The sequence below is a fragment of the Xenopus laevis genome, chromosome 5L (assembly GCF_017654675.1).
Source record: "Xenopus laevis strain J_2021 chromosome 5L, Xenopus_laevis_v10.1, whole genome shotgun sequence".
In the NCBI taxonomy this organism is placed as follows: domain Eukaryota; kingdom Metazoa; phylum Chordata; class Amphibia; order Anura; family Pipidae; genus Xenopus; species Xenopus laevis.
The window spans coordinates 112,743,575-112,815,663 of NC_054379.1; the positions used below are offsets into that span (position 1 = coordinate 112,743,575).

At 38.7% G+C, this 72,089-nt stretch overlaps 3 protein-coding genes across 3 annotated transcripts in view; all 3 read right to left on the bottom strand.

The window, feature by feature from the left end:
- Positions 1-912: 912 nt before the first annotated feature.
- On the bottom strand, positions 913-31,656 carry kng1.L (kininogen 1 L homeolog). Its single transcript, NM_001094659.1, is given in 10 exon segments — positions 913-1,628; positions 3,869-3,961; positions 6,061-6,168; positions 7,951-8,096; positions 11,100-11,184; positions 12,984-13,094; positions 25,344-25,516; positions 27,136-27,223; positions 29,527-29,640; positions 31,454-31,656. Coding segments are annotated over 10 exon segments (1,761 nt in total). The 5' UTR covers positions 31,643-31,656; the 3' UTR covers positions 913-974.
- Positions 31,657-46,322: 14,666 nt separating this feature from the next.
- hrg.L (histidine rich glycoprotein L homeolog) lies at positions 46,323-54,479 on the bottom strand. The gene is made up of 7 exons (XM_018263610.2): positions 54,248-54,479; positions 53,901-54,029; positions 53,223-53,310; positions 51,568-51,734; positions 49,339-49,452; positions 48,521-48,610; positions 46,323-46,955 (listed from the first exon to the last, which is right to left on the bottom strand). The coding sequence occupies exons 1-7, from the start codon at positions 54,446-54,448 to the stop codon at positions 46,380-46,382; spliced, it is 1,365 nt and encodes a 454-aa protein (XP_018119099.1). The 5' UTR covers positions 54,449-54,479; the 3' UTR covers positions 46,323-46,379.
- Positions 54,480-65,584: 11,105 nt separating this feature from the next.
- The window catches only part of fetub.L (fetuin B L homeolog), a 7,861-nt gene continuing 1,356 nt past the window's right edge, over positions 65,585-72,089 (bottom strand). The window contains exons 3-7 of the mRNA XM_018263612.2: positions 69,948-70,035; positions 69,211-69,368; positions 67,852-67,965; positions 66,767-66,862; positions 65,585-66,142 (exon numbers count right to left, since the gene is read on the bottom strand). Of these exons, the coding sequence (XP_018119101.1) occupies positions 65,645-66,142; positions 66,767-66,862; positions 67,852-67,965; positions 69,211-69,368; positions 69,948-70,035 (954 nt within the window). The 3' untranslated portion in view covers positions 65,585-65,644. The remainder of the gene's footprint in view (positions 66,143-66,766; positions 66,863-67,851; positions 67,966-69,210; positions 69,369-69,947; positions 70,036-72,089) is intronic.

The following is a 72,089-nucleotide window of genomic DNA, read 5'->3' on the forward strand; positions in this document are numbered from 1 at the left end:
TCATACTGATGGCAACCAATAAGTGATTAAGTAGCACAAATAAAGGAAATATTTGATTGGCTGACATGGGTTAATATACAGGTGTAAATTTGTTGATATATGAGTCTTATTGTCCGCAGAGAAGATAATGCTTACAGCTGAATGTTTCGGAATTTGTATCTGTGTTTTCATGAAGGATGGTAACTTCTAGTTACTGATACCATAATGAAAGCAACTAAATTAAAGGAGTAGTTCACCTTTAAATTTACTTGTATTATGATGTAGACAGTGACAGTCAAACACTGTGCAATTGGCCATCATTTTTTTGTTGTCGTTTTTTAATTATTCCACTTTTGGTTTAGCAGCTCTGGTTTGAAATTTCAGCAGCTAGTTTTTAAATGAGAGACTAGAAAACAAATAGAAGAGGGCCTGGCTAGACATGTAAGGGATAACAATAACAATAAAATATATGCCTCACAGCAATAGTGTTTTGGCTGCAGGGGCTGGTCAGTAACCCCTGTGTAAAAGTTGTTAAGAGCTAGAAGACGGAAATGAATAATTAAAAAATAACTATAAAATATGAAGAACAATTGAAAGTTTCTAAGCATAGGAAATATTATAACCTACTGAGAATAACCGTTCAGCCTCTCATTCTCTCATTCAAAACACTGCCTGCTTGTTAGGGTAATACGTAGCAACTAGGTGAGAGTCCAGCTGAATAAAAAGATAAATAATGAATTTTAAAAAAATGAGGACCAGTTGCAAATTGTCTTAGAGTATCCCTGTCACATTAAAACTTAATGTAAATGTGAACCACCCCATTTAATGACTAGCTAAATACAAGTATAGAGTAAAGGAAGGTTCAGTAAGAGCAATTGCAAGTTATCATGATTTTACATTTTTATAGGAAATATGCATTTTATAGGCAGATGATTGTAACATACACAAAAGTTACAATTTATTTTTAAATCAAAAGCTTAACACTGTTAGTATTTCTAAAATAAACTTAGCAGCAGATCTTCATCATTAAATGGTTGACCTGTGTTGCCCGGCTCTTTGTTTTTAACATTTTCAGCTGCTGTAGGTGTGGCATCTCCAATGGCAGAGGCAAGATCAAAAAGGTCATATGTTAGTTCTGTGGTAGGCAGTTTCACTGGCTCCCATTGCTTCCCTGGGCATTTTGGGAAGTTTGAATCATCTGGTCCTGGTAAATCTGGTTCAGCGTTGTTGTGAAAATTAAAAAAATTATCCTGGTCTTCTTGTACTGATGGAATATGGGGAAATAGTCCTAAATTTGGCTTTTCTGTGGTTTTAGACATTTGTTCCCCAGGTATTTTACTTAAGCTCTGTTGTTTCTGAGTTGATGTTATCAATTCTACTGTCTGAGCTGTTGTATGTTGCATGTGTTGAGTTTTATGCACTGTAGGTGAGATAGTATATTCTTGAGATTCTTCAGATGAATCTCCATTTTTATGACCATTTTTCTTCTTCCTTTTGTCTTTCTTCCCTTTTTTATTCTTCTTTGCATGTCTTTGTTCTCCTTTATGAGCATAACCACGTGCATGCCCTTTTGCTTTCTCGGTATCTCTTCTAGTTTTTTTGAAAGGTAGAATCCCACGGAAAGGTGAAAGACCCTTATAGGAAAACCCCTAGAAAAGTAAAATAAAACAATTAATTCTAATGCACACAATTGCCAAAGTCTCCCAAATTGTCCTCTTGAGACAACTTTAGGCGGCTTTTAGTAGCATGGCATTTTTGTTGGTCACATTTTTGTAGCAAACTACATTAGAGTCTATGGGTGTTTTTTTTGTGGCACCTTGTTTCTGCTTTAGGGCCAGGCCCGGATTTGTGGAAAGGCCACCTAGGCCCAGGGTGGCAGGATTTTAGGGAGGTGGCATGCTGCCCAACTACACCCACATTGGTTCAAAAACACTGGGGATGCACTGGAGATACAATTATTTTTTAAATTTCCCGCGCGACAATCCCCATTGCTCCTGTCCAGGTGAGAATAAAGCGGAAGGGACAGGGGTGACGAAAGGCAGTGGGCCTAGGGGCGGACACTATGTAAATCCGGCCCTGTTTGGGGCTACCAATAAAAATGTTTTCCTTACTTTCAAGTCTTGTTGGCTGTTGAGCAAATCTGCCATGTTTGCTTGGTGTAAAAATTTGCAAACTGGTGTTAAAATTTGCTGAATTGCATTGGAGTGCATTGGAATCGCTAAGTATACTGCTACACATATGACCTACATTGTTATAGGACCTCCTATCCACTAGGCTACAACTGCTTTTTCAATAGAAAAAAAGGGCTCTTAAAATCCCTTTGGTTGATGTGAGGAAAGGGGAATGGTAAAATGATGTATGCGTTGTTTAAAAATCTCAAAGAATAAATTAGATGTTTTTTTTCTGTGGTAAATTCCTATCTCACATTTTGATAGATCTACCCCTATATCCCCACTCTCCAAACTGATTTTTCAGTTTTCCATATATTTTTCTTCCGGGTGTTTTTTTATTGTGCTAACAAACATTTATATAATTACACAAACCACTTTAGTTCTCTAATGAATTGTATTATAGATGTGTGTTGATATAACACGGGTTAAAGGGGATGTAAAGGCAAAAAAATAAAATCCTATTTTTACTTTAATGAAAAAGAAACGTATCTCCATTATACTTAAAATGTCTACCATTTTTACAAGAAACCTGACTGTATGCATTGAAATTCTACATTCATTTGCTTTCTCTGACTGATGCAGATAAGAAACTTCAGACAGCCCCTAACTGCTCTGCAGGGAAACGATCATACTTTCAAACAGCAGGGGGGGAAGGACTTCATAAAACTCGGGCAGCTTTGTTTGTTTCCCTGTAGAACAGTCAGGTTTCTTATAAAAACTGTACAGATTTTTTAATTAAAGTATATTGGGGATAGGTTTCTTTTTCAGTTAAAAAAGTAAAATTTTTATTTTGTTTTTGCCTTTACATCCTCTTTAATGTTTCCAACTCCAGCTGCAGGGTCAACGATCATGGAGCCAGATTTAAACAGATAAACTGTGATTCTAGTTGGAGGAATTTTTTTGCTGCAGCCACTGGTTCTGGAGTTGGAGAAAGTTTGTATTAAACATTACAAAAACTATAAAAATCTACATTAGATTACATAACAACACAGGACCCAGTGCAGTCTGCATATTCTTTATATTAATCAGTCTTGCTGTATCTGCTTCTATGGCAGATATTATTTGACTTGCGCTGTTTTGATAATTTATGAAGATCCCTAAGCTTAACCTCCCAACTGAAGCCCAGACCACACTGAGCATGTGCATAGTCTTGGGCTTGCAAATATGTTTAACAAAGTTACAAGATGTTGACCCCCTGTGGCCAACGTTGAAAGCATAAAATCATTTGTTCAATTAGGCTTTTGGTGCAGTACATTCATGTTTATGTTTAGTATACTATTATTATTCTATTTTAGAATTTAGTTTCCCTTTAAGTTCTTTGTTTGGCACTTAAAAATTGGCACTGGTAACTTTAATTGAATTTTTTTTTTTGAGTGCAATGACCTTAAGCAAGTAACCAAATGTATTTATTTAATTGTAGTCACATTAAGCACAGTATTTGATGTATGCATTGACTGGTGTTTAAATCATCACTTCTGGGAATAGTGAACAGTAATTAGACTAGAGGGGGTTCTTTCTACTTTTTTTTTATTTCCAAATGACACAATGCAAATATGTTGGGATAATCTGCACAGTATATTTATCCTCTTGCAGCAATAGTGGCACAGGCAGTTGGTCCAGGTTGCATGGTCGCAGCAAACCAGTAGTATTTACTATGATCTCTAATAAATCAACCCCTAGGTGTTAGTTTTATCAAGAAAAATAAAAAATATATTTACACGTGTTCTGCCTTTGTTATTACACACAGGACTTGAAGAAACAGTAATTTTCGTGTCTGTAACATTTACTTTGGCATAACATTGTAGAGTCTCCTGAAATATAGACCAGTAAAAAATGATTGATTAGTTCAGACTCAGGTTCAGCACTAGGCACATATTAACACACACATAAACCGTTTTCATTAAAGCTTCTAAAGCGTTAAATCAATCTTTTGCTACTTATTATTGTTAGTCGCAAAACACAGTACACTAAACCACAGATGAAAATCTTCTCTGTTTATGGCTATAAATCCATGTACCACTGGAGGGTGCAATTATTGCTAATATATTTTATTTGTAAAGATAATGTGAATCTGGGTGAAAATGCTGCATTTTGAGAGAATAAAGCAATGGATTTCATCAGGGTTTTGTGCCTTGCCTTTGCTTTAGCCACATTAGAGAATGAGGCCCAAGTCATTCTGGTCTTTGTCAACCCTCAGCTATGCATCATGGAGAATATCTTGTTTATTGGAATTTTAGAGTGATTATGTTCCCAGATCATCCCAACAAAACATAGGCACCTTTAAAATACACGTATAACTATATTTATAAACCGCTATAATGATACGCAATGCTGTACTGTACAAATGTATAAATATCCAGAGATTAAGGGGTTTATCAAAGGTCGAGTTTTTTAGGTTGGGCAAGTTCCCTAGATCCTTTTTCTTTAACACTGGCTTTAATTTTATACAGGTTAAAGGGATACTCTAATGGGAAAAAATATTTGTTCAAAATGCATCAGTTAAAAGTCTGACATGGGGCCAGGGGCGTAACTACCGGGGGGAGCAGGGGGTGCAAATGGGCCAGGGCCCGCACCCCTGCATTGCCCCCCCCCCGGAAGATCGTGCACACTGCAGCTGGCTGGAGTCGGACACGAGGGTGGGGGCGGGCCCGTCTGCACGGCCCGCCCCAACCATTACGTTACTGCATGGGGCTACACATATTGTCAGTTTTCCAGCAGCCCCTAGTCATGCGACTTGTGCTCTGATAAACTTCAGTCACTCTTTACAGCTGTACTGCAAGTTGGAGTAATATCACCCTCTCCCTTTCCCCCCAGCAGTCTAACAACAGAACAATGGGAAGGTAACTAGATAGTAGCTCCCCAACACAAGAAAACAGCTGCCTGGTAGATCTAAGAACAGCACTCAATAGTAAAATCCAGATCCCACTGCGACACATTCAGTTACATTGAGTAGGAGAAACAACAGCCTGCCAGAAAGCAGTTCCATCCTACAGTGCTGGCTCTTTCTGAAAACACATGGCCAGGCAAAATGACCTGAGATGTGTTACATATAAATTAGAAACCTGCACGGTTTGTTACTTAAAACATTTATTTGTGTATTTCATCCACAGTGTAAATTCATATTAATACAGCTAACAAAGCTTTTAGCATAACACACCACAATGCAGTGTCTCCCCCCTGGTCTCCCCACATTGGCACTTTATCATGTAAGGCAATAAGTAGAAGTTGAATATAAGGCACATAAGCACTTTTCTTTTATGCACAACCAGATTTGTTTAATTGTAAGGTCAAAAATTTTTTTATTACAGTCATGTTCCCTATTCCCAGGACATTTAATTTTTAAATCTTAATATAGAGGGCTGTAGCAGTGAATAGACGTATCCAGTTTCCAGGTAGAGGGGCTTAGAAAGTGTATTAAGTAATGATGGCTCAATGAAGGTAACCAGGTAGTTAGCCCACCCCCGCAACATGTATAAATAAAGTTCATGGGTATTTAAGGGACATGACCAGCACAAGCCACATCTCCTCTGATGAAGCGCCCAATAGAGTGAAATGCGTCAGGGGGGAGTGGCCAACATGAGGTAGGCAGACCATGTTTTAAGTAACTGTGCAGGTTTCTAATTTATATGTAACACGTGGCAGTGGACCCATGCATAGTTCTTGCTGTTAAGATAGCATATACCCCAAAACAAATTTTTTCTATAAAATGACCTGAGATGGCTGCCTACACACCAATGTTACCACTTAAAAAAAATACACTTGCTGGTTCAGGAATGAACTTTTATATTGTTGAGTGAATTATTTGCAGTGTAAACAGTGTAATTTAGAAATAAAAACTACATCATAAAAATAACGACAGAATCCCTTTAACTTTAAACTGGCAAATATACAGTTTGTCAGATATACTTACATTTTTCTCTATAAATTGGCATTCTTCTCCCAGGATACTGTAATCAGACTTTGAGCAGTTGGTCTCTCGAATATTAAATGTCACATCATAGATTTTTTCATGTACCCCCTAAATGTTAGAAAAGCATTAAAAGAGTGAAGGTATAAAAGTATTTTTCATTGACGTAAAAGTCTCAACAAAATCGTGCGACAATTTGAATCCTACAACTTTTTTGAATTTGATGCCAAAATTTTTCGAGTTGTTTCCCTTAAAAAACTGGACCAGAAAAAATTGAGGCTTCATAAATAGGCCCCAAAGTCTGTTAACAAATCATCTCAACATTAAGTGGCCCATTTACTTAGTTTGAGTGAAGGAATAGAGGAAAAATAGTTCGAATTTCGAATGGTCGGATATGGCTACTTCGACTACGACCTTCAACTTCGAATCGAACGATTCGAACTAAAAATCGTTCGACTATTCGACCATTCGATAGTCAAAGTACTGTCTCTTTAAAAATTTCTTCGACCCCCTAGTTCGCCACCTAAAACCTACCGAGGCCCCCATAGGCTTCCTAACAATTTCCTGATCGAAGGAATATCCTTCGATCGATGGATTAAAAAAAACGATTATTTCTTCGATCGTAGGAATAGCGCAAAATCCTTCGACTTCGATATTCGAAGTCGAAGGATTTTACTTCGATGGTGCCCCTTAATAAACCCTATATCATTGTTTTTTTAACTCTAGTAAGAAATAATTAGATTTCAGTTGGGATCAAGTACATGGTAACTGTTTTATAATTTCAGGAAAAAAGGAAATTATTTAAAAAATTTTGAATTATTAAAATAAAATGGAGTCTATGGGAGAAGGCCTTCCATACTGGTTTAAAGGATGAATTCTGCTTTTGTTCTGTTTATGTCAGCTCTGGAGACAAAATCCGCTAAGTCTGTTCATGTTAGCAGACAAGAAGATCAGCAAGAGGTGGAGGGCTGAATCTTCTTGTCTGCTCACTTCCGGAAGCCTTGTGTTGGCTCCAGCGCAAACAGACTTGGTGGATTTCGGCAGAGAAACGCAAGACTTTGCATTCCGAGCCAAAGAAATAAAGACCTTTTTCAATTGCTTTCCATTATTTTACAGTTTTTCCAAAATCTAAGTTTAAAGTTGAATGTTCCTGTCGGTGGTGTTTCAGTCTGGCAGTTCAGTAATTCAGGTGCAGACTCTAAACTGTTATCAGTTTATACATTTTTCAGCAGCATCTCTGGAGTATCAATTTAGAACAGTTTACAGGGTCGGCGACCCTCCCTCCCAGAGCTGCTTTAGAAGGTGAAAAATTACTCATTTCACTTCAATATTAGAAAAACAGTCATACATAGAAAATAGAAAGTAATTGGAAAAGGCGTTATTTCTGGTAAACAATCTGAATGTTTAAGCACTTGATGCTGTGTTTCTTGGATACCAATAAAGGTGTTGCATTTAGCAATACTCTTTGGCATTTATCTTCAAATTGTGTTAGTTAATTCTCTTTTGTAATATTGCTGTCTAGCAGTTTTTTGCCTGTCCTCATGAATACAGTACTGCTAAACACAGGCAGCACTGCATTCATATGGCACATGCAGGTCTTTGAATGTACGTTGATTTGTGCCCCTTTTTTTTTTTACTTTGTACCCTGCCCTGCACTTGCAAATGGCCCCTTATGTTTATGGCCCAAGCTGCTACCTTTGGATGGACCCCACTAAAACTTACTTTCTGGAGTATTTGACTTTCGTTTGCTTCTGCAATAGCTGCATATTAATACATTGTTTGAATAAACAGCACAAGCAAGGCTACTTCTGTGCATCAAAATACTGCTTTCTAAACAAAAAAAAAACTTTGCAGTAATTACAAATGTTTAGTAGACAACTAATTATAGCAAACCTTTCTTGAAGCTTTGTCAACTGAAACAAAGTTATAAAGATTAGTGTTGTTATTGTTAGAATTATATTCATCCATGACTTGTCTTAACAAATCCAGCAATTCTGGGTCATCTCTTTCCACTGCATCAGGACAGTTGAGGCAAAGCCCTGAAATAGCAAAACAAATGTCATATGGATACAAGGCTACTTGAATACTCAAATGCAACATATCTTCTGCAATAGATATTTTGTTAAACATCCTGTGTAAATTAAAGGCAAGATAATAACCTGGAACCTTTAAATGGTGTAGTTGATGTGTTAGGGCTTGAAATAGTTCACTTTACACACTGCATTGTTATGTACATGACCCGTTATTTTTCTGAATGACTAGTGCCCAAAACAACACTTTATACTCAAGATCAGGCTTTACCAGGAATCTACAGTGGTAAAATTATGTTTTAATTCCTTAAATCAATGCTTTTTTTTCTATGAGAGTACCTTTAGTTGACACAGACTGACATTGCCTATAGTTAGGGGCAGATTTATCAAAGGTTGAGGTGAAAATGAAAAAAAATTAGAATTTTGAGCTATTTTTTGTGTACGACTAGGGAATAGAATTTGAAAAAATTTGAAAATTCAAATATCGAAATTTATCATGTACTGTCTCTTTAAAAATTTGACGTTGACTGTTTGCCATCTAAAACCTGCCGAATTGCTGCTTTAGCCTATGGGGGACCTCCTAGAACTTATTTGGAGTCAATTGGTGGACTTTGAAAAATCAAATTTTTTTTGGGAAAAACTTCAAATCAAATTCGATCGAATGCGATATTCGATATTCCTTTGATTCTTATGATTCGAATTTGGCTGAATACGGACCTATTCGATTGAAAACTGACCTATTCGACAAAAAAAAAAAACTTCAACTTAATTTCGTTTGGTCATTTTGAATTTGGATTTCCAAGTTTTTTCAATATGAAATTCGATCCTTGATAAATATGCCCCCTACAGTCTGTAATCAACAAAAAGACAGATAAAATGCTCCCAACAGAATTCCATTTAGTGTATAACTAGCATTAGTGTTATTTCGACCTAGTGCATAACCTTGCAATCATCAATGTTGAGCCTCATTTGCCAGTTTGCCGCCCTACTTTCTCATTATAAAGCTCTCTGTAATCAGAAAACACTCTGCATAGAACTTTTATTTTATTATTTTGCACAATTTAGTATCAGTAATAACAGAGACAGTACTTATACTGCTTATTTAAAAATAAGGACTGACCTTTCAAGTATTCCACTAATAACACTGCTCTAACTTTAACTTGCTATTTTTATTATCACTCACTCTATCCAAGTACAGATAAAATTCATTAGTTTACTTCTGTGTAGTATCTAAAATCTAAATAGATCACATTCACTGAATCGTCATGTTATAGTTTTCTAATCACCCCACAAAGAAATGCTTTAAAATTAGTCTGTTAAAGGAGAATTAAACCCCGACCAATAAGAAAAGCCCCTACCTACTACCATAGATAGTCCACCCTCCCTGCTCCCCCCCCCTGCATAGTTGAATACCCCTGAAAGTGCCCCTAACACAGTACACCTGTATCGGCACATTTCAATCATCTTAGAAAGTGTCTGTGACACTCACATGCTCAGTGGGCTCTGAGCAGCTGTTGAGAAGCTACACTTAGGCTAAGGCCACACTAGGCGATAGCGCGGCGATTTGACTCGCGGCGACTTTTCGCGGCGACTTTTAAGCCGCAATCGCTGTGGAAACTTTTGCGCTGGCGTCTATGGGGAATCGCCAGCGTAAAAACACACGCGGCGATCTTTTTTCTATTGTCGCTCGAAATCGCCTCGCTAGGCGATTTCGAGCGACAATAGAAAAAAGATCGCCGCGTGTGTTTTTACGCTGGCGATTTTACGCGATTCCCCATAGACGCCAGCGCAAAAGTTTCCCCAGCGATTGCGGCTTAAAAGTCGCGGCGAAAAGTCGCCGCGAGTCAAATCACTGCGCTATCGCCTAGTGTGACCATAGCCTTAGGGGTCATCACCAATTATCAAGCAGAAAATGAGGTTTGTCTGTAATATAAGCTGATGCTACAGTGCTGATTATTAAATTCTGATGCTAATTGCACTGGTTTATGTGCTGTCATGTAGTAATTATCTATATTAATTACCAATCAGCCTTATATTGTGACATTTATATTCCATGTGTACTGTATATTATGAGTGGGTCCCTAAGCTCAGTAAGTGACAGCAGCACAGAGCATGTGCAGTGAATCAGCAGAAAAATAAGATGGGGAGCTACTGGGGCATCTTTGGAGACACAGATCTTCACTGCTAAAGGGCTGTGGTTGCCTTGGGCTTGTACAGAAACCCAAAACATAATCTACAATATTTCTAGCTACTTCTTTAGTTAGGCTTTACTTCTCCTTAAGGAAGAATATCGAAGAGCCAGAAGATGGCACCCATGATCTCTGCTGCGCTTACTCTGCATCAATACATGAGTCCTGTGTTAGGGCACTTTCAGGGGTAATCATCTATGGGGGGGGGGAAGCAGAGAGGGGGGACTATTTATGGTAGTAGGTAGGGATTTTCTTATTGGGGGGGTTAGTGCTCCTTTAAATCTGTTATTGGTACAAACTCATAGTATTGTGATTTAAAATATATTCCAATATAGTATCCCTTACTACAACCTCCAAAAGCTTTTCTACTACTGATGTCAAACTAACAGGCCAGTAGTCCTCAGGCTGAGAAAGGGGTCCCTTTTTCAATAATGGCATCACATTAGCAATCTCTTGGTGCCTTGCAGACATTAAAGAAGATTTAGTAACACAGTTTGGCAACCATATAGTTAAGTTCCTTTCGTACCCTAACCCTGGGTTGAATACCATGAGGTCCTTGAACTTTTTCGAATGGGGTATAGGCACCTTCCTGTTTGGTTATATTTCTTGAGAAAATTGTCTTGTGACCAAAGCATTGTTCTGGCATTCTTATCCCACTGTAGATTTTTGTTGGGTAGAGATCTCCAATACCAAAACCATTTTTAAAGGCATAAGACAAATGTGGGGGTGTATAATGGAAGTGCAACTGACTTGGCTTTTTATTAAAAGTTTATGATTGTAAAGTTGGCATGCAACCATTTATTTTTTACCCATTGTCTCTTACCTGTCTGTGAGCTGCAGTCCAATAAAATATCGTTAATTTCCCCTTGAGTATTTATAAATACCTGGGTTGTACATTTACCATGTTGCTATGGGGAAACAAGGCAAAGATTATCCACTGGAATTTTAAGAACATAGACATAGAAATAACTTTAAATATATACTCCACTTAGCTTTAGCTTTGCATTGCTTTACGAAATCTCAAATTAGTGAAAATAAAATATCTTCAGTAAAATTTACATACAGTAGGACATTTTGGAACATAATCTTATGTCAAATTTGTCATTACTACAGAAAAACAAAAATAGCATCAATCCACATTCAGCTTTATGCAGTACAACTGCTATGGAATGCTTAGGACATGGGGTTTCCAGCCCCACTCATCCATATCTTGTGCCATGACACCCAGGTGCAGTACATCGGCAATAACATCTGCATCTGCACTGTTACTGATGTTACCTAAACATCCTTATGATATCTGCGTGTTGGAATTGAAATATAGTAGGCAATAAACAATAACTATCCAGAAGTGATTAAATCTGGACTCTATCATCAAACTATAATCAACCATATACCTGTTGAATGTGCTATAAGACTCATTTGCATACTGAAAAGCAGTGTGCAAAGGAAAAAAAACAGATGTAATCCACAAGGCTCTTGAGGGCTTTTATGTGATTTATAAGGGATCATTTACAAATCCCAAGCAGAAGTGCAAGAGTAATAAGAGGCACAAGAGCTCTTCTGCTTCGGGAATGTCTGCTCAGTGCACCTTGTTTTGGATAAAAAAAAAAACCAGAAATGTGGAGCAAGCAGTCGGGCTCATTTATCAACATTGGGCAAATTTGCCCATGGTCAGTTACCTATAGCAACCAATCAGTAGCTTTTTAAAGCCAGCTGCAAGTAGAACAATGAATGCAACAATCTGATTGGTTGCCATGGGCAAATTTGATAAATGACCCCCAGTGTGCCAAATTCAAACAATTGACATAATGTGGCTCATTCATCAACACTGGGCAAATTAGCCTGTGGGCTGTAACCCATAGCAACCAATCAGGGCTTGTAGAACAATGAATGCAACAATCTGATTGGTTGCTATGGTTAACTGCCCATGGGCAAATTTGCCCAGTGTTGATAAATGAATCCCATTGTGTCTAAGAGGTTGTTAATGACCCCCATAATATTGTTATTGTGCCTAAGAGGTTGTAAATGACCCAATAACTATAATGTTGTTATATTTTGTTATATATCGTTTATAAGACATACATACTAATGGCATGCACTGCCACACTTACCGGGGAACATTACACTATATATAAAGTTTATAGCTACAAGGGTGACTAAAGGGCACATTTATTATGCTGTGTAAAATGAAATTCACCATAAAAAGATGTGTGAAATAAATTGCAAATTTATCAAGGTGTGTTTTATTTTATGCCATGTGAATGTCAGATTTGCCGCTGTTGTTTTACATTGCTTCTGGCAGAAGTCACTCTAAGGGGTTTATTTATAATGCTGTATAAAAGAGTGAAGCATTACCGGTAATGTTGCTCACAGAAACCAATCAGATCTTTGCTTTTGTTATGTAACTGTTGAAATCTAATTGCTGATTGGTTGCTCTGAGTAACATCACCAGTAATGCTTCACTCCACTTTTTACACAGCATGATAAATAGGCCTCTAAGAAAAAGTGCATAAAACATTTACGCCGTTTTCTACACAGCGAAGCCTGGTGATATGATGTGGATTATCTCACCATTTTTTTATACTACATAATAAAATTGCCCCTTACTGTCTTAGATCAATTGAATACTAGAACACAAACATTTCAAGTTACAGTACAGCAAGAAAGTGAATACAAGCAACATATTAACTTAGGTCCAAGTACTCACTCCATTTGCATCAAGTTCACATTCCTCCAAGGGTACATTACTATGAATAGATTTTGAGCAGTTGGTCTGTCTGATAGTATAAATTAGTTTATAATTCCATCCAAAGACAACCTGAAATGTACAGCAAAAATAAATAAATTGTATTTTTCAGTAAACCTTTTTAATATGATACTGTACAAGGGGCCTAATCTCTGCTCACATCTGCTATTAAACAGCAAATTTGCTATTGTACAGAATGCTTGAGACCTGAGGATTTTCTAAATTAAGTTACATGTACATAATATGGAGAACCTAGCCAAAAATAAACCTTTTTTTTAGACATTTAAAAAAATAATAATTTTGCCATCAACAGGTATTTGAGGGAACGAGACCTGTATAGGGGAGAGTGGGACTTAGGCAAGGGACCCCTTCCCCCAGGGCTTTAGGTATGTGCAGGCAGCTGGGGCTGTTTGCCACCCCAGCCCCCCTTTCCCTCCCCCTGGACACATACAAAGGGAACAAAGGGAGACATACCTAGTGGCGGGAAAAAAGGGGGCGGGTTGGGGGAGGTAAAAGGGGGCTGGTGCAGAGAAGGGACAGACTTTTAAGGACGAAACCAAGCCAGGAGCAGCAGACTAACTTTTGTTTTTTGTTTTGTTTTTTGTTTCAGGCAGATCGCTAACAGCTGTGCGGCAAAAAACTCACCAGGAAATCTGCAGCTTGAAGAGATCCGGTCAGCGCTGAGATGGAGGCGAATGCGGCCCAAGTGATGGAGATCGGAGCGACGAAGAGGAAAGCCCTGATGCCCAGGAGGTTCCGGGAAGAGTCAGAAGGCTCGGCAGAGGACATCGCTAGGCCCAAGAAGAGGGTAAGTTGTTCCTTGCAGGTCAGAAGTCGGTCGACGAGCGGTGGATGCGGCGGAAGAGACGGCGTCGTCAGCGAAGAGGAGGAAGCATCGCGAGAACGAGAACCGGATCAAGATGACATCACTTCCGGACCGACGAGCAGCGCTGGACCGGCGGCGAGGAAAAGGAAGAAGTTTGGAGGCGCACAGAGGATCGGGGAGCAGCGCAACAAGGAGTATCCAAGGAAGAGGTTTGGAGGTTCAAGGGGGAGGCGGGTGGGGGGCTCGGAGGGGGTCCCCACTGCCACCAACGATTTTCCCACCGCCACCAACGTTTTTCCCACGGCCACCAATGTTTGTCCCACGGCCACCAATGCCCCCCCCCACGCCACCAACGAGTCTCCCACGGCCACCAATGCCCTACACCCCGCCAGCAATAAGGCATCAGCCACCACCAAGGGGACGGGGGGGGCAACGAGGGGCTCAGCCATTAGGGCCCCACAGACACCCTCAGGCCCAGGTTTTAGGGGCAGAACCAGCACCGACGACCCCTGTCCCCTCCAGGGGGGCGGAGCAAGCATAGAGGAGCTCCCAGGGGAAGAGTATGGGGGGAGGGAAGCTGCCCCCAACCCTGAGGAGGAGGGACGCAGAGGATCAGAACATGGCCAGGGGAGGGGGGAGTTTCAGATTTAGGGGAAACAACAGACCTGTTTTTGAGCAACGGAACCCCCAGAGGGGATGGGGTCACAGAGGTTGCCAACAGTGGAACGGAAACGGTTTTAATGCCATGTGGGAGGGGGATGGTTGTAATACTGAGTATGGAGGTTATGACAATAATTATGAGTTTTTTCCTGCACATAGGCAATGGTATAACCAGAGGATGCCTGGATGGGCAATGGGACAAGAGTTTCCATATTGGGAGAGTTATCGGGTGCCGAGTATCCAGTTTAGAAACAGGGAGGAAGAGGAGAGCTGGTTGCAGTGGAGGAGAGAAAGAACGCAAAGACAAGAGGAGGAGGCAGGCCCATCAACAAGGAGGGAAAAAGAAGCCTATCCAACAAATACAAGGGTGCAGAAAGAGGATACAAGCACACAGAGACCAGTCGTGGCAACCGCTGCAAAGGAGGCACCTATGGGTGAGTTGAATGTGCAACATGACATACCAATTGATTTGGATTCTGATTCAGAGGATTCAGATAGTGAGTCAGAAGGGGGTAAAATGTTAGCCATACTTAAGAAGTATCTGAAAGGCAAAGAGAAAGGTGGGGGTATAGAGAAAAATTCAAAAGAAACCACTCCGGTAATGGTCCTAGCTGGGGCTGGGGATACATATGCATGCGCACTTACAGAGACTGCAGCACATTTACCTAAGAAAGCGAGAAAGTCTATAGAAGAGGGTAAATTTGTGGATATTTACAGTTTAACCAGGGAAGCAGTTCAAGAAAAGGAAGAAGGGGTGAAACAGGAGGAAAAAGGGAGAAGGGGAAAATCGATATTTGATTGGTTGAAAGGGTTTTTGGTTTTCTCAAGCGTATACCTAGTTAAAAAGCCGGAGCAGAGTTTGAATATCATAAAATACATTGATACAATAATTGACACATATCTGTTTTACAAGGGTACTTCATGGTATGATTATGACCAGGCTTTCAGGAAAAAGATTGTAAATAGTAGAATGTTATCTTTCGGGCAGAAGGACATAGATTTATGGACAAGATTGGTGTCTAAAGAGAGTAGTACAAGCTATAATGTGAACAAAGGGAGCTATACGGTCAAACCAAGGAACGTGTGTTTCGCATACAACGAGAGGAGATGTAATAGAGGGTATGCATGCAAATTTAGGCATGCATGCTCTGCATGTGGATCTTCTCATATTGTAAGTGAATGTAACAAGAGAAGGGAGACCCAAGCAAACAGGCAGCCCTTTCGAGGTGCTCAGCAAAAGAGCGGCAACGCCAGTGCAGATGGGCAAGCTAAGTGAGTCATTACTTGGTTACCCAGATAAAGAGGCAGCAGTATTCTTAGCAAAGGGTTTTTTGGACGGTTTTAAGATTCCTGTAGCGCAAACACCCCCCCCTAGTAAAATCTATAAAAATTTAAAATCAGCTGGCCAGCATGAGGATGTTTTAAAACAAAAAATTGAAAAAGAAGTAAAAGCAGGTAGGATGGCAGGGCCATTTGAAGTCCTCCCCATAGAGGGCCTGGTGGTATCTCCGCTAGGCGTAGTGCCCAAAAAGAGCAGGGTAAATTCAGGATGATACAGCACCTTTCATATCCAGTAGGGGCATCAGTGAATGATGCACTAGATAAAGAACAGTGCAAGGTGCAGTACCAGTCTTTCGACGAAGCTTTAGAAATAGTAAAGGGACAAGGGGACAGGGCATTGTTAGCAAAGGTGGACATAGAGTCTGCATTTAGGCTTTTACCTTTACACCCAGAGAGTTTTAAGTTGACCGGGTGTTATTTTCAGAGAGCATTTTTTGTGGATTTATGCTTACCTATGGGATGTGCAATTTCATGTTCATATTTTGAGATGTTTAGCACATTTTTGCATTGGCTTATATGCCAAAGGTCGGGGAATGCGGCCATAGCCCACTACCTAGATGACTTTTTAATCATAGGGCCCAAACAAACAGGGAAATGCCAGGAAACCTTGTTAATATTTTTACAGATGCTAAAAGAGTTAGGTGTCCCAGTAGCGGACGAAAAGACAGTGCAGCCAACTACAAAGTTGACATTTTTGGGAATTGAGATAGATACAAAAGCCAGGAGGTGCAGGTTGCCAAGGGATAAAGTAGAAAAAAGCAAGCAGGCAATACATAATTTAATGGGGACTAAAAAAGTAACGTTGAGAGAAATGCAACAGGCTTTGGGGCTGCTGAACTTTGCATGTAGAGTAATTCCAATGGGTCGGATATTTAAGAGAAGGTTGGAAAAGGCTACGACAGGAGTTAAAAAACCATTCCACAAAATAAGGATAACTAAGGAGTTAAGAGCAGATTTGGGTGTTTGGGTTAGTTTTTTGACAGAATTTAACGGAATAAGGTTATGGTTATCTGAGACAAAGAATAACAGAGAATTGGAATTGTTAACAGATGCATCAGGTAGCATTGGTTATGGAGCTTACTTTGCAGGAAAGTGGTGCGCTGGAAGGTGGCCGCAAGCATGGCGTGAGTTGGGTTTAACTAAGAATTTGACTTTGCTAGAGTTATTCCCCATAGTAGTAGCACTAGAGCTATGGGCAGGAGATTTTAGAGATAAAGCAATTCGGTTCATATCAGACAATATGGGGGTGGTGTGTGCAGTTAATAACTTATCATCGGATTCAGCCCCAGTAATCAATCTATTGAGACAGTTAGTTTTAATTTGCATGAGGTTTAACATCTCATTCAGAGCGCAGCACATCCCAGGTGTAGAAAACACATTGGCTGACGCATTGTCAAGGGAAAAATGGGATCTTTTCTTTAAATTGGCACCCAGCGCAGCAAAAACACCTCATAATTGCCCTGATAATTTATGGCAGTTGGTGAACCTCTCTTAGAAGAGCTGTACGGGAAATCTGTATCCGAGAGAACTCTTGCCGCATACAAAAAGGCATGGAAAAGATGGCAACTATTCTGCGAAAGCGGTAAGAGAGAGGGCAGCACTAAAGATTTGTTGTCATTTTTGGCGTTAATGTATAGGGAGGGAAAATCAAAAGCAGGCGCCAGCGCCACGCTAGCGGCGATTTCCCATTTTTCAGTAGCAGAAGGTAGACCTGAGATAGTACGCAGCCCAGTAATTAGGAAAGTTATGAAAGGATGGGCAAGAGCGGAGGGCCCTAGAGTAGATGAAAGAGAACCAATAGTGGAGAGCAGGCTGACTCTGGTCATAAGGGCATTAAAAAAGGTCTGTTTTGATCAATTTGAATATATGCTGTTCAGGGCAGCATTCACATTAGCATTTGGGGGGGCGTTGCGGTTAAGTGAATTGGTCCCCCCATCAAAAAAGGCCGCAGGGAAAGGTTTAATGGACAAGCACGTAGTTATACAAGAGGGGAAAGCTTTGGTCTATGTTAGTAGATCTAAAACCGATCAGGAAGGGAAAGGGAGGTGGATAGGTATAGAGGCCACAGGTAAAATAACATGTACGATCAAGGCACTGGTGAATTATAGGACAGTCCGGCCCGGGGGTGGGCAGCTGCTACTACTGCACAAAGACTCATCCCCCCTTTCTGCTTTCCAGTTTAGCCAGGTGCTGAAGAAGGCAGTAATAGTCAATGGTTGGGACCCAAAGAAATTTAGTTCACATTCTTTCAGAATAGGTGCAGCAACGGAGGCAGCAATGAGGGGGGAGTGTATAGAGAAGATAAAAAAGATGGGGAGATGGAAATCAGAGGCATATAGGAAGTATATACGGCCCGTGGAAAAAATGAAAAATGGAAGCTAACCTTGCATATGTATTTACTTCGCAGCAAGGTGCGGATCTGCTGTCAACATATTGGTTATAGGGCACTCATTTATTTTCTGGGCCGAAAAGCATGCAGCAGGGCAACAGCTGGGGTTACCAAAGGAACACATGAAGTTGGCATGGCAGGGTTGGAGAGGTATGAGATGGGAGCAGCTAAAAGGTAGGTTCTATAACGCGCTCCATCGAATTAATTTCGTGCATTTAGTTATAATTCATACAGGGGGAAACGATCTCACGTCAAAAAAGACTCCAGCACTCATAGAGAACATGAGGGCCGACTTGTCGGAGATGCTGGAAAACAGGAAGGTCGGGGGTTAGCTTGGTCAGACATTATACAGAGGAGCAATTGGAGGGGGGCAATTTCACCCAAAGGCGTGGAAAAAGCTAGAAAGAAAGTGAACCGGGCCATGCATAAATTCATGTGTTCCTTTGGAAAAGGTATCATAAGGCACGACAACATAAGAAGTAAGCAACACCAGTTCTTTAGGGAAGATGGAGTTCATCTGTCAAGTGAAGGTTTGGATCTGTTTTTAGGGAACATCGGGTCATTTATTCAGGAGTGGTGGAAGTCACAGGAGGTATAGGTGGGCCATGGAAAAGGACAAGGTGGTACCCCTCCCCCCTTTTCCATTGGGTGGCGGCAGTGCGGCTCCAGGAGAAAAGACGGTTACAGTGCAGGCCTACCCTTTGGAGAGTCACTAGTGTGGAGCAGACTTTGACTGCACGGTCTTGTCTGAGTCATGCAAGGGGCTGGGGTTAGCGCCAGTTATGCACACGGTTGGGAGCAGGAGGATGGGCGACTGATTGGTCACAGAGGGCGCTTGGCCCCATGATCCCTGCTCCCTATGGTTGTCTATTACGGTGTGGGCACAATGCCCAGGTTGGTGATAGGAGCCGCAGCTGGGGGTCAGGGGGTACCTAGTCCTTTTTAGCAAAAAGTAATAAATAAAGAAAGTGACTTCCACACATATTTTGCACCAAATTAAGTCTCTGTGTCATTCTTGAGGGGGATGTGAGATGCCCCAGGGGATAGGGGTATCCTTGGCCTAGAGGGAACGAGACCTGTATAGGGGAGAGTGGGACTTAGGCAAGGGACCCCTTCCCCCAGGGCTTTAGGTATGTGCAGGCAGCTGGGGCTGTTTGCCACCCCAGCCCCCCTTTCCCTCCCCCTGGACACATACAAAGGGAACAAAGGGAGACATACCTAGTGGCGGGAAAAAAGGGGGCGGGTTGGGGGAGGTAAAAGGGGGCTGGTGCAGAGAAGGGACAGACTTTTAAGGACGAAACCAAGCCAGGAGCAGCAGACTAACTTTTGTTTTTTGTTTCCCACCCTCCCACCCTGTAGGTGGATGGAGGCTAAGAAGGTGCTCCAGGGTCTTCGGACCGATCGCCTAGACGGGGTCAGGAAGGAATTTTCCCCTACGGTGCCAATTGGAAACACACACCGAAGGGTTTTTTCGCCTTCCTCTGGAGCATTATTATATGTGAAGTCAAAGGTACTCCCTGAAATCAGCTGCGGCTACAAATGTGTGGGGGTCAGCGGCAGTGCGGCTCCAGGAGAAAAGACGGTTACAGTGCAGGCCTACCCTTTGGAGAGTCACTAGTGTGGAGCAGACTTTGACTGCACGGTCTTGTCTGAGTCATGCAAGGGGCTGGGGTTAGCGCCAGTTATGCACACGGTTGGGAGCAGGAGGATGGGCGACTGATTGGTCACAGAGGGCGCTTGGCCCCATGATCCCTGCTCCCTATGGTTGTCTATTACGGTGTGGGCACAATGCCCAGGTTGGTGATAGGAGCCGCAGCTGGGGGTCAGGGGGTACCTAGTCCTTTTTAGCAAAAAGTAATAAATAAAGAAAGTGACTTCCACACATATTTTGCACCAAATTAAGTCTCTGTGTCATTCTTGAGGGGGATGTGAGATGCCCCAGGGGATAGGGGTATCCTTGGCCTAAAACTGGCTTAGGGGACAACAAGCATTTTTAAGACTCATCCTAATAATATAAGCACAAATAATTAAATCGATCCTGCTTTAAATTAAAAAATTTCCTTTAAAATTATACTTTGTTTTTTTAAAGCTTCCCATAGACATTTTCTGGTCTGAGTCCTGTTGGCTCTTTTACAAAGCTAGGGAAAGCAGCCAGCAGGAGGTGGAATGGTTAACTGGGGCTACCAAAGAATAATAATAATAATATCAAACCGTGTCCCCTGTAACCTCAGTTACAGGTACTCGAGGAACAGTAAAAAGCATTGTTTTAACTATAGCACCTTGGGTGAGAGCATTACTGTTTTTAGAGACTTCCAAACAGTTGTCTTGTAAAAGGTTTCAGGATGATAGATCCAGATCAAAAATTTTTTATTTAGTTTCATTGTATTGTAATTGTCCTGTGCCCTTTTCTCCCACTGAAGCTCACATACTTTCCATCCCCAAGCTCTAGCCTTATATTTATTTAGCACTAACATATTCCACAACATTGTACAATAAATTGGCATATACAAAAACCCAGATTAAAAAAAAAACGATACAAGAGATAAAGACGGCCCTGCCCAAAATCGCTTACAATCTTAAACGAGAAGAATTAACTGAAGCATTTAGTGCCACAATTTAAGAAGGCATCTGAATAGAAAAGTAATCAATAAAAATAACAACAAAAGTATACCCCTGTATCATTCTTTTCATTACTTTGCTGCATCACTGTTCAAGGCAAAACAGCAATGTAAAGTGCAATAACACCGGGAACTGAAAATGCTCTAATAGCAACTGTTTAATGCAGCATTTTAGGCACAACATTTTGTGCAGATACCAGAAGCGAAGGAGGAGTGTTGAAAATGCTGTATGCTTCCTGCAATTGCTTCACATTAGAATAGAAATTTAGCACAAATTCTGACTGGGATACTCTTACCAATGTAGAAGCTTCAACAAAAAATATTCTAGATGGTAAAATATAATTCCTTATAATCATCCGAACATAATGCTAGCACAACTTTAAAAACATGAGAAGATTTGAGAATAAAAGTAGTTACGTATTTATGACAGGGGAGGTGAGATATCAACAGGACCAATTTCACTGAGCAGGCTCTAACTTTGACTGAATGCACTGAACTACAAAGGCCCTTTCCCCAATTTGTAAAATGTATGACTTTACGTTGATTAACTTGTTCAGTAGCTACTCTCCGGCAGTTTAGAATGCTTTTATAACACACAGCACTGTCTTTGGGTGGTTTTAATACCCAAAACAGGGTTTAAATATGCCTAGAATCTCACCTTTCTGCCTTCCTACCTGTTCAGAGGTAATCATTGGAAAGAGCAGCACTAGTGATTTTCTACCATAGTTGCATAAAAACTGCTCTAATGCTGCAAAACCAAAGTGGTGCTCCTGTTTTACCCAGACCATGCCCTCTGTTCCACCCCTGCCAGGAATATACATATTGTGAGGGTTGACACGTGTGCATTTCAAGCAATAGTTACCTGAAAAGCATCATTACCCATTTCCCATCCCAATCTGCTCATTCCCTATGATGTCACCAATACACCCTTGGGACATCACTGCCTCTTTCCCCACAGGTTGGTAAGATTCCACAGGAAAGGTGGCTACCCTATATACAAGAAAATACACAATACTAGCCTGCTCCCTCCAGTAATGCATGTCAAACAGTTACTGCAATCAGTATTTCAGGATATATCTCCTGTAAAGAAACAGGGAGGGCATCCTACACAAATAACAAAACATATATTTAGAAAGACGAAATGTAATAGAATTTGCAAAGAGAACAAATTTGTGAATATAAATTTGCATTTAGCAATGTAATATTCTTCATTAGCCTTTTATTGCATTGCGAATCTTAATTGCACATTGCGAACCTTTAGCACCTGCTTGAAGGTGGCGTAATCTTTTGGAGCAAATGTAACAACATTTTCATTAAGAAATTTTATTACATACACATCACAAACTATAAAATTTGCAATCACTATCCTGCTGTCGTGTGAGGGGCAAAATTGTTCCCTTTGCAAACATTTATTCGCATTACGAACAATTTTTGCATTAGCAACCATTATTACATTCCTCCCTAATTGTTTAAAAAGCAGTAAAATTTTGGATATCAACTTGACATTAGACTGGCTCTAAATAGAAGACCCATGGAAACCTGGAAAGGTTCTATCTGCTGCATCATTACAAAGTGGCTTCTGCTTTCACTTTGGCACACAGGCCAAGCAAAAACCTTCTTGCTGACAGGGCATTGTGCAGAGGACTAAATAAAGAATCAGAGGGAGCATTTATACAATGAAAAAAAAGCTAGCACGCTGAGGTCTTTCTTAAATGTTAAGGTTTAAATGTAAATCCATTCAGAAAGTAATTGGTAAGTACCGTAATGTTGAGCTTCTATATATCCTTATAATAGCCAGGTAAAAATGCAGATGTCTATTTGAATATAGCATAGGGCATTTAAAAGATATCAAATGTTAAGAGTGAATGCAAATTCCACTTAATGTATTCATTTGTTACAAGGTGATGAAAAATTGGGACATTTTTAGTAAAAAAAATGGTCCACACTAGGGCAGACCACTCCCAATCTGCCCATAATTGCACCCACTTTACAGAAGTATCAATCCCTTTTTGTACCAAAAAAAACGAGTCTGTGATGGAAGTAGAAAAGCAAGTGTAATTCAGTGTTTGTCTATGGGTTTTTATAAACTTAATACAGGATGACTATATCTACGCTTGTCAGGGGCGATCCTATCCATTTTGTGGCCTGAGGTGGCCTTCTTTTTGCCGCCCCCAACCCTTCCCGCGGCACTCACCTTTCAGCGCCGGAGGGGGACAGGATGGTCCACGTTGCTCCAGAGGGGTCGTGGGCGGCCCAGTCGCTAGTGCAGAGAACGCAATTGCACTCTCTGCTCTAGAAGAGATGAATTTCTGGGTTCAAAAATGGAAATTCGGCTCTTAGTTACCAGAAGCTGCATTTTTGCTGCCTCTAGGAACCAGGGGGGCGCTGCCGCCCGAGGCGAGTGTCTCATCTCGCCTCATTGTTGGAGCACCCCTGCCGCTTGTGTATGAGGTAAAAGTAATTGATAAGTACAGTATTATTTTATCTTCCACCAGTATTAAAATGTGTAGTATTTCCTTCTTTTCACTTACTTGCATCACAGCATTGTCTTATAGGTTATTGACATGAGTGCATCTTTAGTAATGTTGTTATTTATATAGTGTTATCATTTTCCACAGCTCTTTACAGAGTAAGGGTATGTAAATTCATCTTTAAAAAATTATGGAGCAGCCCAGATACACATATCACTGTAACTAATACTATTGAGGGCCCTGCATACAAGCTAAAAGGGGAAGGGAAGCAAGGAATATAGAGGTCCGTTTACTAAAGTGCGATAAATCTGACTTTAAGTTTCCGCATGTTATCGCTGAGAATATTTTTCTGCCAAAATATTCACAGCGACTAAGTTTACTAAGTTTACTAAAATGCGCTCAGAAGCGGTAACTACGTTAATGAACCAGCTTACATTAGCGCTAATTATAGTGAGTTGCAAATTTTCTGGCAACAAATTACATTTTTGCGAATATTTATGCTATAAAATAGTCTTGTTTTATGGTGGTTATAATGGCAATTTTTACTGTGTCATTTATGGCCAGAAATGAATCTTCAAAACTCATAAACTTTATTGACTGATGATTATACCATCCAACAACATTACCAGAGTAACACCAATCAAACATTTATGCATCATATAAACCCGTCTGCCAAGAGAATCATATGAACAACACATCATACCAATCAATCTCTTTGCTTCATATAAATGCACAGTTTAATGAAGCCAATCACAATGAAACCAAAAAAGCATTGAGGCTGACGAATCCTTGGACTGTGATGCCCCCTGCCAATAATACGACTCTGAGCTGAAACTGCTGCTATTGCAACAGATAGAAGCAGAAGCCAAAACATCCTGTCTGCAATAGCTACAGATCTCTCTCCTGTCAGCAAAGAATGATGGGTAAAAAAACAGTATTATGGGATATGTCCTGCCCCTTGAGAATTTTCTGGCGGTAAAATTTTGCAAATAATGTTGCGTAAATGTTGTCTTTTGCACATTACGTTGTTTAGTAAACCAGGCGTTAATGTGTATGTATCGTTATTTTCAGCGAATGCGATAACTGGCGAAAACATATTTTTGCGCAAAGAAAATTTGCAAATTTATATTTACCGCATGTTAGTAAACTGCCGAAAACATATTTGGCGACAAATTTGTCTATATTTTGTGCACATATTTTTACTGCGCTTTAGTAAACGGACCCCTTAGTGTTTGATTTATTATTACTTTATTGGCTGTTAAGCTGGCCATACACAGGCAAATTTTGTTGCCACCCTGGAACAATCTTATCAGCTAACCTATCATTACAGAGGGTGCATGGTATGTGAGTAGTGTGTTTGTGTGGATGTGTAATGTGTAAGCAGTAGGTGTGCAATTTGTGTCTATGGGTATATTGTGTATTGTGTATATCTATGTGTGGTTAGGAACTGAGTAGGCTGATAGACAAGGGGAGCTTAGGCACTTGGGGGGATGAAATTGCAACCATGTTTGCATCCTTTTTGACTGATTAAAGTTTGCAACCAAATGGCTTTTGTGAGCATTCACAGCATATGTAATTCAATTTCGCAAGCGCAAAGTGTTTTTGGCAGCAAAACAAAATTCCAGAGCAGGTGTTAAGGCTAAACCTTTGCATTGCAAGCAGTCCTAAACATTCACTAAAGCGCCATTTTAAATATCACTTGTAAATTTTAATTACATTCGCCCTTTGGAGTGTAATATTTTTGCTGTAAAATTATTCACATAGCAGTGACATTTGAAGGGTGGGCTATTCATGCCACCCAGGGTTGAGAGGAGGAAAAGATGGTGGGTCAAAAAAGCAGTGAGCCAAAATTGCAGTTTGCTTTAGTTTGGCATAACCCTGTGGTATAACTAACTGTGGCCCAATGACAAAAGGCTATGCCTCCTAATAAAAAGATGATTTGAAAATGCAAAAACATATGCACTGTAAGCATGAGTTAACTAGACAACATTAGTTGCAAGTAAGAAACATACACACCTGGCGTGTGGCCTCGATAATATTCTCCACATCAAAGTAGAACGGATGATTGCCCAGTTTGTTCATTTTTTCAATAGCAGCCTTTATTATGGGTAACAAATCCTTATTTCCGGTGTCAAGATTTGTTTGGCATCCAAGGCATTGTTGGTGAACGGCAGACACAATAGGCTCAACTGAAAACATTGGCAAATACACATTCCATTTAGATAGGCTTTGCAATTTAAAGGCTAATTTAAAGCTTAGCAAAATAAATAGGGCAGAAATGCTCCACATTATGTTTTGAGATTCTATACCAGCCAAGGCAACTACAGCCATTTAGCAGTAAATATCTGTGCCCCCGAAGATGCCCCTGTAGCTCTGTTGAATCTGCTGATTCACTGCACATGCCTTCTGCTGTTGTCACTTACCGAGGCTTAGGGGCCATTGCACAAGATACTGAATATATTTATATATGTCACAATATAAGGCTGAAGCTGATAGGTAAATTTAATATTCAGCCCTATAGCATCAGCTTCTATGACTGACAAACCTTATTTTATGCATGATCATTTGTGACAACCCCTAAGCTTAGCTTATCAACATCTCTTCAAAACACAAACAGCGTGTGCATATTGCAGATGTTTCTAACAAAATCCAAAATGGGAAACTCCTGTGATAACTTTGAAGGCCTAGATCAGTGAACCCCAACCAGTGGCTTGTGAGCAACATGTAATCACTAATCTCTTGGATGTTGCTCCCAGTGGGTTCAAAGCAGGTGTTTATTTTTGATTCCTGGCTTTGAGGGAAGTTTTGGTAGCATTAAAAACAGGTGCACTGCCAAACAGAGTCTTGTGTAGGCTGCCAGTCCACATAGAGGCTACCAAATAGACAATGACATTCCTTATTTGGCAAACCCAGGAACTTTGTTTCATGCTTGTGTTGCTTCCTAACTCTTGTTACATTTGAATGTGGCTCACAGGTATAAAAGGTTGGGGATCCCTGGCCTAGATCATTATTACTATAGAGATGCTTTACCTTTAAGCTGGTTCAAAAAGCTCATTAAATAAAATATGGCATTTATTAGGGTTCAATTCTACTTTAAAGCATAAATACATTAACTAAAGCTCAGTAATAGAAGGGGTTGGGGGCATGACAAAAACATCCTAAAATGCAGAAATATGAGCATATAATAACAATGGATTTCAAAATAACCACTGTATTATTAACCCAGATTTGCAAGCAATTATTATTATGGCTTAAAAATATTTCATATCTGGAGACATTATGACACATTGCCCTTTGTGGCTGCTGTCAATCAAGGTTGTGAAACCCCATGTCTATAATATCTCAGTGTCTTGTTTGTGGACATTTGCACACGCAGTGTTACATGATAACTTGTCATCCTTTCCTCCTCTAAGCCTTGGGTAATCACATTTGATCATATTTATGGGAAATGACTAAAAACAGAAGATTTTGCAAGTGCTCATTAAAACGTTAAATTTACAAATCTTCCACTCGCTCAATTGTTATGATCCAGATTTTATGACATTTAAATGAATGTTCTATAATCTTATACATCTCAATGTTGTACTTTGTTAACTGGAGTAAAAATAACATCTTGTTAATCTTATCTTAAAAAACATCTCTTTATAGGCTTTATAGCCTTGCCATGTCACCCAAATAAACTTCAAACAAACCCCCGAACTCCCCAACAAGATCAAACATTACATGTGACAGTTTCTATACATCCAATGAAACTGGTTATTTACGAAAATGAAAATCCCACATGATATGTAATGTGCTATTAACATACCTTTGAAAGTGCTACAGTTCTGAGAGATGACTTCACTGGTCTTGAACTCTTTGTTGACTACAACGTGTGCCGAACACTTACCCACTTTCTAGTGAAATGACAATGACATATACTAGTTTGGTACAAGGTATTTTCTTACAATATAATCCAAGATGATACATTTTTAATGACAATGAGACAGCATACAGATATAAAAGCTTTCACTGTTGCTTCGTTGTGATTATTCACTATTTCTTTATACTCTTTAGAATTAATTGTATTTATATTTTAACCCGTTACATATTAATAGAGCCTTTCAGTCATCCGCTAAGTGGATAAAAGCAAATAAAAGTTTGTGCTAAAATGCTTGAGAAAAGTCACTCTGCAAAGGATTCAGACATAAGTGGAGACAGATCACTGAGAGGGTGATATTGAAGAATAACCTTATTTAGAAAAGTAATTTGTTTAGGGCACTTCCTATTTTTAACAAAACCCTGCCTGTAAAATAATCTTAAATTTGTTTTGTTCAAACACTGAGTTGATGGAGCTCTAGAGAACTTATTGTACTGTATAATATTATGTGTACTGTGAACAATGCTGTAGATGTATATTTCTCCTATTAATTCTGATTTTGCCAAAGTACTTTTCTAGATGTAACACCTATTTATCAATGCAGGTACATGTATAGGATCTATTATCTGCAATGTTTGAGACTTGGGGGTTTTACATATAAAGGTTTCCCCCCATGGATGGATCACCATACTTTAAAGGGGTGGTTCACCTTTAAGGTAACTTTTATTATGTTATAGAACGGCCAATTCTAAGCAACTTTTCAATTGGTTATCATTATTTATTTTTTATAGTTATTTGCCTTTTTTCTGACTTTGCAGCTTTCAAATGGGCGTCGCTGACTCCCTTCTAAAAACAATTGCTCTGTAAGACTACAAATGTATTGTTATAGTTACTTTTTATTACTGATCCTTCTGTTCAGGCATCTCCTATTCATATTCCAGTCTCTTATTCAAATCAATACATGGTTGCTAGGGTAATTTGGACGCAAATTGAAGAGCTGCTGAATAATAAGCTAAATAACTTATAAATCTTTAATGATAAAAAATGAAAACCAATTGCACATTGTCTCTGAATATCACTCTCTATATTACACTAAGGGGCAGATTTATCAAGGGTCGAATTTCGAATCAATGGGAGATTTTTTGAACACCCATAACACTGAAATTCGAATAAAAAAAGACCAATCGAAATTTATTTAAAAAATCAATGGTGTTTTTCTGCGGGTGAATAGGATGTATTTGATTGTTCGAATTGAAGTAAGATCGAATTCGATAAGAAGTATTTAAAAAAAAAACGTAGATTTTTCAAAGTCCACCAATTGACTCCATTTTGGTTCTAGGAGGTCCCCAATAGGCTACAACAGCAATCCGGCAAGTTTTAGATAGTGAATGGTCATAGTTATAAAGAGACATTAAATGATAAATTCGATATTCAAATTTTCCCATTTTTTTCCCATTCAAATCTAATTTGGACTATTCCCTAGTCGAAGTACACAAAAATAGCTTGAAATTCTATTTTTTTACTTCGAATTTTCACTTGGACCCTTGATAAATCTGCCCCTAAAAGTTATCTCAAAGGTATACAACCCCTTTAAGGTACTAAACATTAAACATTAAATAAACCCAATAGGATTGCTTTGCCACAAATATAGATTTATGCAGCTTAAGAGAAAAATGAAATAATTTAGTAAAATCAGAATTATTTGCTTATTGTTCTGTAATGGATAAATTATGCAAGGATACACAACTTTTGGGTTTCCAATTGTCTCAGAATTTCAGCCAGGTTTCCTGGTGATCTAAATCTTGAACAGCTGAAACAGAAAAGCTTGCCTACAGCACAGTTACACTCCTATTTATACAAAAGAATGCCCCCGTTTGTATGGCTGTTACTAGTACGGTTTCACAATCACTGCTGGGCTTTTAAATCTAAAGTCTATCTGAGGTATTTGTGTGTAGTCCCTTTTTCTCACTGGAGAAATCCTGCCACAGCTTTAACACAAACTGTAAAGGCACATACGGTTATGAATTGTTAAATAATCAGTACTAATACATCCAGACCTGACTGGTCAGGAACCAATACACCTATGAGGCTAAACGAACTGGGAGTTTGCTTGCTTTCCTCTGGATCAGTTCCTTTTTGATATTTAAGAACAGGTAAACTTGATGGACTTTTTTTTTTAACTTTTTGTTCAACCGTGAAAGTGTTTATTCCCATGGTCTATGAAAGACATGAGGTTATCAGAGCCGGGCAAAGAGGTACTTGTGTCCAAGGCAAGTCTTGTGCAAAATGTCAGTACTTTATAATTATTGTTATTACTTTTTCTGAAAATTACTATCTTACTTCATCAGATTGCTTAAAATCACAATTCTGCCACAATTTGCCACTTTTTACTCCACAGGAACCTTCTCGTATATCATAGCTGACAAAGTTATGTATCCCATCGCTATTATCAGTCTGAAAAAAAAGGAAAAAAAGCATGGTGTTGAGTTCATATGCAGTTAGTATCTATTAATGTATTTTAACTTTAAGATTATTATTTATATCAACTTTATAGTACAGGTATGGGATCCATTATCTGGAAACCTGTTATCCAGAAAGCTCCAAATTACATAATGGCCATCTCCCATAGACTCCATTTTATGGAAATAATGCAAATTTTTAAAAATGATTTACTTTTTCTCTGTAATAATAAATCATAAGTCTTGTACAGTACTTGATCCCAACTAAGATTATTAATCCTCATTGGAAGCAAACCCAGCCTATTGGGTTTATTTAATGTTTACATGATTTTCTAGTAGACTTAAGGTAGGAAGATCCAAATTACAGAAAGATCCATTATCCGGAAAACCCCAGGTCCCAAGCATTCTGGATAACAGGTCCCATACCTGCATTAATTCAACTCTTTATAGCATGACATTTATGGCATTATTCATTTTGAAAGGTTAAATAGAGCAGTATTTGCTAGAAAAAAATTTTTTGTGTTTACTGTGAGAATATTATTTTAGATTCTATATTACTGTATTGATACATAGCAGTGGGCCTGATAATGGAAGACTATATGAAAAATTTAAGAAATTAAAAAGATTTGGGAGTTTTTCTCATTAAATTGAATCTGGCCCAGTACACCCAAAAGTATGTCTCTTTAGTGATTTGTTAAAAAAGCACATGCTGCCATAACAGTGTGAAGCTTTCCCTAGCATCTCTTGCAAATCATGGGCTACATGACTTCACTCATTTAAAACACATATAATTCCTTCACAAACGTGGATTCAAAGGATGGTTCACCTTTCAGTTAATTTTCAGTATGTTATAGAATGTCCAATTCTGAACAACTGTTTAGTCGGTCTTCATCATTTATTTTTTATAGTTTTTATTTGCCTTTTTCTTCTGACTCTTTCCAGCTTTCAAATGGGAGTCACTGACCCCATCTAAAAACAAATGCTCTATAAGGCTACACATGTATTTTTATTGCTACTTTTTATTACTCATCTTTCTATTCAGGCTCTCTCTTATTCATATTCTGGAGTCTTATTCAAATCAGTGCATGGTTGCTAGGTTAATTTGAACCCTAGCAACCAGATTGCTTAAATAGCAATCTGGAGAACTGTTGAATAAAAAGCTTAATAACTCAGAAGCCACAAATAATAAAGAATCAAAACCAATTTCAAATTGTTTCAGAATATTACCTTCTACGTCATACTAAAAGTTAAATCCAAAAGTGAACAACCCTTTTAAGGGGATAATTGTCACATGGAAAATTGTGCGCATATCCAAAATTTTGGTATTAAAAAAAAGGCAAAAACGATTTTCATTTTAGTGGTTGAATAGAGATATTTCTTGTAACTCACTAGTTTTTAAAGAAAAGGATGCAGTATAAATACATGTATTATGTACCAAATATGACCACTAGAAGGCACTGTAGTCCAGTTTAGAGCAGCTTATACAAACTAAATATATATCTATGCTACATTAAAAAAAACAAATAAATCTAAAAATAAAATCAAATTCTACACTCACGGTCAAAAAAGGATAAATTATTTGTTTCAAAATGTTGTAACACCCTTTCTGCTAGGAAAGATGCACAACAGACCAAAATTTGCATTAGTAATGCCATTACAGGGTAAAAAATCAAACAATGGGAAATAACTACAGGTGTTTACCTTGTGTTCATTGTATTAAATTGTATACAAAATCTGAGCTCTATACACCCCTTTCAGCTGCTTATCTCTCATGTCATAATAAAGCAAAGTGCAGAGCAATTTCTTACCTTTATCTTGGCATCTGTGATCCTATAGAGAACAAACTGGTTTCCATCTATTAACGCCTTGTTGTGGTGTCTCAGTGCCTTATCTACTGCGTAAAATATATTGTGGTCATTGCAGTCTGCCTCAATGGTTTGGCTGGCAGAACCTCGAAGAAGATGCAAGAAAAAGATGAAGCTACAAAGATGCTGCATGGCTTACAGCCGATCCTGAGAACTGTGGAGTCTGCTTGGAGAAATTCAGATTTCAGGTTGAGAGTAATGGCAACGAGTTCAATGCTTGGACAGAGAAGGGTCAACAAACAGTGATGAAAGATGTTACCCAACTCCTGTAATGCAAACAACAGAAAAACCTTGTTTAAATAAATCTGCTTGGACCCTGCAATCCTTTGGGTTTATTTACCATTCCCTGAAATAACAGGAAATGATTAACCCTTAAAACCATTCCATTCAGACAAAAACACCTGGGACCTTTAATATGTAAGTTATCCCCCCTCCTCAATTTTTATGAAGCACTTACTCTGTCCACAGTTGTTCAGCTGGTCCAATTCGACCATTCGATAGTCAACGTACTGTCTCTTTAAGAAAAAACTTCGACCCCCTAGTTCGCCACCTAAAAGCTACCAAAGTCAATGTTAGCCTATGGGGAAGGTCCCCATAGGCTTTCTAAGCTTTCTAAGCTTTTTTTGGTCGAACAAAAATCGTTAGTTCGATCGATGGATTAAAATCCTTCGAATCGAATGATTCGAAGGATTTAATCGTTCGATCGAATGATTTTTCGTTAGATTTTTTGATCGAACGAATAGCGCTAAATCCTTCGACTTCGATATTCGAAGTTGAAGGATTTAACTTCGACAGTCGAATATTGAGGGTTAATTAACCCTCGATATTCGACCGATATGTAGCTTGCCTGTGATACATGAAACATATAGACAATTCTATTAGGCACTATGGTGGGAATGTAATATGCTTCATTAGTGCAATAAAAGACGCCTGTGAACGTTAACGACCTTGGGGCAAATTCACTAAGATTCTTGGTTGCACCCGCGTCCGCTTTGCTACACTTCTCCAGGCGTATTTTCGTCAGTGCTATGCAAATTCACTAAAATCCAAAGTTGCGCTCAGGGGAAGCGTAAGGTTGCGAAGTTGCACTAGCGTTAATTCGCCAAGCAAAGCGAAGTTACGCTAGCGTTGCTTAATTTGCATACGGCGCCAAATTCAAGTTACAATGGAGGTATATGTAGCAGCACTACACAAGCCTGGGAAACCTTCAAAACAGCAAATAAAATTTTTATTTTGCCCTACACTTGTGCCCACTGTATAGTTAAGGTGCTTCAAGGGATAAAGAGACGGACTCCACCGGACACCATGATAACCACGTGGAAACCAACTTCTTAAAATTAGAGATACTTTATTGAAACTTCATTTAAAATCACATGTGGGCAGGGGATGTAAGCACACATCCCCTGCCCGCATGTGATTTTAAATGAAGTTTCAATAAAGTATCTATAATTTTAAGAAGTTGGTTTCCACGTGGTTATCATGGTGTCCGGTGGAGTCCGTCTCTTTATCCCTTGAAGCATTACAAGCCGCGGCCAGAGCGGTCTACTTTGGATACACCGGCGTGCGGTCTTTCCCTTATAGGGGCTCACTCTCCCGACTACGGACTGCTCCTAACCCCTACGTTTGTATAGTTAAGGTGCCATGAGTTAGGAAATTTAGGGGGAAGGAGGGTAGCCCCAAAAAATCTTTCGATCTTTTTCAGCCTTTCACCCATAAAAAAAGAAAAAACGCCAGCGTTTTTTGGGACTTAGAAAATTTTTTGAAGCAATCCCTATCTACCCTATCTACTTCACCTGGTCTGAGGTGGCGAAGGAAGTCTGGTGTAAAAGGTAGCGTTCAGAAAAATGCGCGTGGCAGTGAATTTGCGTAGTTACGTCCGTTGCGCAAATTTGCCAGGCGTAAGGGTGCGAAGTAACACTAGCGAATTTATGCCAGTTTAATGAAACTCCAGAGCAGTTGTTAAAGGTTTGCAATGCTCAATTAAGATTAGCAATGCAATAAAAGCCTAAGAAAGAACATTACGTTGCAACAGGCAAATTTTTATTCGCAAAAATTTGCTCTTTGCGAATTTTATTACATTTCTCCCCATGTGCTGCATCACATGTATCGCAGGGCAGTAAAAAGGTAAATTGTATAAATAGCTGCGTTGCAGCCTTATTCGCAAATATTCTTCAATGGGCAATGGAGACACAATATAACATGTTTCAAGTGAAAGGAATCATGGGTTTGGTTATGAATACAGCAAGTGCTATCTACGTGTAGTTTGTATGTCTTTCCTATGTGTATGTCTTCTCCAGGGGGCAGATTCCCTAAAGGGCGAAGTGACTAACGCTAGCGAAACTTCGACAGCGTGACGTAATTTTGCAACTTCGCAGAATTTCCTATCAGGAGCAGGCATCATTTCCTAGCAAAGGAGATAGACGCTAGCGTTGCTTCGCACTCTAACGCCAGGCGAATTTTCGGTCTGGCGAACGGACGTAACTCCTCAAATTCACTTAGATGCGGATTTTACTAAACGTTACCTCATTCGCCAGACTTGGCTTCGCCAGCTCAGGCCAGACGAAGTACAATGGAGTGCATACGACTTCCTAAATTTTTTAGTGCAAAAGTCCCAAAAAATGCTGGCGTCTTTTCTTTTTTTCAGAGTTATAGCCTGCAAAGGTCCGCAAAATTTTTTTTGGGTAACTGGGTTCCCCCCTCCATTTTCTAACATATGGAACATAAACTATACAGTGGGCTCATGTGTAGAGCATTATCAGGGGCGCGCCGCCAATGAGGCGAGTTGAGAAACTCGCCTCAGGCGGCAACGCAGGAGAGGTTTCCAGGGGCGGCAAAAAGCCGCTCCTGGTACCTTTAGGCTAGGGCCACACGGCGCGATTTTGCCGCGATTCTGCGCTGGGCGAGTTGCGAGTCGCTGCGGTTTTTAAGCCGAAATAGCTTTGTTAACTTTGGCGCTGGCGTCAATGCAAATCGCGGCGAAATCGCTGTGCTAATTCACACGCGGCGATTCGTTTTCTATTGTCGCCCGAAGTTGCCTCGCTGGGCGTTTCCGGGCGACAATAGAAAACGAATCGCCGCGTGTGAATTAGCGCAGCGATTTCGCCGCGATTTGCATTGACGCCAGCGCCAAAGTTAACAAAGCTATTTCGGCTTAAAAACCGCAGTGACTCGCAACTCGCAACTCGCCCAGCGCAGAATCGCGGCGAAATCGCGCCGTGTGGCCCTACCCTTAAGAGCCGAATTTCCGTTTTTTAAACCGGAAATTCGGCTTTACTATTGCGAGAGAGCGCAATTGCGCTCTTCGCATTAGTGTTCCTGCCGGCGAGGGAGGGGCAGCATTGAAGGAGCCGCCTCAGGCGGCGCTGTAAGTAGAATCGGCGCTGAGCATTATAACAACTCTATTTTATTTATTAAGGTTCCCTGGACTTGTGTAATGTAATGTATTTGCTGCATATACATCCATGTAACTTTATCATTTCCCGCTCTATGCAAATTAGGCAACGCTAGCGCATCATCGCTTTGATTGCTGAAGTACCGTTAGCGAAAATTTACCAGCGTTCGGCGCCCTGGACGCAACTTTGCACTTTAGTGAATTGGCAGTGTCCTAGCAAATTTACACTTGGCAAGGTGTTGCGAAGGCTGCAAAGCCATCGCTGTCGAATTTTCGCCGGTTAGGGAATTTCCCCCATATGTCACAGGTTTCCCCCCACAAAAAATATGCAGACAGGTTAATTTGCTCCTGATTAAATTGACAGCAATTTTTGCAGGCCTGTTCTAGGAGCATGAGATTGCAAGCTATAGTGGGGTAAGGATTGATGGGAATGATTAACTGCCTACAATGCTGCCTATTATGTTGAAGTTATAATAATAATGAAAAAGAAGGATTCTGTGCCAGAAATCTGCGCATGTGGTCATCTGTCTCCCAGATACAAAAACACAGCAACAAAACAGCAGGTGTAACTAAGCTTGTTATCTATAACTGGAATTAATTTAATGCAGTTTCATGGCTGTGCAGCTATGTTTGTCCTGCTTACAACAGAAGCAATTTTCTACCTCTGTTTATCAGAGTAAATGTTCCGATACTACTTAAGTTTCTCTGATTTGTTCAGTTCTGTAAAATACACCAGCACCTTTTTAATTAAAGGATAATAATAACAACAAAATCCAGTTGCATGATTCTCTGTATTTTGCCTCCTTTTATTTATTTTTTGCTATGGCATATAGGATATACAGGAAAGTAATTGCTTCTGTTGTTTACATTAGTTAATGATGGGGCATTTCCCCAATTTAGTATTGTGTACAATGGGTGATTAAACCAGTCATTGTGGTACTATTTGTTCAGCTGCAGGCAGTGTGTATGTTGTAGACAAATCCCATTTGTGGTGTATGTTGATGTCCCTGGAATGCTCTCTAAGGCTAATGTCACATGGGGCCAAAACTCTTGCGTTTCAGCACTGAAATCCGCTGTGAAGTTAGAGATCACCACAGTCCTCTAGAGTGAAATTCCGCCACTCTCCATTCATTACTATGGGGTTTTTAAAGGCGGATTTATCAAAGGGTGAACTTTCACTTTCACCCATTGATAAATACTCTTTTAAAAATCCCATAGTAATGAATGGAGAGTGGCAGAATTTCACTCTAGAGGACTGTGGTGATCTCTAACTTCACTCTTTGATAAATATGCCCCATGCCGGACCGGCAATCTGTGGATTCTGGCAAATGCCAGAGGGGCTATGAGATGCCATAGAAAGTGACTATTAAGTGGACTGGTGGGGGCTGTTTGGGCCTCTGTGTACTAGTAATGCCAGGGCCTATTTTAAATCCCAGTCCTGTCCTGTATACTGTAAATATATAAGGGGACCATACAATAAATCCTATAATTACAAGTAGAGAGTTTTACAGATGCAAGGATATTCCATTCTCACTAGTATAACCCCGGGCCGGTGCAGTTTTCTGCTAATAGGAGCACTGGCCCAGGGTTTCAGGTAAGTAAATACAATCACTTGGGGGTGCCTAACATTTGGCATCCCCAAGTGTATGTAGCCTTTCCTTCTCCTTTAAACATAATCCCACATAAAAAAATGAGAAAACGCCATTGTTTTGTCTTTTTTTATGACTTTTTTGCATACAGGATATGATGTTACTGACATAAGTTTGTTGAGGCTGTAGCTTCATTATCAATTCGCCAGGTATAACCTTGCAAAACAGACTCTGACAAAAAGGTAACGTATATAACGTAACGTATTAGCCTGGCACAACAACGCGAAAATTCTCTAGCGCTGAGCTTTTTCACTAGCAAATTGTCCTATTTGTCTTTTAGTAATTTGCCGATGTCCTTGCGAATTGTCGTTTTGGTGGCTTTTTATTAAAAATAAAGCCACTTCAACCCTTTAGTAAATCTGCCCAAAAGTGTTTTTGTGCGTACATTAGTCATTTGGCTTTGTTTCCAAATGTTTCTTTGGTTGCTACACTTCCATGAAGACATTTCTGACAGATTTTTCCTGGTTGTTTCTCTTGATTTCTGTGGTGAGTCACTTTTAAACTCTGAGTTAGTCGGCGACTTTAAGGGGGACCACATGGGACATAACTGAAGAAACCAAGAATTGGACCATGGGATCGTATTGCTTAGATAGGGTGTGGAGATGCAGCCAAACTTGGTTAAAATAAATAGCTTAATCGATCCATTAGAAAACATCACAAGGCAGTCAGGGTGAGGCAGGCTTAACGCATTTTGTGACCTACTAGTCACTTCATCAGAAGCCAGAGCACCCCCTACAGACAAACTACTTATATAACCACCACCAATAAAACCAAGACAAATTAAATGCATTTATTAATTAATTAATTAAAAAGGTCAAATAATGTTATGATTATACAGTATCATTTGGATGGTAGTAACAATGACAATCAATTAAAAAAAAAAAGAAGAAGAAGCACATTAATATATGTATGAAATATAAATATATCAATATTAAAATATCAATTTTAAATTCACAGGGGCTGACTGATGTGATTTATTAACGGAAAACAGGGCTGCATGATATGAAGTAATCAGAAATTCATTGAATCATTCTCTCAGCCTTGGAATAAATAAGTCTATCAATCCAATTCATGCATGAGGAGGAGAAAAGAAAACTAACCATCATTCAGTGAAACAGGTCAGTTCTATTGAGGCCCCTTGGAGTAATGGTTCCCAACTTCCTTTCTTATAAGGGGTAGCTCAGTGTCTCCTCCACAACACTTGGTGTAACCCTATCTATTATTTGGAAAGAAACGCAGAGCCTACCCCCATGATGCTCAAGTAAATGCTTTACAATTGCGTAACTCGTATACTCCTAAGTCTAACTGGTCTAATTGTCTTGCCTACATAATGAGTACCGCAGGAACATGTCGCCAGATATATGACCCTATTTGTGTTGCAGTTAGCATAAAACTTAATCTTATAGCATCTGGAACTATTATTACCCACAAAATCCTTCTGAGGGTTAATATATTTGCAAGCATGACAGCGTTACCCTCCACATCTGTAACAACCCTTGAAATTCAGCCAGTTGGAAGATCTACCTGTTTTTCCATCATCAAACATGCTAGGTAATAAAAAAGATATCAAACTCCTCCCCCTTTTAAAAGCAAATAGAGGTTGTGGAGGTAATATGGTATTAAAACCGGGATCCTGTTTCAGAATATTCCAATGTCTCTGGATACTCCTATGTAAATATAAACTGTCCTAGAATAAGTCAAAACAACCTGGGGAAAGTTCTTATTAGTTTGTCTCCTTCTCACATTAAACATTCGCAGACCACCTTTAACAGATCTAACACCTAAAAGGTCAGCACGTTTGGTTCCAACAGCTCTGTCATATGCCAGTTTAATGTCTCTGTAGACATATCCCCGTTTCACAAATCAGTCCCATAACAACATTGCTTGGGAATTAAAGGCGTCCCATGTAGTACAGACGCTACATAAACGTAAAAATTGGCCCACTGGGACACCCGCAATACATGTTTAATATGACTACTGTCAGCATGTAAAAGGGTATTACGGGTTATAGGTTTACGATATAAATCTGTAAAGATCCAGTTGTCATCTATTATAGATTTTATAACTGTAGCGCTATAGTAAATTGAGTGCACCTTACTCTACTATAGGCTTCACTCCTAGTACCTATGCTCCGGATGAGACTTTAAAACCTGAGGGAGTGAGCCTTCGCAGCGAGGTGGAAGCAGGGGTAGTGCAACTGTAACTATAATCAGGGTGCAAAGAATTGGGCGCCAGTGGTTCTTATAACTTAACCAAATAACAGATTTATTGAGCACAGTATACAATCCTCAGTGGAGTGTACATAAAGGAGAACATTGCAGGTTCATACAATACATTGAATAGGCAGTACTCACAACACTTTTGGTCAGTATAATTCTCCTCAGAGATAGGAACAATACATGCAGCTTTGAGGAGGTACACCCAGCTTTCAGCCTTTTCCCTAAGTGGAACCTGAGGGGAATCTATCTACCCTAGGTCTGTACACTTACTCCCTACTTCTGGGCAATGAGTACCCTGGGATCTTAATCCCACTACAATCCTCGTAGGAGCCTCAAGCTGCTCAGCTAAATAACCTGACTGACTATCACTCCTTGAGTGATCTATAAGGGTGAGTAGCCTATTCTTACAAGATTCTAGTTTCCACATGAGCTCTGCCTCCTGCACAGGCTAGAGCCAGCACAAGATGGACCCTGAAAGCATGGCTTCAGAGCCTTTTATACTCTAGCACAGTGCCATCTGCTGGTCACTGTGGGAAACCACAAGAGTCAACAGTACCCCTCCCAACTGTATTTTAGAACCCAATTAGGTGTCCATAACATGGAGGGACTGCTTGACAATAATACTAGGGGTGGCTATTTTACACATCCCTACATAACCATGTGTGTTTCTGTACATTGCAAATTCTACTAGGACATCAGGAGAATATCAGCAATATTGGCAATGTACAGAAACACACATGGTTAGAATATAAGGGCTCTTTTAAATGCGGAGCAAACAGATGTATGACGTAACTTTGTTACTATAAGCAATACTTTTACATCCCACGCTACAGGAAGGAAACATGATATGAATCAATACATTAATTGCAACACTCACCATGTTGTTTATCTGGTCACATGCAAAAAATGTGGCATCCAATATGTCGGCCAGACTAGTATGACTTTAAATGAACTGGCTAGAACACACCAATAACATCAAAAACAAAATAGACACAAAGGTAGCTACCCACTTTTTGGATTCTACCAATGGCAATTTAGACCGCTTCTCGATTCAGGGCATCCAAAGATTAATACCAGACCAGAGAGGAGGGGACCAGATTAAGAAATTGCTCTATTTGAAACTAAGTGGATCTTTGTTCTAGCCACTAGGTCTCCGATGGGTATTAAATAGTGAATACGATGTATCCTACTACTTCTAAGTGCTATTTTGATTGTATTTGTAGTGAGGGGTCCTGTGAAATTTTCTTCCATAATATTCTCTCTTTGCTATCCAGCAATTTATTTTATACCATTGTTGTCTATGTGGTATGTTATTCCATTTATTTATTGATTCTATACTAAGCACTTATTCTTTTGTATCTAAAAGTGTGTTATTTTTCTACCATTTTCAGCTAAGTACTAATTTATAAAATTGTGAGTTTATCTGTACCTTTGTCAAGTTATATGTCATTTTCGTAGCAAACTGATAAAATTCCAATATAATAAATATTTATAATATTTATTGTTCACATATATCCTTGCACAGTTTCAGGGTTTACCTTTTTGTACTTGTTTTTATGTATGTATGTATTTATATGGCACTGTCACTTTAAACCGACCTGGGATGTACCAATATGTTACTTCATTCACCTAGGGGTGTACAAAGATGGCCATTGAATAACCTCTAAGGCCTTTACCCTTTGACCACTGAGATGGAGTTCTGATTGTTGGATTGGGTGGGTAGGTAATTTTTTGGATTGGGTGGGTAGGTAATTGGTGTGATGATCTGTTTGGTTCACTTGTGTATTAATATTTGTGGCATGGCTCTGTGAGTTTAGCCTATGATTAAGTGTTTATGACACGAAACGCGTCAGGCTGTGGACACAATAAACTCTTTTCACTTTGAACTATTGCCTTGTGGAAGTTTGCCTTCATTGAGTGCCTGCTCCATATTGGTTCGTCGGTATACTCCTTCTCAGTCAAAATAGATTCATGTCTTGCCCAGTCCAAAAAACCCATTAATAAAGTCTTAAAATCATTAGTGGGATTACGTTCCAAAAGTCTGTAAGTATCAGTATCCTGTATGTAACTGATTCATAGCTTCCACTTTATAGAAATCTGCATCAAGTACAACAACAGAATCTCCCTTGTCTGCACTTTTAATTATGATGGATTTATTGAATGCTAGCTCCTTAATGGCTTTAATTTCTTGTTTACTGATGTTCCTACTAATACTTCCCCGTCTTCCCTGTAATTTGCAAAGATCCCCAATGACAAGTTTTTGAAATAGATCAATATATGAACCTCTGCTATGTATGGGATAGAAACTTGATCTCTCACTAAATCCTGAATGCACAGTAGTTCGATCCATTTCATTACCCATAATTGACCCTACCATCAGATCTTCCATAATATTAATTGTGCATAATTCTTCAAAGAAGTAACGTCATTATTAAAGGGAAGGGGGGGGTATCCCCAATGGCACGTGAAGAAAATGTTACATAATCATGAAACTCTAGATTTTCATTAAGTACCCCTGGATCCGTAATCTCTTTATTAAGTTTAGTAGCATTAAGGTGTCGTCAAGGTCAATCTACGAATAAAATTATTAATTTCCAAAATGGTATCAAAAATCTGCATTTCTTTATCCAGTACAAAATTCAGTTCAAGACTCAAAACTCGCAGTTAACATCTCTTCAGCGGATGTTTAGATAAATGATGACTTTGCATGCTCCATCCCGAGAACTCTCATCACCAACATGAGTTAATAGCATTTCAAAACAATTCAAAATCTTTCTCAAATCTTTCTTAAGCAGAAGAACATCAGAGCAGCCTCTTTCTTACTCCTGACAACTTCTTTGATTACTTGGTGGTCAGACTGGTCAGAAACCGACCAGCAGGTGGCGCTGTTGGAACAAAATTCATTCATATTAAAGGACCAGTAACATCAAAAAATGAAATTGTTTTAAAGTAATAAAAATAGAATGCAGTGTTGCCCTGCACTAGTAAAACTGCTGTGTTTGCTTCAGAAACATTACTATTGTTTATATAAATAAGCTGCTGTGTAGCCATGGGGGCAGCTATTCAAAGGAGAAAAGGCTCAAGTTACACAGCAGATAAACTCTGTAGAACATAATTGTATCCATTATTTATCCTGTGCCATATAGCCATTTTTGCATTTCTGCCATTGCTACTCAGCAGCTTTTTTATATGAACTATAGTAGTTTTCTGAAGCAAACACATCAGTTTTACCAGTGCAGGGAAACACTACATGATATTTTCATTACTTTAAAACACTTTCAGTTTTTGGTGTTACTGTTCCTTTAACAGCACATGCATTCCTTAATATCTTGGAATAAAAAGAAAATAAATAATGAATGTAAGTGACAAAAGCGCTTAGAATAACTCATCAACATCTCATCAATTTTACATTCACTTATTTTAAAGGTTTACTTATCCTTTTAAGGTCAAGGCTTGTGCACCTTGTAACACATCTTTCCTTCATCCTCTGAAATCTGGCTGCTGTCCAAAACACACAGTGGATGGTTCTCCTACCAAACACCTTTTTTCACTAAACTCTAGAGCAGTGTTTTTCAACCTGTGTGCCGCGGCACACTGGTGTGCCGCAAACTAATGTTAGGTGTGGCGCTATCAATTTGAAGGCCGAAGTGCGCGGACCTTTCACGTGACGTCACGTGACCTGAGCGGGCAGAAGAGCCGTGCCTGGGTTGGCTGATCAGGGAGGTCGCTGGCTGCACTGCGCGCAGCTTCGATGTGAAGGCAGAAGGCAGAAGTGCACGGACTGACAGGTGAACGGCTAGTGCTGTTATCAAAATATTAAGGAAGCAGACCCTGCGGCTTAGCCATGCTGTAATAAGGAGAACCATATTTCTAGCTGTCTGGCTGCAATGCATGAGGCAGAAGGTTGTCAGTAAGAAAGTAGAAGGAAACATATATGAAAAGGCCAATTGAACTTTTACCTGATAAGATTTTCCAAAGCAGGGTAGCGCTGCCCTCTATTTAAGCTGGTAGGGGCAATAGCGTGGGTACCCGGCATAGCAAGCTTACCCTGGCCTTGAATGATGAATGTGAGAATTCTCTCACGAACACAGAGATTAAATTATTTTGTTATTGTGTTTTTTTGTAATAACAAAATAATAATAAGTGACCTGCTTCTCCCTTTGCACAGTTGCTAGCTTAAGCACCAGATCTAGTTAGTTAGATTTGAGATTTGATTATCAGTATTGTTTATTTATAAAACCCCAACGGTCTTGGCAGCAATTATAAAATATTTGGGGGAGTGTTATTACAAAAAAACACAATAAAATAATTTAATCTCTGTGTTCGTGAGAGAACTATTGCCCCAACCAGCTTAAATAGAGGGCAGCGCTACCCTGCTTTGGAAAATCTTATCAGGTAAAAAGACTGCAGATGATATAATAAAGTTCAATTGGCCTTTTCATATATGTTTCCTTCTACTTTCTTACTGACAACTTTCTGCCTCATGCATCAATGTTTAAAAAAAAGCTTACATTAACAATAGCACTTATATTGTTAATATAAGCTTTTTTTCACATTTTCAGCTGGTGGTGTGCCGCGGGATTTTTTCAATGAAAGAAATGTGCCTTGGCTCAAAAAAGGTTGAAAAACACTGCTCTAGAGGCTGTTACTCCCACTCAGATATGCTGACCTATATTGACATTCATTATACTGCCTTTTTCTTTTTTAATCGAATATTTCTCTGTTCTATTAAAGTTGCTCTTTTTTATAAGCTCAGTCTTCATGTCAGGGTTCTCCATGTCAGTTTTATACTTCATGGTGCAGTGTCATGCCTCCGCTTTAAATAGGACTTTTAGGGCGGCATGAAAAGGCTCATTGGAGGAAAATGACCAAAAAAACAGGGACATATTTAACCTAGTTCTGAGTGATTTCATCCAGTCACAATACTGACATGAGCTCTGCATTACTGTGAAATTTAAGATGATTAATGGTCTTGCCCCAGGCAGTGCCACCACACCATTGATAATTGTGTGATCATCTGCTCATTATTAGGCCTAGTAATGGTGGTAATGTTGTGCTTCACAGAACAAAGGCACACATAATTCAAGATGGTCACACATTGGATCTAACCCCAATATCCCTTTACTTCTTTGGTATAAAGTGAAGCCTCTCCCACATGACTGGCTTCTAATAACGTCACCCTATTAATGCTGGGGATCTAAAGTGTGGTCAAATGCTGGGGTTTTAAAGTACAGTCTTTTAATCACAGTGGAGCTCATGTAGAATTGCACTGATACAATTTCCTTTTATTTTTATTGTCAAGTGTTACAACCCAGTTAGTGTAGGATGTGCAACAGGAGGAAGCCCATTGAAAGTAAGGGTATAAAGGTGATGCAACCACATGGATGTTTGGCCTTGCTAGAAACCAGATTGGTGAACACACATTTTTGAATAAGGAACAGCAACACAATTGTAATTAAATTGCAGCATCCTATAAAAACTAGAAGATGTAGCTGTCATTAAACTAGCATTCCAGAGGGCAGAATGATAGGAGTAGATGGGCAACTGTTTGGAAGACCCTGAATAAATAAGACAATACTAATGAGTCAAAAGGATACTGCAAGAGTCACCATCAAGAGTTTGAAACCTGCCAAGGTTTATCTCTATTCCATGATAAACCTTCGCACTCCTCCAAATTACATACAATTGCCATACAAAATGTGTAAGAGAGTGAATTGTGTTGTGGGTGGGTAAAAGAATTAAAATGTTGTTTGTGAATTATGTGATGTTAATGAGAGTTTGTATGTAAAACTGTGTAAATGGTTATTTAAAAAGGCCACTAGGTGGCAGTAGTTATAGTTAGAAGCAATTTTGCTTTTCTACCACTAGAGGGTAGGTATAAAAGGGCAGCCACACCCATAGTAAAAGGCTTTTTGATGGGAGGAGGTGAAGTCATGCAAGAGCTTCATTGAGAAGAACACCGGCCCGGAATCAGGTTGTTAATTAGATAGGAAGTTTCAGTAATAGCTGGCACTAGGTGTCAGAGATAGGGAGAAAGAAAGGGTAGTCTTTTGCCCCGACAAGGAGCGTAGTCGGATTAGGATCCGGGAAATAATTCCCAAGATAGAGTGACAGTGGTGAGGTTGTTAGGCAAGAGAGGGTGGAAGTAGAAGACTTCAAGTCAAGGTGGCTGGTACCCGCCGGAGTGGTCAAGGGGCACTGGTCGAGCGCCGGATGATCGAAGCGGGGGACTGGTGGAATGGTGAAGGGGTGTAGTGGTGCACCGGAACACAGAGCCAGACCAATGAGGACCAGCAGGTTGTGAGTAAAAAAAAGAAAAACCCTATTCTAATCGCTGGGTAGTAATTTACAGACTACTATAAAGAAAACAATTGTAAAACGTAAGTGGAAGTGACTATTGGAAAGTCTGTTAAGTTTTGTGTCTGCCTGCCAGTGTCGTGCAAGAAAATAAACAAATTTACATTTTTTTAAGAACTGGTGTGATCGACTTTCTTATGTTGGGGGTCTGTGTTGAGAAATTCCCCTTACAAATATAGCCTGCTAAGAGATTAATAGACTAGGTGGCGATGAGGTGAAACCTATTCTGATTGTAATATAGGGAAGTAGAAATGGTCCTGGGACCCTTGCCTGTCGTATGGGGGTAAGCTTCAGTTTACAGAATGGTAGAGAGGCACCAAGTAGATCTAGCACCTATGTATAGACAATTTATGCCACTTTGTATTTCATGTATCCTGGGCCCTCACTGAGCCAGACCAAAGGCTACAACATTTCTGGGACACAAAAGCGCGATGTCCTAATATTTAATTTAAGCACACTTTTGGGGCTCTGATGGATGAGTCTGGGAGCCTATGGGTGCCATGGAGATTGCATGTGTAGAGTGTTTTATACTATGTCTCCTTGTCCATTTCCTATTTCCTGAGTGATGCTGCAGCCTACGTGTTTGCATTTAGCAATGAGTTTGGATTTTAACTCCTTGCAGGACATTTTTTTAAAATTTAGATATGCAATAGTGACATCCACAATATATTTTAAAGTCTATAAATGTAGATGTTTTACTTTCTGCTTTTTATCACAATCTGTGATTGTATTTCTCTTTTTTTATTGTAGTAGACAGCCAACTCTGCCCACATGCACCTGAGAGAGAATAAAATTTGGGATTTCTGCAGATTTTCCTGGAAGTCCCTCTGACTTGGATGGATTCTGTTGTCAAACTAACCTTGGTCAATAGTACCCTGGCCTTGAGGACAGAGCCACCTGCTTGGCTGTAAACTCTTCTCTGTTCCTTTATACTGTAGAGCAATATCTCTATGCTCTCCCACTGGTAACTCCCTTTTTACAGGTCTATAAATACTGACTCTGCGAGTTCAGAATCCGTGTAGCTTGTGTCAAATAAACTTTGTGTTTCACCTTACGTGGTCTCAAGTAACTGAATCTCCCCAACACACCTCACACATTTGATCATAATCAAACCAATAGGAATCAAGGACCCCTCTGTTGCACACTACTTGAACAGAAGTGACCTCTTGTATAAATCAAAGAGAAACATACAAATATTTAATAGGCAAAATTTTATTTTTTACCAACTAAATGTGGTTTGAAATCTTGATACATTATTTTTCATGTGGTAAAAATGGTGTAATCTGTTTTTTCTCTTCAATTATCAAAGGGCATGTAGGCAGATGAGATGCAACTTCTGGGAACTGAATATACTCAGTTCTAACACCAGGCTGACTGGGTAATGGTGGAATGCTAATGGTGATGGTGGGAGCTGGAAGAACATCAGTTTCACTACCAAGAGTGATTTTTTGAACTACCCCTTTAGACTTCCTCATAAAATACTTTTTGTCAGCTTTCTTGTCAGTATGTTCTTCAGATGAACTGCCGTGGTGTTCAGAGGAGGTATGATTGTTGTGATGATGGTGATGTTCATGGTGTTCAGAGGAAGTATGATTTGGATGATGATGGTGGTGGTGACGATGAGGTTGATGGCCATGATGGTGGTGATGATGACCATGTTTATGACCTTTGTGTGAAGGATGATGTCCGTGTTTATGATGGAGCCTACATTTCTGAGACTTCTCTTGAGCTGCTGCTTCAGGTTTTTCTTGGCCCTCAGGTATTTTTACTTCTCTTTCAGGATGACATGCGTAAGGTCCATGATAATCAGGATAATGAGAATGGTCATCCTGGCAAATACAAAGTTAAAGACTATTCAAAACGGTTCTAATTTGTATTATATAAGGTCTGTTTGGCTGGTGATGTTTATCCTGCAAGGTGTACTTAAAGTAAATGAAATGGGTTATTTAGAAATGTAACTGCAAGTGTTGGATGCTAGAAAAGAAACATAATTGTGCATGCCATTCATTAAAGGTACTTGTGCTCCTTCCACTTGCAAGTACTTGCAAATGCAGCACATGGTGTACTTTTTGGTCTCAAATCACAATGAATAGTTTTTCCAAGAATGTCAGTGTCATTGTTGGTATAATTGCATCCAATGCACCAATATAAATGCAAAAGTAGCATCTACTTGGCAAATCACTCTCCAACCTGGATACGGTGGTAGTTCTACTTTTATCAATATGTGCTACAGACTTGCTGCAAGCAAACCACATGCTAATGCCTTTATTAAAGCTGCTCATCAGAAGAGATGCCATTCTACCTAAAAGTCATGTAGAAATTGAATCCATCCCAAAATGAGTGTGATTTACCAAATAGATGATACTTTTGCATGCATATTGGTGCACCAGTTGCAATGACATTGACTGACATTTAGGGGGTTATTTACTAAACTCGATTTTTTTCTGGACAAGTTTGGGAGTTTGGTCAAGCTTGATTTAATATAAATATGAGATACGTATGAGTTTTAGTAAATAACCCCCTTAAAGGAAAACTATAACCCCCAAATAATGTTAGGTCTCTAAAGAAAGATATCACATAAATCAAACTAATGTAAACAAACTATTTTCATAATAATATACTTTTCTAGTAGTATGTGCCATTGGGTAATCCTAAATAGAAAATTGCCATTTAAAAAAAATAAGGGCTGCCCCCTAGGATCGTATGATTCACTGTGCACACAAATAAACCAAACAAACTATACTTCTTAGGTCACATGAGCCAATTAACAGACAGAGTTGTGTCTTTTGCTTCCACACTTCTTCCTGTTACAGTTAGAGCTGCAGTATTTCTGGTCAGGTGATCTCTGAGGCAGCACACAGACCATCACAAAATGGTGGTTCAAGGCAAGAGATGTAAAAGGGCAATATTTACTTAATATATAGACGAGTTTGGTAATATTCTTTAATATGTTACTTAATATGATATAAACTGATGCTTAAGTATTCATTTTGGGGGTAGAGTTTTCCTTTAAAGTATTGAAAAATGCTGCAATGTGGGGGGGGGGGAAAACTTTGTGAATTATGTCCAAAAAGTGTACTTTGCACCATGTGCTGCATTCATGAATGAGCCGTACTACTACTACTGGCTTGCAGTTGCAAGGTGTACCCTAGTTTAATAACCCATAGCAACCAATAACCGATATAACCTCTTAGCCAGAAAGTCAGTCCTTGTTCAAGAGTATCATTATTTTTGCTAGAATCCTCTCTCACCCTGATTTGTTGTATCTTTTTTCTTCTACTTTCTTACTGATCTGTTGCAGTTACACTTGTAATACACTACTGTGTGCACTAATTTAAATTTTAGCCAGAGCAATAAATCTGCCATGAACATGATTAATAAAGTGATTTAATACCTTTGGTTCATATATATCGCAGGAAACTTGTTTGTGTTCTGTACCATCCAAATTACTCTTCATTATGCTTCCAGAGCAAAATCCGACGTGCTATAAAAATAATAACAGCTTTATTTAATGTAAAACAACATTATCTAAATGGATATATATATATAGTTAGTCCAACCTGGTGCACTCACAACCACCGCATCAACTGCCTGGGTGCTGGTCAAAATACTCACATCCAAATGCCAAAGACAAACCGCACTCCAAGGACTTTTATAGCGTAAAAAAATCTATTATTTTTTATTTTGACGTTTCGGCGCCGTAACTCGGGCCGTCCTCAGGAACATCAAGGACACCCTTGCTTAAAAATACACTCGTGGACTAGGCGGATAAAAAATATTCACTTTTATTACATCAGGATGACGATCCATGAGGGATCGAAACATGTTGATGTAATTAGCAATTAGCAATTAGCAATAAAAGTGAATATTTGTTATCTGCCTAGTCTATGAGTGCATTTTCAAGCAAGGAATTAAATATTATTTATTTACACATGGACAATTTCTTTAGAAAGGTGAGTGCCAGTACAAACAGATAAAGTTGCTTGCTGAATCTCATTAAATTGGTTTAATCATTATTTTGCAGTTTTTTTGGTTTTATGCAGGGTTCTGCAAAATAACTGAGTCATGTCCCCCATGTTAATTCTACTAATACTGTACTTGGGATACAAAGAACATTGAATGCAGAAGATACTTCCTGACCTTTATGAGCTTCTATCTCAAACACATACAATATGCAATATTGGTAAGAGTACAAAGACAATCTTTACTTACTGCCTCTCTGTCATCCACAAAACTGCAATTGGAAAGAATAACATTTTCCTGTGTTTTCAAGCAGTCGGTTTCCTTTATGGTAAATTGGAAGAAATAGGAGGGACCAACCACCCACTGTGAAACAGAAGCAGAAGCATAAGGTTTGCAGTAAAGTCTTAAAGCGGTAATTTGCAATGTTAATTAGTCTTTTTTGGGTAATTTCAGAAAGGATAGTGAGAACTTTTGAAGCTTTTTGTTAAATGTTTCTAGTGCCTCTTACCATAAATAGTAATATTTTCCTAAATTAAATTTCAAGGTGCAGTATAAATACTCTTCAATGAAGAGAGCATATGCTGAACATAATATACAAAAAGTAAGAAATATCTATGATTTGTATTGTTTTTTTGCCCTTCTTATTTTAAAGACTGCACAGAAAGCTTCTCAATGCACTGGGAATTACATTTAACCAGTTTGTTAGAATGACTATTTTTAGTTTCAGTCTTTACCCTTTTTAGTTCAAAAAATAATGAAAAACATAGATATTTCTTATTTTTTGACCAGCTGTTTTAATTATGTAACACATAAGCCCTGTTCATTACATTAAGTGCTGAAAAATTAGGTATATTGCCCACTATAATCAAGGAGCCAAAAGAGCACACTGGAGGCATTACCATTTGAGTATAAATAACAGCACATCTTTATTATATCGATACTGGAATAGTATCCGTTATCTGGAAACTCATTATCAGAAAAGCTCCAAATTACATAGACTCCATTTTAGCCAGATAATCCGAATTTTTAAAAATGATTTCCTTTTTCTCTGTAATAATAAAACAGTACCTTGTACTTGATCCAAACTAAGATAAAGTCATTCCTTATTGGAAGCAAAACCAGCCTATTGGGTTTATTTAGGGGCAGATTTCTCAAAGGTCAAAGTGAAAATTCGAATTTAAAAAATAGTTTTTGTGAACTTCAACTAAGGAATAGTCCAAATTTGATTTGAATTTGAAAAAAAATTAGAAAATTCGAATTTTGAAATTTATCACGTACTGTCTCTTTAAAAATTAGGCCTCGACCATTCACTATCTAATACCTGCAGAATTGCTGTTTTGGCCTATGGGGACCTCCTAGAACCTATTTGGAGTCAATTGGTGGACTTTGAAAAATCGTTTTTTTTTTTTAAATTCAAATTGAATTTGATCGAATGCGTTATTACTTTGATTAGAATTCGATCCAAAACAGACCTATTCGATCGAAAATGGACTTATTCGGCCAAAAATTAATTTCAGTTGGTCTTTTTAAATTCAAATTTCGGAATTTGACCCTTGATAAATCTGCCCCTATGAGCAGCCCCATGGCAGATTTCAAAATTAAAAATATTACATGTTTTTCTAGTAGACTTAAGGTATGAAGATCCAAATTACAAAATATCTATAGTCCCAAGCATTCTGGATAAAAGGTCCCATAACTGTACTCAAAATGCTTAAAATACACAAAAAGCACACCAATCCCATTAAGTTCATACAAAAGTAATATATAAAGATCAACTTACAATAGTGTCACACAATTCTAGATAAATACTAGGAACCAAGAGAGTGAAACTTACTTCCATCACCTCCCCCAAATTGTCCACTCACATCAATGAAATACAGCAAGAATAAACACCATAGTATTAGAGTATTATAATATTATATAAGCATATATATTATATTGTATTATGTAAAAAGAACAGACACACCAAGCAGCCACAACCAGAATCAAAGCAGCTCATAGTATACAGCTGCTTGTGTACTGTGTATTATATACTACTGGAGTGTGTTTACCATTAACATGATGGGTTGCAAAGTCACTGGCTGAACCAGTACTCTAAAGCAGGGGTCCCCAACCTTTTTTGGATCGGAGTTGGCGGCAAGTTTGGGCGCGCCAGCGTCCAATTTGGCGCGCCTCGTTTTTGTACACTGGGCTCAGCAGGAGTGTCTGCGACCCTGCTCTAAAGCAGGGGCTTAACTACAGAGGAAGCAGGGGGGCCCAGGAGGTACAGGGGGCCCCATGAGGCTCTCATTGATGTGCAATTTGAACATATATTGGTAAAACAGGACAAGGCTACTTAGAACAATGGTAGGTGTTGATTTTTAAGCTCAGCAGTATCCCCACAATAAATAGCCAACACATAAACATTGGGTTTTACAGTAACATTGCACATCTGCAAAAAAGTTGGTTAGCAATTGCTCAATTAAGATGTTATCATACCTGTGATCTCACACTCTCTATATGGTTAATTTTAAAATATCTGGTGTTGTTGCTGTCCTTGTTATAATCTGCAATGAGTTTGTCGGCCATCTCTGTTATTTCAGGTGTGACTTCTCTGTTTGCAATCGGACAGTCAGGGCAGGTGTGGAGTATAACTCTAGGATGAACTATTACCATGAAAGAGTTGTATTAATTTTTGAATTTAGCATTGCTTAATTGTATACAGTATCATTTTAAATATTAGCTAAATGAACATTTAAGTTTAGAAGTTGAGCAATGAGTTATTCTAAAATGTATATGTTAGAAGTATTACAAAATATCAGAATTTCACATAGATAACATTTCATTGGAAACTGCTGACTTGTATTGCTATTGATAATGCATATGCCCTGCATTTTATAAAGTGCAGTTGTTACTATTTGCTTTTTCCTTTTAAAGCCCAACAAAATAATATTTTGCTTTAAATCACAGACCTGACACATAGGGGCAAATTCACTAAGCGTCGAAAAAAACGATAGCGACGCCTTCGCTGCACTTCGGCAAATTTGGCCAGGGCGCCTCTAATTCACTAAAATCTGAAGTTGCGCTCAGGGAGGTGAAAGGTAGCGAAGTTGCGCTAGCGTTAATTCGTCAAGCAAATCGAAGTTACGCTAGCGATGCCTAATTTGCATACGGCGCCAAGTTAAAGTACAATGGACGTATATGTAGCAGCAAATACATTACACTGGGAAAGCTTCATAGAATAAAATAGAGTTGTTATTTTGCCCTATACATGTGCCCACTGTATAGTTTAGGTGCAATATGTTAGGAAATGTAGGGGGGAAGGAGGGTACCCCCAAAAAAATTTACAATCTTTTTCAGCCTATCACACTTAAAAAAGTAAAAGACCCCAGCGTTTTTTGGGACTTAGAAAAAATTTAAACTTTTTTTGAAGCAAGCCCTATCTACTCTATTGCACTTCGCCTGGTCTGAGGTGGCGAAGGCAAGTCTGGCACAAGAGGTAATGTTCAGTGAATTAGCATAGTTACGTCCCTTCGCCATAGCGCAACTTCGCCTGGCGTATGGGTGCGAAGAAGCGCTAGAGTAGGTCCACTTCGTTAGTGAATTTACGCCAGCACCCGTTAGTAAATCAGCGAAGTAACGAAATTACTTCATGCTGGCGAATTTGCGCTAGTGTTAGCCGCTTCCCGCTTTAGTGAATTTGCCCCATAACTTGCAATGGACAGCAGCTTCAGTTATATCCTGCCATCTCCATAAATCCCCCCCTCCTGAAACATTTTAGGAGCTGATGCCAAACCTAATAATTGATACATTTGCATGTGACCCCTGATGGAAAGTTGGACGATGAAAAAAATTAATTTAACAGATGCGCAGGACTTCTAAACAGCAGAGAGACAATGTGCCTCAACTATACAACTTGTTCTTTTTGCATAGAACTTTTTTAAGTGTTTCATAAATGGGCACAGACATGTTCTTGCTTTCTCCCAAATAAGTAATGGCATAATCTGCAGTTGTAGTTTACTTATATTTTATGCTCTTGAAATGTGGGTCATTAATCCAGGATATACTTTTCTTCTAACAAATAAAATGTCAAGCAATACATTTCTTTAACTTTACAGGGAGAGCCTCCCAAATTGTATCCCAAATCCCAGTACCTGTAGTAATAGTGCAGTTGTAGTAGATCAGTTTCTGTACCCTCCATGGCAAGGATATGAGAATGATGGCTTTACACTCTCCAAATACCTATGGTACAAAAAACATCAGTCTTTAGACTTATACCTAAAAGAAAAGGTATTTGTAGGTGTGCACACCCTTCCTTAAGTATAGTTCCAGTCAAAGCTTCTAGATGCCTTTTATTACACAAAAGGTCTGTGTTTATTTATCAAATTAAAATATGATGAGGCTGGAATAAATACATTTTATTATGGGGGGTACATGGGGCCATGCACAATCTTCAGTGGAGTAAAAAAAACGGTTCTGAAGGCCCAGGACAAATAAAAATCTGGAGGTCCTGACTGCCAATTTTAAATATATGAGTGCAAAACAAAGTGTTGTGGGTCAGTCATGCTTAAAGGGCCAGCACATTCTAGATCCAGTAATGAAAATATTATTGTGACAAGTATATTTGCAGACAAACTCAACTGTGTTAGAGGGAAGAAAGGCCGAAGACTGTCCATGGATAATGTGGAACTTAATGAGAAAACAGCTAACAAGTAAAATATGGAGGGTGTAGCAGAGCAGAAGGCAACACAAGTTTAAATTTTAAGCGAAAGAATTATGTCATAGCAGTACCTAACTTTTCATGGAAGCAACTTTGTCATAGAGGTACTTACCCATTCATGGAAGGAGAACGGCTCTTCGCAGTCTTCCCATGACTTCCCACTCAAGACGCTACATTTTGTTTCCATAACATCTATAGTTAGATAATAGATAGTGCTTGCTGGATATTTATGTGACTGCACCTGAGGGCAAAAGCAAATCCACACTCAATTGATAGCACTGTATGTTGTTATATGTACTTATTTCTAACGCATTATCTATCTTTATCTCTATAGTTCTATTTATCAGCTATCTGCCTCTCTGTGTGTCTGTCTATCAATGTACTTCATGTATTGTTTTACAGTGTTCTCTCACCTTATATTTCTGACATTGCTTTTAAAGAGTACACAAGTGTACTTACATGCTGCTCATATGCCTCTACGACACGCAGGGGTTTGAACACAAAGCCTTCACGACGATCTTCATTGATCAAGTCCACAGCTACATCTGCTTCAGATTTTGTAGTATTGCATTCTATTGGATCTACAACAGGAAACAGTGGGCTTTCAGCCTTACACAAGGACACTAGAGCAAATAAAGCTAATATAAAAACACGTTCCATTCTGAACGAGCACGCTAAAATGTGTCCCGGATAAACATCTTCCAGGCATCAAATTATATAGTGTGGCATGGTGGACATGTGACTTGCCTTACAGACTTCTTTGTATTGACATAACAACAATAAAAGGTTAATGATTTCTAATGGTGCTGAGTTGCTAAACTGGTACTGTGTGCTAAACAGGTCACTGTCCTGCCTACCAAAATGTTATCTTTGTTGGCCTATATTGGTCCATATTTGTGTTTAACTAATAAGCTACAGGTGTGTTGACAGCCATCTCCTGTTCTGAAGGTATATTGAGAAATCTCAAGTGAAACAAAATGTACCTACTAATAGTGTCATGGAGTACAAAAGATGAATAAGTGCTCCAATCGTACAGCTAGTTGCATCCAAAACACATTCATTTAAACCATCCAATGTGGTTAAAATCAACCCAATCATAAGACAAGTGTCAATTTTGTGATTGTATCCACACACAGAAATGACGCTATAAACCTTGGGATAATATCCAATAGTAACCAATCGTTATCTTTTTAAATTATAACAATGTTCTTCTTCAATGGGGCAACTTGTATCATAAGTAAAATCTCTCCTGGAGAAATCAGCCAAAATAAAATGATAAAAATCATGATCATGCATAAAATCAAATGATCCCAATTCTTTTCTGCATTCTTCCAAATGAATAAAAATGTAGCATGTGCACACAGCTCCAAACAACGTAATTAATTTGATTATCCATATTAAATATCATGCTTAACAACCGGTATAATATTGTATCTATCACAAACAGCAGCAGCAGTAGGACAGCAGTTTATGAGACGTACTGGGTATTCCATAGCAACAGCATAAAACAATGCAAACTTGGCTCAGATCAAATCAATCCAACAATCACTTGCACATTAAACTATGTTATGGTAACAAATATTTCAGTAACATTTTTTTAAAGGAATTTGTCAGAATTCACAAATAAAGTGATATTTGCTCTGTAGAAGCTCCTTCAGCTTTGCTTTAAGTTTTGGTAGTTTCTTCTAAGGCTGAAGAAAACCAGGGCCACTTTAAGGCACTACTGTGTCTAAGGCAAATAACCCAGCAATAACCCTTTAATAAGGGGAAACCTCTCAGCATCATGACATGCATTTTAAATAACATTTAATAAAGAGCGACCTTTACTCATATTAATAAAAGAATGGTAGAGACACTTCTGAAGCCAAGGCCCATCTACACTATGCATTCCAGTGGCAAAGATCCAATTGGTAGACAAAATAAGCCTCTCCTTTTCTTCCATGATTTGCTTTTTCCCTGTAATAATAAAATAGTAATAAAATAGTACCTTGTTTATTTAATGTTTACACACTTTTCTAGTAAACTTAAGGTATATCTAAATTATGGAAAGATCCATTCTTCGGAGAACCCCAGGTCCTGAGCAATATGGATAACATGTCCCATACCTGTACTATCATAACACTACTTAATAGACACACATTTGTTTTTATAAGGGATATCGCCTAGAAAAACCATAAAAAGGATAAATAGTGCATTGAAATTACATTCAGAATTACAGGTATGGAAAACATTATCCGGAAACCCGTTATCCAGAACGTTCCGAATTACAGAAAGGTCGTTTCCCATGAGCTCAATTATAATGAAATAATCCAAATTTTTAAAAAGTATTTCACTATAATAATAAAACATTACCTTGTATTTGATCCAAACCAAGATATAATGAATCCGTATTTGAAACCATCCTATTGGGTTCATTTACATGATTTTCTAGTAGCCTTTAGGTGTGAAGATCCAAATTACGGAAAGACCCATTATCCAGAAAGCCCCAGGTCTCGCGCATTCTGGATAATAGGTCCCATACCTGTACTACTTTTTTGATTAATTTTCTTCTTATTTTTATTATTAATGGATCTCCAACCACCATTGATGTGGCTGGTAGTTGAGGGAAGATGAAATCTTTTATAAAAATAATAATTTTAAACAAATTCATATTTCATCCTCTATCGTGGTAAGCCCTGGCAAATGCAGTAAAACAGAGAAATTATATAGGGGCACATTTATACAGTTCGAATGAAGGAATAGAATAAAACAACTTCGAATTTCAAATGTTTTTTTTGGCTAATTCGACCATCGAATTGGCTACTTCGACTTTTGACTACAACTTCGAACGCAGTGGGTTTCTGCAAAAACAGTGCTTTTATTTGTTAATAAAAGCACTGTTTTTGCAGCAACCCACTGCGTTCGACTGGAATTCATCACTTCTTTTCCTATGTGTTATTGGCTACCGAACCTCAATGTTAGCCTATGGGGAAGGTTCCCATAGGCTTTCTAAGGTTTTTTTGGTCGTAGAAAAATCGTTTGTTCGATTGATTAAAATCCTTTGAATCGTTCGAACTAATTACGGTAAATTGCGGTAAATCCTTCGACTTAGATATTCGAAGTCGAAGGATTTACATTCGGCAGTTGAATATCGAGGGTTAATTAACCCTCGATATTCGACCATATGTAAATCTGCCCCATAGTGTCATCAGTCTTGAGGTGGCCATACATGTAGGAATCCCGCGGATTTGCTACATTGGACCTGATTGCCCTGTTAGTCAGTGGCATAACTAGCCACGCAGATGGCGGATGTGGGCCACCCAGCTTATTCCCCTGCCCTGACACCTGTGATATGCTTATTGTGGCTCTGGAGGGCCCCGTTTGGTGCATGCCGGGTGCACAACCTCCAATAGTTATGCCACTGTTGTAAAAGGGGGGAAAGAATCTACTGAATTCCTATTACAAAACATGTAGTCAGAAAAAATGACTTTAAGTGGGAGATGGCTTCCAACAGTAATATATTGGCACTGACAACTTTTTGGAGCATAAAGAAATGATTTGTGGTAGCAACTAGTGTCGGACTGGCCCACTGGGATACCAGGAAAACTCCCGGTGGGCCCAGGTGTCTGTGGGCCCTTGTGCTGCTAAACATTTGGCCTATTTCATGTCAATTCCCTATTTCTATGAAAACAAAGAGGCTAAATAGATGGAATAATAGGTTATATTATGTAAAGAAAAGAGACTAGGAGAATAGAGGTTGTGTGAGGAGAGGAAGAATAATAGTACTGAGAGTGGGCCCCTGGTCTAAGGTTTTTGGGTGGGCCCCCAGTTTCCCAGTCCGACACTGGTAGCAACAGAACTAAATGAGACTAACAACACTTATTTGAATTTACCTTCTCCTCTTATGTGGACTAACAAAGTAATCAAATCCGTGCTCATTTCATTATCATGTATATTTAAACTGAAATATGTATGAGATACTCATTTGTGCAGATTTTCCATGCCCCTTTAGGAATGGCCTTGTTGTAACAAATATTTACAGCTACTACAAATAAAAAAGCTATATTGCACACTGGTGTTCTTTTATATATATGTTTTTTTTATTATTAGAGCATCACCTTATCATCATGCCAGAAACATTACATAAATATGCTTAGGCAAATAGAACTGCATTTCAGCAACTTCTGTCAATTCAAACAAAACCCCGTCTAAACTCGTGCAGTGACCATGAAGAAATTTAAAAAAAAACAGAAAACTGGCAGAGTTGAGGCAATTCCAAAGGTGAAGTAAAAAATGATAAGAAATCAGAACATAAATCTGGAGAGATGCCTGATATAGAAGATTAGTTGTGTTTACTAGATATAATACTAACCAGGGTTACTAAATATAATGCAAAGCAAATCCTTCAACAAATAGTTGGCTTATTATAGGCACAATATAGTCAAATGTAATGGGGTCAATGTGTCCCTGATATTGTATTTGTTTTGATTATTGCTTGTGCTCTAATCCCATTAGAGTAAAGAGAAAAATCTTATAACAGTTAACAGTTCTTGGAAAAGCATTACAGGTGTGTGAGATATTTTGCACAATTTGCAACTGCTAAAATTATTTTTATGTTCACCGAAATGTTGGCATTGCTATATATGTTTCAGAGAATTTATCAGTTTTAACACTGCAGAAAACGTGTTTCTAATGTTAGAATTTATATCCCTTCTGATTATGATTATTTGTTGCAAACAAATAGCACAGTAAGCAGTAATACTTTTTTGTTCTTCTGTTGACAGGGGTAGCAACCTATGTTAAGTGAGACAGCATCGAGTAAAGCATAATAACAAGCCAGAGAAGAGTTTGCATGCAGGTGGTGTGAATGTTGGAGAGGTTTGGGCTATGAAGTTTATTACATGTACACGTGATACATAAAACCAACAGACACACTTATACGAGTCACACGGTTCAACCAATGAGTTGCTTGTCCATTCCAGGCATTTCTTTCTGCCCACCAAGTTAACCACTTTTTCTGCCATTCCACTCCCTTCTGTATACTGCAGAACTAGCAATCACACAGGGCTTGCCTTGCTGTTTGGCTGCATATCAGACTGTGCAGAGGATCAGCAATGGGGACACCATAGTGTTAAATGGGTTGTTCACCTTTAAATTAACTTTTCGTATGACATAGAAAGTTATATTCTGATACAATTTGCAATTGTTTTTTTAAGTTATTTCGTTTTTATTCAGCAGCTCTCCCGTTTGCCGTTTCTGCAATCTGATTGCCAGGGTGCAAATTAACTGTGAAAAACTGGAATATGAAAACGAGAGGACTTCAATAGAAAGATGAGTAATAAGTAGCAACAACAATATATTTATAGCCTTACCAAGCATTTGTTTTTTAGATAGGGTTAGTGACCCCCATTGGGAAGTTGGAAAGAGTGAGAAGAAGAAGGCAAATAATTAAAAAAAAACTATAAAAAGAAAACAATTAAGGCCAATTGAAAAGTTGCTAATAATTAGCCATTCTATAACATGTTAAAAGTTTACTTAAATGTGAACCACCCCTTTAAACTTCTTTAATGGCAGACCCACAGAAAAATGCTTCTTTCTGGCTTGCGTTTTTATGTATTAAATATTGAGATGCATTTTTCTCATTGAATTGCACCTGGCTCTATGGGAAAATCTGGAATTGAATAAGTAGATCTGCTTTTCTCATCAAACTGAATGTGGCTGAAAGTCTAACCCATAAATTTCCCAAATTCAAATCAACGAAAAAACGTTATTTTGTGGTTTATCACGTGCAAACTTATGGGCAAGATTCAAATTCCTCCTAATTCAGTTACAGCTTTTCCCATAGATTCAGTAGAGTTTTCATATGATAAACAGTGAAATAATTTTTTTTACTCAATTGCATCAGGCTCTATGGGAACATCTGGAATTGAATAAAGAGATTAGTATTTTTCATATAATTTAATCTGGCCCAGAATCTGATCAAAATCTCTTGTGTAGTTTAGCCCTTTTGGCAGCTGGCTGGTCCCCTTGCCTTTGAGCAGGCCCGGCATTGGGACAGTCATTCACAGATATCCAGTTATATAGTGAGATCAAACCCATACATTTCCCAACTGCACAACTCTCTCTTCCAAGAGTAAGTTCACTCTGAAGGTCTTTGCACTGACGGGCACGGCATTGAACTGTGTGCAGACACAGGGAACAGATGGCTTAAAAGGGATAGTATACTATACTCCATTCTCCATACTACATCATTCAAACAAGGGGAACCATGCAGAGTTGAAAACTTTCCATATCAAAAGACAAATCAAGGCTCATGTTCAAAGACCGGTTCTCCAGTGAAAAGTTTTTCACAAACTCTTACAGGCAAGACCATCTTAGATTAACCAGTACAATGAGTCTGGATACCACATATTAACCTTTTTTATTTGCTAGGTAAATGTTTACCTGAAGCCGATTTCAATAAGTTACTACTTACCTATTGGTTTTCTTTCCTACTTTATGCAGCTGAACTCAATTACCTTAAACCAATAAGTATACTTGTAGAATGGAATCGAAAAGGTTTTTTGGGGTAGTGTTCACCATCAGAAATCAAACCAAAAAGCGGTACAATGTTATTCAGAAGCCTTACATGCTGACTTGTATTTTTGGTAACCCACATTTCTCTCCAGGTCTAGTCAAAACCTTTGCACAGTATCAGCAGAGGATAGGTCTAACATAATTGGGATACATCTATAACCCATTGACTTGCAAAATATACAAATTTCAAGACCTTCAGACCAATGGCCTGGGTAACACAAAGCTTTACCAATACCTCCGAATCAGACATTTTGCCCTGGAAGTCATGGGCCCTCAATTGCCATCATACCATCATTGCCACCCGAACTTGCAGGAGAGATTCATTTCAGATATCTATGGTATACTTAACACTTGCCCAGAAGCTTCATTTGTAAAACATGCCTACATGATGTCTTGGGAACAAACCTTAGGAAAAGAACTGTCCCTTCCTAAATGGATCTCATTATGGGGGAATCTCAGAAAGGTCTCAGCATGTGTCACCCACAAGGAAATAAAATCTAAAATACTCACACAATGGTATGGTATATCACATGTACCAAACTACATGCTATCTACCATTTGTAGCACCCACATGCTGGAGATGAATGGACATATGGAATACCTAGCTAGCAGCTCTACATGGCTCCCAATTACCTAATTTTGATAAAGTATGAACACAATGGGTCTTATTGCACCCACCAACCAGATAACCGGATCTTAGAGACCTTCACCCAACACCCTAAAATTGACAATCTGCTTGGACATTTTACTATTGCATTTCAATCATTTCAGGTCACTAATAGAGTCAGTATATTTATAACATGCAATTATTTGTTTAATGTGCTACTGCATGGGTTATAACCCCCGGGCTCAGGTTAATAAGTTCTGTTTACCCCTCTGGGCCAATGACTAAGTGCCTTAGGGACATGAAACATGGAGGGCCTTTAGAAGATGTTTTTTTTATGTAAATAAATAAATGGGGATTTTTTACATTACATGTGTGGCCTGTTATTTTTGTATGGCGTTGTGCGTCAAAATAAAAAGACGCGCGTCAAAAACATTTCACCACGTGACAAAATGTTGTAGACGCCCATAGCGTCGAATTTTTGGCAAAACGGGTCAAATTCGCCCATCCCTATTCAGCAGCTCTCCAGTTTGCAGTTTCGGCAATCTGATTGCCAGGGTGAAAATTACCCTAGCAACCATGCAAAACTGGAATATGAAAACGAGAGGACTTCAATAGAAAGATGAGTAATAAGTAGCAGCAACAATATATTTATAGCCTTAACAAGCATTTGTTTTTTAGATAGGGTTAGTGACCCCCATTGGGAAGTTGGAAAGAGTGAGAAGAAGAAGGCAAATAATTAAAAAAAAACTATAAAAAAGAAAAAATTAAGCCCAATTGAAAAGTTACTAAGAATTAGCCATTTTATAACATGTTAAAAGTTTACTTAAATGCGAACCACCCCTTTAAACTTCTTTAATGTCAGACCCACAGTAAAATGCTTCTTTCTGGCTTGCGTTTTTGTGTATTAAGTAGTGAGATGCATTTTTCTCATTGAATTGCACCTGGCTCTATGGGAAAATCTGGAATTGAATAAGTAGATCTGCTTTTCTCATCGAACTGAATGTGGCTTAAAGTCTAACCCATACATTTCCCAGATTCAAATCAACGAAAAAACTTTATTTTGTGGTTTATCACGTGCAAATTTATGGGCAAGATTCAATTCGAAGAGTAAAAACATTCCTCCTAATTCAGTTACAGCTTTTCCCATAGATTCAGTAGAGTTTTCATATGATAAACAGTGAAATACATTTTTTACTCAATTGCATCAAGTTCTATGGGAACATCTGGAATTGAATAAAGAGATTAGTCTTTCTCATATAATTTAATCTGGCCCAGAATCTGATCAAAATCTCTTGTGTAGTTTAGCCCTTTTGGCAGCTGGCTGGTCGCCTTGCCTTTGAGCAGGCCCGGCATTGGGACAGTCATTCACAGATATCCAGTTATATAGTGAGATCAAACCCATACATTTCCCAACTGCACAACTCTCTCTTCCAAGAGTAAGTTCACTCTGACAGTCTTTGCACTGATGGGCACGGCATTGAACTGTGTGCAGACACAGGGAACAGATGGCTTAAAAGAGATAGTATACTATACTCCATTCTCCATACTACATCATTCAAACAAGCGGAACCATGCAGAGTTGAAAACTTTCCATATCAAAAGACAAATCAAGGCACATGTTCAAAGACCGGTCTCCAGTGAAAAGTTTTTCACAAACTCTTACAGGCAAGACCATCTTAGATTAACCAGTACAATGAGTCTGGATACCACATATTAACCTTTTTTATTTGCTAGGTAAATGTTTACCTGAAGCCGATTTCAATAAGTTACTACTTACCTATTGGTTTTCTTTCCTACTTTATGCAGCTGAACTCAATTACCTTAAACCAATAAGTATACTTGTAGAATGGAATCAAAAATGTTTTTTGGGGTAGTGTTCACCATCAGAAATCAAACCAAAAAGCGGTACAATATTATTCAGAAGCCTTACATGTTGACTTGTATTTTTGGTAACCCACATTTCTCTCCAGGTCTAGTCAAAACCTTTGCACAGTATCAGCAGAGGATAGGCCTAACATAATTGGGACACATCTATAACCCATTGACATTTTGCCCTGGAAGTCATGGCCCCTCAATTGCCATCACACCATCATTGCCACCCGAACTTGCGGGGAATCTCAGAAAGGTCTCAGCATGTGTCACCCACAAGTAAATAAAATCTAAAATACTCACACAATATCACATGTATGGTTTATCACATATACCAAACTACATGCTATCTACCATGTGTCGCACCCACATGCTGGAGACGTATGGACATATGGAATGCCTAGCTAGCAGCTCTACATGGCTCCCAACTACCTAATTTTGATTAGGAAAAGGTTACAACGTTTTGGGGAGCATACCCCTTCATCACCTGATGAAGGAGTACACCCCCGAAACGTTGTAACTTTTTTTTGGCTTGACATTAAACACGGGTAGTAACCCTTAAAGGAAAACTATACCCCCCAAACAATGTAGGTCTCTATTAAAAGATACTGAGTAAAACAGCTCATGTGTAAAACCCTGCTTCATGTAAATGAACCATTATCATAATAATATACTTTTTTAGTAGTATGTGCCATTGGGTAACCATAAATAGAAAATTGCCATTTTAAAAAATAAGGGCCACCCCCTGAGATCGTAAGATTCACTGTGCACACATACAAACCACATGTAAGGTCACATGAGCCAATTAACAGACAGAGTTCTGCTTTTTGCTTCCTCACTTCTTCCTGTTACAGTTAGTGTTGTAGTATTTCTGGTCAGGTGATCTCTGAGGCAGCACAGATAGAGTCACGAAATGGTGGTTCAAGGCAAGAGATGTAAAAGGGCAATATTTATGTAAATATATATTCCAGTTTGGAAAGATTCTTTAATATGTCATTCAATTTGATATAAACTATCTGTTGCTTAAGTATTCATTTTGGGGGTATAGTTTTCCTTTAAGCAGAATACGTGTGCTGGAGTACTTTGTTTGAATTGAATGGTGGAGGTGCCATCCTCCTATGCCCCAAGCACCGTGTATGACACTGAGAGACCAGGTGTGCACCTGCAACCTTTGGCTGATCTATCTTATTGCACCCACCAACCAGATAACCGGATCTTAGAGACCTTCACCCAACACCCTAACACCCTAAAATTGACAATATATCTGCTTGGACATTTTACTATTGCATTTCAATCATTTCAGGTCACTAACAGAGTCAGTATATTAATAACATGCAATTATTTGTTTAATGTGCTACTGCATGGGTTATAACCCCCGGGCTCAGGTTAATAAGTTCTGTTTACTCCTCTGGGCCAATGACTAAGTGCCTTAGGGACATGAAACATGGAGGGCCTTTAGAAGATGTTTTTTTTTATATAAATAAATAAATGGAGATTTTTTACTTTACATGTGTGGCCCGTGATTTTTCCAGTGTTACTGAAGCTCCTTTCTATAGTATTGTTTAGTGTCCACCTTCAGCCACTGGTAGAATTTTCATTAAAAACCATGAAGGGGGTATAATTTCTAGTAAATAGAGTGAGTGAATCTGGAAAACTTTACACTTTTTAGAAGGTGTAGACAGGACCGGATTTGTGGAAAGGCCGCCTGGGCCTAGAGCAGCAGGGTTTTATGGGATGGTATTCCGCTCCACCACATCTACATTTGTTTTGAAGCTCTGGGGCTGTTCAGGAGATACAATCGTTTTTTAAATTTCCTACGCCCCAATCCCCATGCTGTCGACCTGATGATGACAGTGGTGATGAACGGCAGTGGGCGTAGGGGCACCACTGTGTAAATTTGGCCCTGGGTGTAGAGCATAGTAGGGTAGAAGAGGAGAGAAGCAACATAGTTAGGTGTGCAGCAAGGCTGTCTAAACAAAATATGGGACCTAAGACTACCTAACTGTTGGCTCAAAAAAATTCAAACAGCACTTCCTTTGGCTATACTAATTCAGAAATGCCAGTAAGATCATTGCAGAAAATAAAGTTAGAGCATTGCCCTTGCAGCTACCTCATAATAACACAAAGTTGTCTTCTCACTCAGACTCTACCAAACAGTTTATGTCTCTGCCTAGCTTGAATTCCAGAACTCTGTCACAGTTCTATAAATAAATTGAATTTTTCCTTTTTTCCCTTTTGTAACTGCTGTATGTTGGGTGGTACCCTTAAACAATAAGGGTAAAGATCACAATGGTCGATTACAAGAGTTTGCAAGGGATAATCAGTTGACCTGTGTGTGCACCGGTAGGGTCCAGATGATAATTGTTCAGGGTAATGGAATGGCAGACTTGTGATACCCACCCACCAAGCTTGAAATTGTGCGGCCGCAAAAGAACACTTACAATAGCCCATAAAGTAGTGGTGAAAATATGCCAGATATCTCTGGAGGTCACTTCTCACTCACTGCAGTGATAAGATTAGTGAGAAGCTCATGGCCTGGAATTATGACCTGAAGATGAAGAAAATCATTGAATCATAACAATTCCTGTTCTTGTATCAACTAGCGCACAGCCACTGTGCTACCTCTGAGTATTTATGATCAGATGTAGCTCTGTAAAATATTTGGTCTGTTCAGACAGATTAGTGGGTCAAATATGGCAAATACAGTAATTTGACAATACTGTTATAACCTATGGCAATTCTCATGTTAATAAATCAGGGCTATATTTGTTTTAATATCTTATTTATTTTTATTGTGAACAACAACAAGCAGTATGTAAAACGGGTTATTTAGGAATAAGGGTTGGTTTTGGTAGAGCATCTGGTACTGCATCTGGTACTGCTTCTGGTACTGCTTCTGGTACTGCAGGAGGAGAATACTGCTTTATTTGTCCAGGGCAGTGTTCAGAATTGGAAGGATTTACAGGGACAGGGAAGTCATCTTCACTGGTTACATATGAAATGCTACCAGTTGGCGTGTGAGCATTTGGATCAGGTCTAACTAATTTTGGCTTGTTATTATGACTGTGTGAGCTTGTACGATTGCGTGAATGGTCTTCATGGCTTTCACTGCTCTTCTGCCCATGCTTATGCTTGTGACCATGTTTGTGACCATGTGCATGCTCAGAATCCCCATGCTTCTTTCCATGTTTGTCTTCTTTCTTTCCATGTTTGTCTTCTTTCTTTCCATGTTTGTCTTCTTTCTTTCCATGGTGACCCTTCTTATCACCGTGACCATGTTCATGGTGGCCATCATCATGTGAATGTTGTTCAGCATCAGTTCCCTAAAAATATAAATAACTTAGCAATCTCCATAATACTCAAACTATTAGATATATGTACAATGATGATACCGTTTTTTTTCTCTTCAGTTCATAATTTTCTTATCTCAATGACAACGTAATTATTGAGGAGTTGTATGCTGAGGCCAGACATGAGACTATCTCGCAGCATTCCTGACTATGGACAGTGGAGGAGATTAAATAAGTGAGCAGCAGAAACATCACAAACGCTTTCACTTTAGTGCTGTCAATTGGGATGCATAATAATAGCATGGCCCCTTCTGATAATATATCTATGTATATATAAAACAACAGATCCAGAATAGCAGTGTCAGACAACCCATTTGCACTAGGTGGTACAACTAGTATGAGACCTGTTATCCAGAAATCTATTAATCAGAAAGCTCAGAACAATATCCTATATTCAGCACCTACTCTATATTTAGCATCCATCCCTTCTTGTAGGGGTTATCTTGTGTGTTTTTATGGCTGCTCTGTTTCAAAGGCCCTAATTCCTGGTGAGTTCTTTCTTATTTTAAATATCTTGTGGGGGAAAAAGCACTTGATGCAATAAAATGTGAGCAAAATTTTTAGTTGATATCAATTTCATATAAATATATTTCATACCTCAGGATTAAATATACGACAGGACACACGTTGCACTTTCTTGTCGTCAGGTGTACTCCAGTGTGCTACAGCAAAGCTCTTGCAATAGCCAGTCGCCTGAAAGGAGAACATTGACTCTTCTTAACCAGCACACGCCTCAATTAAACTGTTCAAAACTCACATTGGGTGAATAAATTCTGGTGTAATAATGCAACTAATCAGTAATTCTCTCTCATCAGTCATCTTCAGTAATAAGAATGAATGAAAAGATGTATCTGATGGTCAGATTTATACTTCTTTTGTGAATTTCCTGCATTATTCATTCTACAGTAAGGGCTATGGCATAAACCTGTTTACTTGTTACTATTAGACAGCAATGGGAAGCTTGGAAAGAAGTTATATACCTGGGATTAATAAATGAAAACATCCCAGGGCTTATTTATTATTGCCCCAGAGGCTAAATCAAGAGCACTTAGGGTTGCAAAGTTTCAGAAAATGGGTCAATATCATTTTTATTTTGAATGTACCCAGAAAATTGTTTAACCACCCAAGGATTTGCCACTATTGTATACCTCTCCCATTATGTATTATAACTCACACAGAGCAGGCAGGATTGTATTCATGGAAAAAGTAATAGTCATTGTGCTCCATTTTTACCTGTGCCCAGGATGCCATAGGTCTATAGTAAATGTAGGTAACGTAATCCAATTGGGATTAAAACACCAGTTGGAATTAATGATGTATTACCCAAACAAAAGTTGGTTTACTTGTCAAGAGGATGCCCAGCTAAATTCAATGCAATATGGGACACTTGGTTGAATGCTCAATCTGTATAAATTGATACAATTCGCAATGGCTTGGTTAGCTGTGTACCCTTTATATGTCTATATCAATAAGACTATTTAATAATAAATGTAAATAACTCCTATTGCCTCTTTTTTTCTTTGCATGTGCCCCTATTCCTATATATTCTTATATTACAGATTCCTCCAGCTCTGTCTTGAATGTAGATTAGAAAGGAAGCCTGTGCTTGCAGCAACATGACAAATTAAGGATCAACCCCATATTTAGGAGTACTAAAGCATTGCAGTTATTAAAACACTTACAGCATCTTCACTGCCCAGGATTTCACACTGATCAAGTTCTTTAGGTGACTTGGTTTTGTTGCAAGAAGATTCACGAACTGTAAATTCCACATGGTAGGCCTGGCCCGCAACCACCTTTATATGAATTCATAAACCAACCGCCACCGGAAAAGATAGAAGGTTGGTTGGAGAAGACTTTGTACACATATTTAAATATATTTCAATTCAAATAATAAATGTTAATCAATTAAAGGGACACTTAATTTCTTTGTTTTCAAAATAAAAAAGAAAAGGACATTTTCCATTAAAGAGGTGGTTCACCTTTAAGTTAACTTTTAGTATGTTATAGAATGGCCAATTCTAAGCAACTTTACAGTCGGCTTTCATTGTCTATTTTGTATAGTTTTTAATTATTTGCCTTTCCAGCTTTTAAATGGGGGTCACTGACCACATCTAAAAACGAATGCTCTGTAAGGCTACACGTAATGTTATTGCTACATTTTATTACTCCTCTTTTTATTCAGGATCTCTCCTAATCATATTCACGTCTGTTATTCAAATCGATGCATAGTTGCTAGGGTAATGGTGACCCTAGCAACTACACTGTTAAAATTGCAAACTGGAGAGCTGCTGAATAAAAAGCTAAATAACTCAAAAACCACAAATAATAAAAAAACGAAAACCAATTGCAAATTGTCTCAGGATATCACTCTCTATATTATACTTAAAGTTCATTTAAAGGTGAACAACCCCTTTAATCATTTATGGGATTTTATTTTTGTTGTACAATTTCAAAGAAAACATAAAAATGTTGAGACACACTTGCCCAAAAGCCAGTACTATACATTCATGTTATCAGCAGGCTGTGGTTTGGGTTTTGTTGATGACTATTAGTTGCCAGTTTTGCCATTCTGAGCAACTAATCCCTGAAAATGTAGTTGTCCAAAGCATTGTGTCTGGGTTTATGTACATTGCACAGTGCCTTTCTTAAAGGGGACCTGCCACCCTAGGAAATAATTCCAAATCCCTTTCATTCATGTTAGTTGAGCAAAAACTTACACTGTGCGTGTATATAATATATATATATATATATTTTTTTTAATTTTGTTTGCTTCAGCCTTAAAAGTAGGCAATACAGGTATATGATTGGCAGGTCATCTTTTTAAATACATTTATAACAGTTACAATGTTTCAATTAAAAAACAATAATTTGGGTTTCATGTTTGCAAAGGACTTTTATTATGCAGCATGAGTAACAGGTTCCCTTTAAAGTAAATGAGCCCTTGCATGTCTAAAATGTAACATAAAATAACAGCTTGGTTAGAAAAAAAAGCCGAAAGATGGAATTTATGTTACTATAGTGTAGTTTTGTTGACATACCTGTATTCTACCTCTTGTTATATTTGCAAGACTAAAGTAGCTGTTGAAATTGTTCTCACTGTTATACTTTTTAAGGCTCAGTTTTGCAACTTCCAGAAATCTGAAATCATCTAATGGTGTGGGCATTGGGCATCCCGGGCACCCACGCCTTTGAGGCCCTGCAATGTAAAAGCAGTTCATTAAAACGGGTTACAAAACAAACACTTGCAATGAAATGTAACTGTACTTCAAATTTTGTTTATTCAGGTGGGGATATTCTGTGCATTTTCCAGTTTACTGGGCAGGGGAAAAAACACTAGGAATTGCCTCTCCAGTGACTCCACTACCACTCCTCTCTGGGGTCTTTGTTAGGGATCCTATAAGCTCCTGGACTTTTCTATAAATGGGAAATGCTGTTCCCAGAGCAGCCAGTTATACATTGCACTCACATAGTCAAAGCTACAAAAAACAAGTTCCAGACCCACAAGATTGTTGTTCATTATAAGGTCAATGAATTAAAATAATACATGCAAAAGAGTACTGATTGTAGGCACATATGATCACTCATATAGAATTTTTTGGGAGCAGATTTATCAAAAGTTGCCGTTTACCTTTTGATGAATATGACTCTAAAATCATATACAAATAATGGGAAAACAGAAAAGTTCCCCTATTGAGAAATGCGATTGTAATGTGATGAATGGTTGTGACATAATGTCCTTCAGTTATGTTCTTTCATATTCTTTGTTAATGAATACCTTGTCGCAGTGTGCAGTTATAGGTGTGTAGGTGGGCAATTCTCCTTGGCTTGTGAATGTGAAATTCCGTTTTGCACTGACCAGATACCTGGAACAACATGAAGAAGATGGTAAAGATGCTTCAAGGGGTTTTATGGTCTCATTGAAAATAGGACTTTCTATTCTCAAAATGGATATGCAGCAGTGCTATTTAAGCTCATTCAGCCAAATTCAGTTACCTGTTTCAGAAAACCAGCCCTGGCTGGGTAATGCAATTAGAATGATAAAATCAAATGTCTCAATAGCTGCTATAAGCAAAATGGTTTGGAGCTTCATTTTGCCAGTGCTATTGCACAAGCCTTTAACATTGTGTTGAATCTCATTCGATGCCTACGTTTCATTAGATGATCGATTACTGATGAGAATAGGAAGCAGAAGATGTGCCAAACTGAGCTATCACTACTTAACAATTTTAAAGTTACTTACTAGTGATGTGCGGGTCGTGAATTTCTCTACCCGCACCCGACCTTAATCCGCCCACTCCCTACCCGCATCCGTCCCGGGTCCGCTGCTCCCCTTTATTTATAGACCTGCGCCTGCCCCGCCCCGCAGTGACGTCACAAAAGGGCCCGGGCAGGCGGAAGTCTATAAATTCCGGCACCGGAAGCAGGCAGTACTAGGTCGCGGGCAGGGAGCCCGCACATCACTACTACTTACACTCATAAAGCAATGCACATTTATTAAAGCTATTATAGGTATGGGATCCATTATCCAGAAACCCGTTAACCAGAAAGCTCTGAATTATGGAAAGTCTGTCTTCCATAGACTCCATTTTATCCAAATAATCCAAATTTTTAAAAATGATTTCCAAGTACCTTGTACTTGATCCAAACTAAGATACAGGTATAGGACCTGTATCCAGAATGTTCGGACCTGAGGTTTTCTGGATAATGGATCTTTACGTAATTTGGATCTTCATACTTTAAATCTACTAGAAAATCATTTATACATTAAATAATAACTAAAAGAAACCACTCCAAATCCCCGCTATTCCCTTGGCCAGGTGCTCAGTCTGCAGCATCCCCACGATAAACTCCACAACTGGACGGCACTTCTGGACAAAAATGTATTATAGCAAACTGCTGAACAAAATCAAACGCGTTTTGGGATAAACTTTGTTAATCATAGGCTCAATGCCTATGATTAAGGAAGTTTATCCTGAAACGCGTTAGGTTTTGTTCAGCAGTTTGCTATAATACATTTTTGTCCAGAAGTGCCGTCCAGTTGTGGAGTTTATCGTATACATTAAATAAACCCAATAGGCTGGTTTTTCTTCAAATGAGGATTAGCTATATCTTAGTTCGGATCAAGCGCAAGCTACTGTTTTATTATTACAGAGAAAAAGGAAATCATTTAGAAAAAATTGGATTAATTGGATAAAATGGAGTCTATGGGAGATGGCCTTTCTGTGATTCTGAGCTTTCTGGATAACAGGTTTCAGGATAACGGATCCCATACCTGTATAATGAATCCTTATCAGAAGCAAAACGAGCCTATTGGGTTTATTTAATGTTTACATGCTTTTCTAGTAGACGTAAGGTATAAAGATCCAAATTATTGAAAGATCCGTTATATTGAAGACCCCAGGTCCTGAGCATTTTGGATAACAGGTCCCATGCCTGTACTGTTCAGAGTTATAGTTGTTATTTTTTTTTTTAAACAATATAGGTCAAGAAAAATGTGGAAGCACATAAAAATATAGCTGCTGAATGACAAAAATAATGGAATTCTTTAGAAACAAACACTGTTAAATGTGATGTTCCCTTGTATATTAACTTTTAGTGTGGTATAGATGAACCTCATTCCTGAGCAACAATTGTACCTATTTTAAAAATGATAAAATCAAAAAGACTTATTGCAAATAGTTTAGACTAATGATGTCTACATCAAAGTTAAAGTTAAGTTAAAGTGATACCGAAACTAAAAATTTTCTTTTCAAAATATAAAAAGTTACATAGAGGTCAAATTTTTTGCTGATAGTTCTGCTTTTGTAAGTAATTATTACTTAAAGTTCCTAAACCTGACTGTTTTGCCAACCTGACTGTCCCTTCTAAACTTGTCAGAGTTTCTAATGGTAACGGACTCCTGCTGCACAACTATGGC

What these genes read in the sequence shown, in the direction of transcription:
- hrg.L (XM_018263610.2), bottom strand. Translation starts at nt 54,448, where the DNA reads ATGGAACGTGTTTTTATATTAGCTTTATTTGCTCTAGTGTCCTTGTGT. An exon ending in TAGAGAGTGTGAGATCACAG is followed by an intron (nt 49,453 to 51,567) that starts GTATGATAACAT and finishes TCTGTTTCACAG; the next exon opens with TGGGTGGTTGGTCCCTCCTA. An exon ending in TTGTGGATGACAGAGAGGCA is followed by an intron (nt 48,611 to 49,338) that starts GTAAGTAAAGAT and finishes TTATTTTTATAG; the next exon opens with CACGTCGGATTTTGCTCTGG.